Source organism: Mytilus trossulus, unplaced genomic scaffold (assembly GCF_036588685.1).
Source record: "Mytilus trossulus isolate FHL-02 unplaced genomic scaffold, PNRI_Mtr1.1.1.hap1 h1tg000210l__unscaffolded, whole genome shotgun sequence".
Taxonomy (NCBI): Eukaryota; Metazoa; Mollusca; class Bivalvia; order Mytilida; family Mytilidae; genus Mytilus; species Mytilus trossulus.
This window is the reverse complement of record NW_026963310.1, coordinates 3,073,093-3,145,181: the sequence shown is the minus strand read 5'-3', so window position 1 is coordinate 3,145,181 and position 72,089 is coordinate 3,073,093. Positions and strand designations below refer to the sequence as shown.

General features: G+C 31.5%; 2 protein-coding genes and 1 long non-coding RNA gene across 3 annotated transcripts; 1 reads left to right on the top strand and 2 right to left on the bottom strand.

The window, feature by feature from the left end:
* Positions 1-32,707: 32,707 nt before the first annotated feature.
* Positions 32,708-44,476, bottom strand: LOC134700958 (uncharacterized). The gene is made up of 5 exons (XM_063562102.1): positions 44,099-44,476; positions 39,588-39,737; positions 37,924-38,071; positions 36,824-37,072; positions 32,708-32,991 (listed from the first exon to the last, which is right to left on the bottom strand). The coding sequence occupies exons 1-5, from the start codon at positions 44,464-44,466 to the stop codon at positions 32,779-32,781; spliced, it is 1,128 nt and encodes a 375-aa protein (XP_063418172.1). The 5' UTR covers positions 44,467-44,476; the 3' UTR covers positions 32,708-32,778.
* A 3,644-nt stretch (positions 44,477-48,120) lies between these two features.
* Positions 48,121-50,616, top strand: LOC134700997 (uncharacterized). The gene is made up of 3 exons (XR_010104006.1): positions 48,121-48,145; positions 50,138-50,238; positions 50,542-50,616. It is a non-coding gene; the product is annotated as an uncharacterized LOC134700997 (long non-coding RNA).
* Positions 50,617-55,868: 5,252 nt separating this feature from the next.
* Positions 55,869-64,545, bottom strand: LOC134700942 (fibrinogen-like protein 1). The gene is made up of 5 exons (XM_063562089.1): positions 64,464-64,545; positions 63,155-63,279; positions 59,044-59,134; positions 57,482-57,646; positions 55,869-56,134 (listed from the first exon to the last, which is right to left on the bottom strand). Exons 1-5 carry the CDS (start codon positions 64,543-64,545, stop codon positions 55,869-55,871), a joined length of 729 nt encoding a protein of 242 aa, XP_063418159.1.
* Between the last annotated feature and the right edge of the window lie 7,544 nt (positions 64,546-72,089).

The window sequence follows — 72,089 nt, the reverse complement described above, 5'->3', positions numbered from 1 at the left end:
TTTAGAACCTTCGACATTTGATTTCCGATTGAAAAGTTTTAAAAATGTTTGCAAAACTTTTAGTTCAAATATAATGTATCATGTAATGAAATGTTTCAAAATTATATTATACGAAAACTTATATTAATCGTAGAACCGTGAAAAAAATATTCTGACAGGATTGGTACGTTTCTAAACAAAACGTTATAAAAAAAATCAGATATAAATGAATAAATGAAGGAATATTTAAGAAAGGCATTCAGAACAAGTTTATAATGCTATGACAATATATAATGTATGCAAAATGTGACAAAAGACTTATAACAGAGAATAATACAATAAAAATATAACTTGCCCATTAGTATCAAATGCAGCTTTTCTTGTATGCTTCATATATAAAGTACTATGTACCCTCCAACTTCATCATTTAATTTCAAAGAACATGTCGTAGCTTTGTAAGAGCATTAATGGTGAAGCTTAATAGAAGAGACATGTATTGTCGAAATGCGCATCTGGTGCAACAAAATTGGTACCGTTGATTTTATTAATACATTTTCAAGACAAAACAATAGCATTATATATTGGACTTATATGCTTGTCTTTATAACATCATACGATAAACATGTATTTTCTGGTCAATCAAAATAAAAGGTCATTCAAAGAATAAATAAAGAATCAGGCACATTAGGTGCTCAATTAATTTTGCGTCAATTTGAAAATAGAAAAAATATATACATCATATACAAAACACAAAACATTGCAAGAGCTGGTTTATAGTTAAAAAATACTTTACCAATACATGAAGATAATTGTTTTCCCAAAACAAACATGGTTAGATGGCCAAGCCCGCAACAATAGAAAGTTATAGAAGTACGTTTATGTAATCGGATAATAAACCTTCAAAAATGGTAATGAGTAATTTCTCTGTAGTTAGCGCGGTTTAATAGTTCAGTGACGATCCGACCATTCTGGCGTAAAACATTGACATTGTTGTTGTGTAGAAATGTAGATACTATTCAAACACTTAAAGAGGATGAGAGAGCTCTAGGTCCTTGTTGGGACAGACATGTTTATGTGTGGTAGCAACGTTCCAAGATAAACGTAGAAACTTACTATTTGAAGATCTTGATAATTATAAATGAAACAATTATTTACACGTTGCCATCCATTTACGAACACAACTACTTAAGTTTTAGCAGTGTTAACGTCTATGTTCCATTTCTACAATATTAGGATTTTTGCTAATAAGACAGTATCATCTGCAATACTATCAACTAGATTAAAAGTCCATTCAGATTCACTACATTTGTACATCTCAATAGTTTGTAACAGTTTTATCTTCTATAATGACATTAATAAAATATTGCATATAAACTATATAGATTAACAGCCCCGATGCCCAACACTATGATTATGTATAAAGCCTTGTAATTAAATATTAATTTTATTTTAGACTACCTGGAACTAATGTTGGCATTGTTATAGGAGCCGTGATTGGTACATGTGTCCTTCTTACATTAATTGCGTGTTTCTGCACTAAAAATTAAGAATAAACACCATGGTTAACAGACAAAGTTAGCTTTGCTAAAAGCAGTCCTATATAGAATTTAACTTATAACCAGACCTGCTCTTATCAAAGTTAACTTTTGTTTGATCCATGATAAAGTAAAAAGGAGAGATAATAGATAGCAATACTTAGCATACTGTATTAGAAAATAAATTGTTAGAAGATTACAATTGCTGTTATTCATTCTCATTGATACCCAAGGCATACATTTTGCCTATTTGAGGTTAGAGTCAAAAATCATTTTTTAACAGACACGGCTAATGGAAAAAAATAAGTTTATAAGCTATACGTTTTAAACATCAATATTAGAAGTACTGTTCAAAATAATGACATTAAAAAAAAAAAGAATGTCAATAGAATGCAGTTAAAACTTATTTTTATCATCTTTTCACACTAGTTAAAGAAAAATGCTGTGTCTGCATTTAATATGACACTGACATGTATAAACATTTTTTGGGCTAATTTTTTTAAAGTAGAGGAGGTCAGGCATTTTAGCCTTAAGTGTAAATTGAGCTGAATGTTTACTTTAGTGCAGTTATTTTTACAATCATATATTGGTGAATACATAGTTCCATCATGTTCATAGTTTTTGTATTTTTTGTGTGATGTTTTTGTTCAATATTGTTTTTTTGTTATTTCGCAGTATGCATTTGTTTAATTCATGTTCTTTAATTATAAATGTAATTGCTTTAGTTAAAAAAACATATTCTGAAATGATAGATTTTTGTATTCGTAAAACATTATGGTCTTTATTATTCGTGTGGAAATTTGCTTTGTATTTAAATTTTTGCCTATTGTTCTATAAAGTATACGATTTACAGATCAACCTTCAATTTGTTTTAATTTAATGATATTAATAATCAAAACTTGATATGTCATTATATATATGTACTATTCAATTAATATTAAGTCTATATTTACTTAGTACAATGTATGTTTCATATTTCTGCTTTGTTGATAATCAGAAAATTTAAGGTTGAAATTGATACTGCAACAGAGAAATCATGACATTATTTTAAGATAACGTGCATATGACCATTTGTTTCAACCAATGTTGGACTATAGATCTTTGTAGTCCTGTTTTTTAGTGATAATTTGAGAATATGGAAGAGATGAATGCTTCATACTTTGTAAATAGATGCCTTATGTTACAAAGTTACAGTCTGTCATATGTCTGTGACCTCATTTCATGGTCCAGTGACCACTTGAAAAATGTTTAAGATTTTTGTGTCATGTTAATTTCTTTTTTATTTTGATTAATAGGATAACTATATTTAGTATTTGCGTACTTTGCAAGGTTCTTATTTGACAGTTCATTGCTTAATGTTATTTTTTGTCATAGATTATAAGCAATAGGTAACCTATATTTGTTGTCTGGTAAGATTGTAAGGTGTATAAGTTTATTCCGAAGGAATACCTTGATCTCATTTTCATGATTCATTGGTCAATGTTAATATACAAAAATGGATGTCGTATGATTAGAATTTAGACTACTCTCCACAAGAGATCAAAATGACTAAGATATAAACAACTATAGATCACAGAACGGCCTTCAACAATGAGCAAAGCCCATACTGCATAGTCAGCTATATAAGGCTTCAAAATGACAATATGAAACAATTCAAACGAGAAAACTAACGGCCTTATACATGTAAACAAAAAATAAATGAACACAAATAATATGTAACGACAACTAATAAATTACAGGCGCCTGACTTGAAACAGGCATATACATACGGAATGTGGCGGGCTCAACAAGTTATATGGAACAGTGGAATAACAGTACTACATTAAAACGAACTATCAACATCAGTTGAAATAAGTTGAAAAAGGTTGAAATCATCAGATTGACAAACATACAAGTGGACGTGGCCGGGTACTTGTACGTCCCAACCGTCCCAACGCGAAAAAGACTGAGAGTACTCGCAGTCAACAGACAGTTTCTTAAATACTATGAGCAATATGTCAACCTTATTAAATGAATATATATATATATATATATATTGATCGTAAACTGTACATGTCGGACTGTCATGGTTAATATGACCGTGACCCTATTTTCATGGTTCCTAGTCAATGTTTAGTTTTCTCGGTTGAGTATATTTCTTAGAAACAATAAACAAGTAGTAAACGATATTTTGAGTATCAAATGAGTGTTAGGTGTACATGTTTTTTTTCTTTGGTTCATTTGAATTGGCTTCGTTTTCGTAGATCATATTAAATTAATACGATACTTGTAGTGAGGCTTTGTATTGAGGAATATCAACCTGAAATCAATGATAAGAAATGAAGGCTACGGGTTTTCAGTGTGAGCACTCTTGTTTAATATTCATATAAAAGAGAATTTTAATGATCCACTAGACAATAACTTATGCATCTACTTGTTTAGCGTGCTAATAGGTATCTTAGTCACCATATTACAATAGGTCAACTGTATTTGGTGTTTAGAATGATTGTATGGTTTATATTTCTGTCTGGAAGGTATCATCTGACCTTGACCACATGTTCTTGGTTACTTCTTTAATTCTATGTTTTGCTTGGTTGTTTCTTTCTTAGATACTTTAGTTTAATATGTCAACTATTTGTAATTCATTTAATGATTGTGTTTGGAAAGGTTCATCTGACCTTGACCTCATATTTATTATGAAATGTACTTCGGACATTGACCGTAACTTTCCTGGATCATGTTTAGGTAATGAAATACTTTTAGTTTATTAGTTTAGACTATTAATATTAACTCAAAACTTGTAAGCAGTCGATACTGGTACATGAGTGCATTCTCTTTTTACAAGATGTTTGTGATAACTGCTGATATGATGAGACTCCAGGTTAGGTGAAGCTTAGACAAACAAACATGTTCCATCCCCGTTAACTGCCTGTCCAAAGTTAATGTGTGTATTCAGTATTAGAGATACAAGAGATACCTAAGGACATTCAAACTCTAGATTTTAAGAAAAACTGACCACGCAATGGACAGTTATTAGTTATTTAAGGTACCAGGATTATAATTTAGTACGCCAGACACGCGTTTCGTCCACAAAAGACTCATCAGTGACGCTAATATCAAAATATTTATAAAGCCAAAACAAAAAAAAGTTGAAGTGCATTGAGGATCCAAAATTCCAAAATGTTGCGCCAAATACGGCTACGGTAATCTATGCCTGGATAAGAAAATCCTTAGTTTATCGAAAAATTCAAAGTTTGGTAAACAGAAAATTTGTAAAAATTACCACATTATTGATATTCATGTCAACACTAAGGTGTTGACTACTGGACTGGTAGTACACTCGGGGACGAAACCTCTACCAGTAGTAGCATTGACCCAGTGATGTGAAAAGTTATCAAAGGTACCAGGATTATAATTTAGTATGCCAGACTCGCGTTTCGTCTACAAAAGACTCACCAGTGACCCTCATTTCAAAATAGTTATAAAACCAAACAAGTACATTGCCACTCACACCAAATCTTCCTTTATCTATATACAAAGTTGAAGAGCATTCAGGATTCAAAATTTCAAAAAGTTGTTCCAAATGCGGCTAAGGTAATCTATGCCTGGGATAAGAAAATCCCTAGTTTTTCGAAAAAATCACATTATTGATATTCATGTCAACACCGATGTGTTGACTAGTAAAGTTTGCTCGTTCTTCAAACATGTTTTCTGCGAATAACAACACGGCTTTGTTTACAAAGCGTAATAAGGATATAAATATTTTCAAAAAAATCAGTCTGAATGATTGAAAAATTGTTATACAATTTGTCAAATTGGCTAGGTAATTAAATGGCTTTATGGTACCAATATCTATATCTTTGAATGATTAACATTCACTTTTTTCTTATGTTATAAAACAATTCCAAAAATAATTTTGTTTTTCATTATTAACTTGTGAAGTTCTGTCCAGTGGCAAATTTTCCTGCTACTCTTTGTCCGGTTACCCTATTCACGACTCAACAGCCCGTTCCCGGCCGCACCCACTTGTAGTTTTGTCCATCTGATGATTTAAACCTTCTTCGACTGATTTTTTTTAGTTCGTTCTTATGTTGTACTGTTATCCCAGGTCAGGGGATGGGTTGAGAATCCCACTTACATTTTCAACCCTGTCACACTATGTATATGCTAGTACGTGCCTGTCTCAAGTCAGGAGCCTGTAATGTAGTGATTGTCGATTGTTTATGTGTTAATTATATAAATAAGGCCGTTAGTTTTCTCGTTAAAATTGAATCACATTTTCATTTCTTGGCCTTTTATAGCTGACTATGCGGTATTTGCTTTGCTAATTGTTGAAGAACGCACGGTGACCTATAGTTTTATTTATTTCTGTGTAATTTTTGTCTCTTGTGAAGAGTTGTCTCATTGGCAATCATACCACATCTTCTTTCTATATCAATAAAAGAACATGTGTGAAAAGCAAGAAGATAAGGTTTTGACCGCTAATGTATCTTTTTACTACGACCAGGTACATTTTATTTGGTTTGAAGCTCGCTGTGAATAATCCCCTCCCCCTTTTTCAATTGTAGCACATTTAATATCATAACAGTTTCCCTCTATTTTTTGTTTATTTCCTTTTGGGTAATTGGTCATGATAACAGTTGTTGTAATGAATTGAAATGCTGGGATAGCAAAATCATAAACGTGGACGTCATTTTGTACAACAGGTAACATATTTTAAAATTATTGGTACAAACAATTTCAAAGAAATATTCTAATTTGTCTTCAACTTTAATTTGAATTATCGACCGTACTAATTGGTCGTTTAATTAAAACAAATTATACGATTTTGACCCAAACTTCATTCAATTTTCAAACAGGAATTCGATATAGAGATAAATATATTTTGAAGTCAAGGATTGTTTATAATGGTATATAATTATTATAAAGGACATTAACATACCGGTAAAATGAACCAGGAAACAAACCTATAAAAGGGAGAACATTTTTTTTCTTTTTGAATAGAAAAGTTTAACCGATTTTCCATTCAGGTAAGTAATATATTCTATTATTTATTACCAACACCTTTTGTTATTCTAAACATGAAATACTTTGATCTTATTTGATCAGAAGATCTGTGTTTGGGCGTCATCTTTAATACATTACTATAATCCCTAATTGGACATGTTAGATGCTATGTTCTAAATACAGGATTCGATATAGTTTTATCGATTACAGCTACAAACAATAATTCAAATTTACAACATTGAAAAAAAAATGCAAGGCAAAACATTCAAACTATAATAAAAATTGTGATTTATTTGCCGATATGATGTTATATTTTTCATAACGTGACAATCTTTTGAATAGCTCACGTTTCGAATAATTTATATGTGTTATACTGAATGACACGGAAACACGTTTGTCGACAAACTAGTCATGAATGTTTACATCGCGCATAACAAGACGTTAACATAATCAAGATGTTGTGATAGCCTTTTTGTCGTGCGATAATTTAACTTCGAAAACCATATTGTGAAATTTTAAGACAAAATGAGTGTAAATATTGTAATTGTATTAGCAAACGTTCAAGCTAGTTATATGTTATAGATACAATAGTGCTATTACTATAACATTATTAACTCCCAAATCCAAAATCGTCAAACATTATATGAACAATTTATTCCACTGCATCGTCTCATCAACAGTTATTCTTGTATATATATATGTGTAACTTTGGGTACAAAAAGTTAATGGCAAATGAAAAATATGCCTTAATGGTTTTTTTTTATTGACAAGTGTAAAACAATTCAAACAGGAAAACCAACAGTATAATCTATATGAAAAACGATAAACGAAAAACACATATAAACCACACCACAAACGTAAACCTCAGAACAATGTTGATTGAATTTCATAACTTGATTATGAGGAATTATTGTGATGTTGTTTTATTTATTAATGCCAAAAAACTCATAATTTCAGAATTGATAGTATTTCATAAAATATTTGCATTTGCATTTATAAAATTTCTAGTTTTCACATATATTCAGTGATTTAAAATTGTTAATGCACGCATTAATTTCTGAATAAACATAATTTGTCCTGATCATTGCAACTGAAGTTTTCTCCTCTGGTTTTGTCAATTATAACATTACTTAAAAGAAATTCATGACACGTTTTTACACGACAATGTGTCCATTAATTATGTTAAATTAATATTTGCTTTTATTGGATAAACAAAAACCAAATGAAAAATTCATAACAAACAAACCCTATAGCCCTTCCTGTCTGTGTTTTTCGCGTAGTCCTTTGTTTTAAAAACTACCCAAAATCCACTTACTTTCGACATAATATAAGCCTTTACGCATTCTGGTCAACATAATATGCCTCTTTGTGGTAGTATAAAGATTAAAAAGTGCTATTAAGTCAATTTGCCACCAAAATCTGCCACCTCTTACTCTTTGTTATATCAAATGACAGTACGAATGTGTTTTTTTTTAATGGCTTGGATCATCTTTCAGTTGTTGAAGGTTATAACGAACATGGGAAGAAAACATACACTGGCGGAAGGGTGCACGAGACTTCTGCAAACGAGAAAGCGTAAGTATTTCTTTCTTAAAAAAATGTTTGCTCCTCTTGTTTGCGATTTTTTGGCCAAATATTTGGAATTCTCGAGTTGTATCTATTTAGTGCCATTGACACATTTTGCCGGTTAATCCCAAGTCAGCTTGACGTCTCATATAGGTTTATAGACACTTGCAAAGAGTTAAAAATTCAGATGTCGTTTTAGTTTTGAAGATACAGAAGAGCGGAAATCTGTAAAAGAAAATACAGTTGACCCTTCAAGATCGTGCATTCAGAAATTGTGCGGAGTGCACTCCGTCCCCTTTTATTAAAATCCGGGATACGCCACTTCACTTAATGTGTAGTTCTTAAAAAAAATAATGTTTGACTAATAGTTATATGGAATAAAATTTCAGTCATAAACTTTAACAGGTACCATTCTGATTTAATGCATTTTGTATTTTGGAACACCGTATGCTATAACAATGGTTGTATAGTTGGCTCTATTCCTGTACTCACACTAATAATTGGATGTATAACATTTTAGATATGCAAGAGGAAAAAACTTGGATCAAGCAAAAGATATCTACAATATAAATAGTCATGCATTACACCGGTATTTATTTTCGATGATAATTGTAGACGTCCCCTCGAATTCGTGCACTTTCCTGTAAATTTCATGCGTCAAAATGATGTTGTCATTGAATCAGAGTAAGAACCGATTGTTTAAAGAAATCGTTTACACCGGCTGCCATTAGTCAACCAGTTGACTGATGAACAAAAAAACTCGTTATTTGTGTTTTAAATGTGAAACATGTAGAATAACAGTGAAAATGAAAATGAATCACTTATCTATACAGATTATTTTGACAATTATTTCCTGTCCTTATTTGCTAACAAATAATGTGTTATTCAAATACATAAACAAAAAAATGATTTGAGTTAAAAAAAAAAAAAAAAAGAAAATTTGCATAAGTGTAAACTTTTCCGAAAAGTGGTACAACAAAAACACATGCACCTGAACATTAATTTAAATACAGCTTAATAATAAAAGCATTTCAACTGAAACTTGATTATCTGAATCAAAACGCTTATTCTGCACATACTTTGTATTATAATTATTGTTTTTGCAAACTTCTTACATGTTACTACCTATCAAGAACGCGAAATGGTTAAGCGTAAATGAAGGTTACTGTTGTTTATCAATTTAGACTGGGTTTAATGTTTAAGAAAACATAATTTACTTTTTTCTTCCTAACGTTTCAAAATATTTCATATCAAAATTTGATTTGATGTCATTTTCAGCATTTTTCATTGGTAAAAAACTACAGAAGACCATCATCAATCGACAGGAAATAAACTAATCCATTGGCAAGACGTTATAATTGTGAACAATAAGAATTTAATTTCAACTCACAATCCATTCGATCACAACTTGTATACAAAACATTCATCATAATTTATTAGTGAAAAATATCAGTTAAAATGACTTGGGGAGCATTGAATTTGAACATGCACGAACTGTGTTCTTTTCCAAACAACTGGTTGCAAGGATATAACTGTGGACAGCTGAATAATTAAATCTAAAAATCAGATATAATTTTGAAAACAATGTAAGGTTACAGTATTACAAACGAACATCTTAATGATATAAGATATCTTAAAAATTCATATGTCAAATTTAAATATAAATATGCATATTCTGAATGAAAAACAATAGTTTTTAGATGAGTTTAAAAATTAACGATCGTTTTCTGTCACTAATTTGTACTCATTAAAACGTTTCTCTCTGTATTTCATATATCTAAATAACAATTATATTGACCTTTTACACTTCATCATTCCCATATGCACTTATATGCTTCCCCGATGGTTGATGCCTCCCGTTAGCTTTACACCAATCAAATTTATTAGAAAATGTACACATTTAAAAGACTGTTTATAGCCATTGGACAAATTATTACCTTAAATTTTAATTTTCAAACATTTCATTGTTATAGCTCTCATGCATATATTAGATTTGAATGCAAGAAATGGTTTGGTAAAAATCAGTGGTTCATTAGGAATTCGTATATTGCGTTGAATTGCAAATAAAAAAAATCTCAATACATACAGGTGAAAAGTCGTGGGGTTGAAGTCATAAAACTTTGCTCAGTGCTCGGAGCACAAAAATCATGCTCGAAACATGAATTCCAGCATTTTGATTGGTTGATTCTTGAGTCTGAGTACAAAAATCGTGCTCGAAAGTTTTATGACCGCAAGGGCTGGTCTACGTTTTTAAAAGTACGACAATCATCAATTCCTTTAATTAAATTAGAAAAAAAAGAACTACAAAAACATAGAAATGGACATCAAATGCTCTACATTTTTGTCTTGATTAAAATCTCCTGTCATCGATTTTTTGAGGAACACATCGTTTCGTTGTGCATACAAATAGGACATGTATAGGATTTCTGTATCAGATCGGCAATACATTTAACCAAACAATACACCACTTAAACTAGGTATAGTAAATATTCAACAACTAAAATCGTTCTGCTATATTGTTTGATGTGCCGAGGGAACAAGCTTCGATTCACGATATGATTTTATTTTCAAATGAAGCTATTTAAAAGAGATCTAGTTTAATGATCTCGCTTTTAAACATATTGTACACGACGCACAATAAAAAAATAGCAGCGTTTGGTGTTGACATGAAAATTGATTGTATGAGCATTTTCATAAATTTACTGTTTGCAAATGTAAGAGTTATGCTAAAAATAAGGCTTTTCTTATCCTAGGCATAGATATCTTAGCCGTATTTGGCACAACTTTTTACAATTGTTGGTTATTATTTCTCTTTAACTTTATACTTGTTTGGCTTTTTTTATTAGCTTGATCTGAACATAACTGGTGAGTCTTTTTTAGATTTAACGCAAGAATGGTGTATTACAGTATTACTCTGTTACCTTTGATAACTATTAGCATGTCGAAATGTCATATTGTAAAGTTTATTTGTGTATTTATCCGTCTATCTCATGTTTAACATTGCCATTAAATCGGACGGTTTGGCTAGTAGCAAAACCATGTTCAACTAGCCGCAAAACCAGGTTCAACTGATCATTGTTTTCTTAAAATGTCTTGTACCAAGTCAGGAAAATGACAGTTGTTATCTTATTGGTCGTTTCAGTGTGTGTTGCATTTTAGTGTTTCTGTTGTTTCGTTGTTCTCCTCTTATGTTTGATGTGTTTCACTCAGTTTTAGTTTGTAACCCGGATTTGTTTTTTTCTCATCCAATTTATGAAGTTCGAATAGCGGTTTACTGCTGTTGCCTTTATCATATAACCAAGAGCATAAAGTTTAATGGTATAATAAAAAATACACATGCAGGCTTCAATAGAAATGTCTTATATATATTCAATATCAGTTTTTTAATTGCCAAGAGTATTAGGATGTACTGGGTGTGACATTTATTATCTCTTGTAACATATTAAAAAATATGTGGAATAATGAAGAATTATCAACTAAACATAAAATGAACCGGTTGACCCAATATGTACTTCCTCATCAAATGCATCTACATGAAATTACGAAAACTGTGTGATTATTATAATCACAAACGTGTAGATTTATAAACTTTATAATACAAGTGTCCTTAAAATAGCTTTTAATAATTATTGTTTTTTGCATTTGGGAGAACATGATGAAAAAATTGTTGTATTTTGTTTTTATGAAATAAAATCAAACGATGTATGAGTGTAATGAACAATAAACCATGTAAACATCTGTATTTGTTTTAAATATGGAAATAAAGGCAACAGTAGCATACCGTTGTTCGAAATCCAGAAATCGATTGAGAAAAACTAAATCCGAATTACAAACTAAAATTTGAGGGAAACTTTAAGAGAACTACGACACTTAAAATGTATTACACACAGAAACGAACTTTAATATAACAATGGTCATTTCCCTGACTTGATACAGGGCATTTAAAAAATAGAAGGTGGGTTGAACCTGATTTTTTGGCATACCAAACCTTGTAAGAAATATACTTTGTATACCATAAAAATATAATACGGCGTCATTCAAGTCATCCGAACTCAGGAAATGTTATTCTTTAGATTTACAGTATAAACTCTAGAATTAATCATACATTACTATTAATTAATTACCACTTTTGAAGTGTTAGTTCATATGCTTCCATTACCTACTTTAATTTCAATATCGAACATGTCTAAGTAATTTGCAACTGTTAAACTAAAAAGTAATTACCTGTGTTCTTACTCTTGTCTTAAGTTTCCAAGGGTATCATTTCTGTATTTCTGTTTGATGTTTGTCCTCTATTTGTACATTTCTTATAGATTTTGTATACTACGCATATCATTATCAATACACTAAGGGTAGTCCCTATTGCAATTCCTATCATTATCAAAAAATGGCTTCTGAAATAAACAAAGTATCGGATAAAATCATTTGAGCACTATCAACATCACTAGCACTTCGGACAATGTAGACATTTTCTGCAGTAAACTTAACACATATTCTTTCTTATAAGTCAACAATCATAACAACTACTTAAAGTAAACAGGCGGAAATTTTTTCACGAAACATGATATGGTTGCCAATATCAGCATAGAGCATTTGTAGAGTGGGAGCACACTGTTGATTTTTGACACTCGAGATGGCCAACAATTATCAAGAAAAAACACGTACTTAAATTAAAGATTCCAATAAAATGTGAGAACTGTATTGAATTAAACGATTTTGAATCCGTTCGGATTAACACGTTTTATCGGGCAACTGAACTCGGCGACTATCTTAATACCTAATAAAAGTCCGACGGCTTGCTAGCAAAGAGTACATGTAACCACAACAATCACTTTCATAAAAATATTTTTAAACCTGATAATGTGAAACCTAAACATTTGCAATTGTTATACACATTCAATCTTTTTTCTGTCAAATCCACTTTTGAAATGTCCAACCTGAGAAGTAAGCCGCTATCTTGACTGACAGTTTTAATCAAATCAATAATAAAATAACAGCTACCACAAAAACTCCAATTTGATACGAAATCATTCGAATTTGAAGCGTTCACGTAACGAACTAACCTTTAACATGATAATTCTAATGCATATGACGTCATGTTTGCAATGACGGTAATGGACCATGATAACTCGTGCAATTTTGCGAAATTGTATTTTATTATAACTCTTAATATTAATCAACGCAGTTATGCATAATTTCTATATGTGACGCATTGCAAAAGGTTAAAAATTTCATGATATCTTAGTTTATATATCTTAATTAGTTTCAAACCCCAGAACTCCATGCATATGTATTTAATATAAACTGGTTACGAAAGAATTTCGGCAAGATCGTCTATTGAAGTCTAAACCAAGCGAACAATTCTAGCTAACCAATCTCTTTTATGAACTTTAAAATAAACATAGCATATCATAATAATAACTACATAGCATGCATAGGTACTAACGTTTATGCCATGAGGTGGTGATATACCACATCATAGTATTTTGATATAGAAAATGTAAAAGCCTTTAAACAGTAAATACACGATCTTTTATATGCACTTTCGTATGAGATCATTTGTCGGGTACAAGAACGATATTTAAAAATTTATCTGGCTAAAATACCAATATATACTGTATAATGTGTAATCATGACTGATATTCATCATGCAAACAAGGTATTTCGATTATTCCATTGCATTCTTAAATGATTACTTTGCAATGTTAAAACAAAATTTTTCAATTATATTGCTCTGTTTACGTATTGAAAAAAAGAGAAAAAAGTTAATAGCAAGGTGTAGGTTCTTTTAACACTTTTAGTGGTTGTCATTGGCTTTCAATAACAATAATTGAAACAATTACTGTAAGTCAAGGGCCTCTCAATATAGATGGACATCATATCGTTTGTGGGTTAAGAAGAGAGTAAAAAAAATACAAGAAGGACACCGAAACTCATAGATCGATTGATAGAAAATCGTGACCTCAACAAGCAAAAACAAAAAACAATTGCATACAAAAGTATTTCAAATTGTTTTGAATATGATTCATACAATCACATACAATTTTTTTTTGTCGAAAGAATTAGTTTATGCAAAGGTGTATGAACAAATTTTTTACAATGCATAGAACTTTAGGTCTGTAGTTCGTTAAAAAATACGAACAGATAAGTTAATCAAAAACAAAATATTGATTATCTACCAGAATGTTAACATGGTTGAGAGGGAATATATCGTCACTTATACATAAGTCTCTTTTTTCTTAAAACGATTATATTTGAAATACATAAAAAGATGATGAGAAAGGGCTGGGGGTATAGAACAATCCGGTAGCTTTTTTCTTTGCTTTCAAAATGAGCTTAAACCGTTCAATCGAATATGTATATGAACTACTATTTCTAAGAATCCATGAAAAGATATGGAAGTATAATCCTCAACATGTTGATAAATAAAGACTAAACTTTAGCCAGTTTTGAAATAATATAAAAGGCGTGCGACATGGGAGTTCAACCGTAATACATTCCCAATTTGAAATTTAACAACGTCACTTGGTTATGCGTGTGTCTTCCAATGTGCAATCTATGACCTCAATCTCAATATCATTTTGAGTAGATGAGAAAAAATGTATGCAATTATGTTAACAGATTTAACTCTACAAGCTGTGAAATTGAATAAGATGTCTCTTCGAAAATGCCTAATGCCAAATATTTATAATACCAATAGGCATTTTAGAAGTGAATAGCGTGATGTATCAAGACACCTTGTAAAGCCAAAGCCGGTCAAGGAATCATAGCTTTGCATTGGGGGGTAATTCTTTGAATGGTTTAAAACCAATGAAAGCAACAAATCCCGACGGTACCACTTACTTGGTGCTACAACATATTACACTGAAATGAAATACCAAGCAACACGAGCCCCAGGAAAAATATAAGGTGATAGAATGTGATAGAAACTTTTATATTAATCATTAAAATGCAGTTTAAACGAGTTTTTACTAAATATGGCGGTAATCTGTCATTCATATCAACAAGAACAATACAGGAATAGTTTTTTTTTAGCAATACATACAACCTGTCGATATATTTGAATTGACGAACCGTACAAAGAAGTTGTAAAAGAGAATGATTAAAGCTTCAAACCTCTCATCACACCTCCAATAAGTATATCTACCAAACTTACGTATCTATATCTATACAGGTGTTCATCTTTTTACCTCCAGGATAGGTATCAAAACAATATTTACCTTCAGCTGAATTAAAAGAAAAATGTATTTTTGTAGATGAAATAATATATATTGTTCAGCATATGCTTATTTTGTAAAAGTTAAGCAAAAAGTACAATAAAAAAACCTGAACTCAACCGAAAATTCAATATGAAAAGTACTTAAACAAATACAAAATCTCAAACACATCAAACGAATGCAATTAGATTATACATGTGAAATATAATTGATACTTAATTACTTAAATTTTTCAGAACTTATTGTATTTCAAGTATATGTATTGAAAGTCTTTTCATATATCTTTGGGAACTAACAAAGAGACGAAAGATTTAACTCGTAAAATAGTAGTGCTATGACGGTCTTTATGTGGCCCCAAAGCTTGAACGTTGTTATTTTCATATTGAAAACCATAACTGTTAAGTTTACAACTGTAGAAGGAGACCCTCTTTCTGTCTGCTTTTCCTTTTTATCATTTTGAAAGTTACGAAAGAACTATAATTTTTTTAAATAATTTATCCAGGCTTTATGTCTTAATGCATTTTTTTAATTCTGTGTTGTTCCCCCAAAACATATATTATATACAGATGATTAGGATCAGAATAAAAAGGTGTCTACAAAAATACTGATGATTAAACAACATATGTATTGTATTATTCATAATAATATGAAAGATTATAAAAGATGAAAAATTAAAGCGGTGAATTCATTTTGTTTCATAAACATCATAGATGTCATTTTGTTTACTCTCTTTTTTCGGCAATGCTAACATAATGTTAGCAACAAACATAAATCATGTTGTGAATATTCAAATTGAGTATGGAAGTTGTTGTTGAAAAATAATTATTTGAAAATGAAACTAGAAGAAATCCATGAGAAAACTTTGTAAATAGGCTCGCAGGTACGAAATTGAATGATTAACGCATACGACCATCTTGTGTTGCAATGCAAAAATGTAAACAGTCTTCAAAAAGCGGCCTTTTGTTTCACACTTTTATAAACATCATTATTTATAGTAAATAATAAAGTAACAATTTGATGTCAATTTTATGAAATATGAGTTAAAATCATTTTATCAAATTCCTTCATCAGATCTAACTACTGGTTTGTGACGGAACCAATATTTATAAAAAAAAAGGGGGGCAAAAGGTACGATAGGGACATTCAAACTGTTTCACGGTAGAGGGGGTTCAGTATCTCTTTTAATTTTACTCATGCAAGACGGAGTCATAAATATGAAAAGGTCAACAATTTCCAAATAGAGAATGTCTCGCTACATTGAAGACCTGTTGGTGACCTTTGCTGTTGTTTTTTCTATGGTCGGGTTGTTGTCTCTTTGACACATTCCCCATTTCCATTCTCAATTTTAATCCCTTAGTTTTTATCAATAATTTTACATTTAAGGACGAGGTACTTTTTATCCTTCAGCAAGTGGCATAGCTTACGTGTTCTATCCTTTCTTGAAATTTTATAATAGTGACATTTTGCTATTTCTTCATTTTGTTCCCTAATGATTATTATGGTGACGTATTTCCTTTTAGAAAAGTCATTGGACGCTTAAAAAATATCTTTATTAAAGTTTTGTTTTTTATAAAGTAGAAGCTTACTATTTTTATTATAACTATTAATTCTTTTTTCCTAAAATTTTCTTAATTTTTTTCTTTAAATTCATTTTTAATCAAGGGTTTGAATGAGTTAACGTCAATCAAGTCCATACAATCAACTTTATCTGAACTGTCATGGACTATGGGGAGTTTTACATGAACCTTTGAACTTATAAGTACTCTCATGTGTTTAAATTTCTTGCAATTTAAATGAAATATTACAAGAATGAAATTATCTGAGTAGATTGGGTCTCCATTACACATTTTATGGGAACATTTTGTTGAAAAAGGATCGTGAATTTTAGTTGACAGAACAAGCTATTAGTTATTTAGGAGCTTTTTCTCCTTATTTTGTTTTATATTCTGTAAGGGATATAAGCCGATAACAGTCCATTCTGTAAAATATTGGACAAGTCTGAGGCCGCAGGCCGAAGACCTGTTCAATATTTTACAGAATGGACTGTTAGAGGCTTATATCTTACTTAAAACATTGTTTAACACGTCGATAAAAGGTAAAAGAAAAGAAAAAGCAAGCAAAGATTTATTTTCATCAAGTATGAAAATTGTTTTGGGAATAAACTTTCTTTACCTAAAAATATATCCTACATGATGGCCCCTTTAAACAATAACTTAACGTAAAACAAATAGACAAAAAGAAAGTACAGCTGAAGGTAAACAACATGCATTGCTACACGAAGAGTAAGACACAGGGTATGCGTATCATGATTTTTGCGTGCGCAAGGACTACTCACATTTTTTGCTCATAGTTTCCGTGAATACCTTTACATACGGTTTGTGTTTCAAAATGGATAAAGTGATGAAAGTATATTAATTTAAATGCAAAAACGAAGAAAAATATGTCGTTGCATGTATTGGTGTATGTGTTGTTTCAAACTTTGGATTAAAATCAAATGTGTATTCAGAATTTATTCAGTTAGATTATTTCAGTGTGGATTACAAAAAGGATATAGTCAAAGCAGCTAATAATGGTTAGTTATATATATATTATATTTCATAATGTAGTGCTCTCTTATTAGTTTCTTGTTTCTTCTTGGGTTTTATTTTAACTAAGTGAATGAAAAAAAGAAAAAGAATAGGATATGAAAACAGGTTCTTGTCGAACCATATCGAGTGCACCGCAGTCGATTTTATTACAGATATATAGTAAATATTAACAAATGAAGAAATAGCAACATGCAATCAGTTATAATCTTTCGTTGGAATTTTCAAGAGACTGTACCCAAACGGTACCACCTAATACCCCCCCCCCCCCCTATTTTTTTTCTTTCTGCAAGATCGTGTCGCTCTTTTTTCGTTTATTTGTTTATTGAGTCCGTTATGTTTTATAAATGTTACCGAAATATATTCTTGTCTCGATTTTCTTTTGAACAAAGATCTCTCATAAAACGATCACTGCAAAAAAGTACGAATCGGAAACACGATTGGTTTGTTTGACAGATAAAATGCGGTAATGTTTTCCTTTATTCTACTTCCCATATTCATCGTCGTTCATGAGCGAGGTGTAGCATTATATTAATATTTAAGCAATACTATCAGTCTTAAAAAACAAGAACCTCTAAATCAATTTAAAAACTTGAAAATTATAAAAACTATTATAGTCCCCTAGTTCACAACGGAAGTTCAAGATTCGCACTTTGTACACAGGATAAGGTTTATGTTGTTCATGGCCCTTGTTTTGTAGCATGATCAATCAAATTTAAGGAGAATTACTTCATTGCTTTTTTTCATTTTAATTGTAGTTGAACATGATGTTAGGAAGAATAAGAGCAACACCAGATGTCAATTTTGATAGCCTAAAGACGGATGTGGATAACTCTTTTGAAAAAAGAAATTCATAAAAGCCAAAAAACAAGACTTACAACGAGCATAATCAACTTATTTAATTAGTCTTAAAAGAGACAACCCCAAAACATGAGAAAATGGCTGTCATATAAGTATTGGATGTGTTAAAAATCAATTTGAAAGAGATTTTTTCCTCAAGAAACCGTTTTGATGAGTGACAAGTTATTGTATTTGAAAGTGACTTCAATAAAAATGTTTTTTTTTTAATTTTCATTTGTTTTTTGGTTGTATTTTTGTTTACATGATGAAAACAATTGGGGTAATTAATAGTTTTTTTTTATTTCAGTGATTTATCTATCATTTACCTGTAAGAATCACTTATGCTACCTTTAGCTATCCAATAAGAAAGAGGACGGCTATTCCTAAAAATATTGCACAGCTAAAGGTGACATAATGGTTTCTTACAGGTAAATGGTAGTCCAATCATTGAAATAAAGAATAGGTAAAACAATAGATTGACGTCACAACAATGTTTTAAGCTGTAATAAAATTACTCCGATAAACATATACTGTAAGTAAATGCAACTTTCTGCACTTTTCAGAAAATTGTGCAGAATTTATATTTGTTTCAAAAAAAAATACACAGTTGGCATTACACTCAAATGGACGAAATTATCTTGGGACATGTATAACATGCAAGTCGAGCTGTTTTGAAAATGCTTTTTTAGCTAATGATTTATTTTTTCAGAAGTCAGTCTTAATTGTATTCTATAACTTGCACATGTATGTTTAATCAAAAAGTATAGTCATATATTTTATATTAATTGATTTCATATTAAACATATTAAAATTTCGAAACAGTAAAATCAGAAATGTACTAAACTCCGAGCAAAACTCAAAACAGAACGTCCCTTATTAAATGGCAAAGTCAAACACTCATACACAGCATTATCTTATGTAGAAAATAATGGATCAAACCTGGTTTTAAAGCTAGCTAAACCTCTCACTTGTATGACAGTTGAATAAAATCCCTTTACATTTACAACGAAGTGTGTTTTAAGCAAACAGACCCAAAAGGCAAACATGTAAAAACGAGGATATAACATTCAACGGTGTATTATTGTCTTAATCACTACAAAAAAAAACATACATATACCATGACACAAAACACAATGACTAGATGTAAAAGAACATAAGCACGTTTGAACTGTTTTATATTTGTTATTTTAGGGACCTAAAGTTGTTTACTTCCATGTTGTTTGGTCTGGTAGAATTGTTAGATAAGAGTTTATATGTTGATGCCGACGAGTCTATGTTATCCTATATATTCACTTGTAGCTTGCTCTTAAGTATACTATCAAGCTAAATGAATTTCCAGACAACCAAGCCTACAACTGTGTTTCAACCCCATTTGTGAAGATATATTTTAAAAACATTAAGACAAAAAATCTCGTATACGAGTTCGTTAAAAATCACAGTTTGATACATTTGGTTTGAAATCTGTTGCTCTAATTGCACGTGTAAATATTCCCCTTTGGAGTTTCTAAAACCAAAAATGTGATTTGATCTCTTAAATAAAATAAAGCTTAAACAAACCCTCCTTTTATTATGCAAAAAAATGTTTTTACTAATGATTCGAAGGATAGAGACAGAGTATCGCTTACTGCTGACTTGGTGATAAAGCTGCATATATCCGTTTACCTTCTGAAACATTCAACTTTACCTCAGAGGCGGAGGCGATACATCTGACCTACGAGTATCTTTTTTAAAAATGAATCCATCAAGTAAGTATACCTTGCGATTGCATGTTTACTATTGAGTATAATTTAGCGTTTTGTTAACGCATCGTTGTAAATATGTAAGACTCGGAGGTGCGGTGCGATGGGGATGCTGAAGTTTGGTGGCCACGCTGAAGTACTAGTGCGAGGGTGTACGCCGAAATGCGATGGTCCTTTCGCTGTTTGTATGTATTTTTTGTTAGACCTGACTAAAAATCAAACCGATCTCCAAATGCGAAGCTAGTACGCTAACCACTACACCTAATCTCATTCAATAGAGTTCTTACTTCATACCATCGCATTTAGCTGGTATACAACATCACACATAAACGTTTAATTAAAACTTAATTTCATAGTTAGACTATCGGACTTTAGCGAAGCCACCATCGCACTTCAGCGTAACCACCATCGCACTTCAGCGTAGATATCAACAAATGACCGTCACAATGTTACTATCGCATGTCAGTATGGTCAGCGTGTTAACCAACGTACTTCACCGTATTTCATCGCATTTCAGCGTGACCATCGAAGTTCCGAGCCCTACAAATATAACGGAATTTGATGCAACTATCATATAACTAAGAGATTTATTACTATAAAACCAGGTTCAATCCAACATTTTCTACACTTGAAAATGTCTGTACCAAGTCAGGAATATGACAGTTGTTGTCCATTCATTTGATAGTTTTTGTCATTTGATTTTGGCAATTGATTAGAGACTTTACGATTGAATTTGCACGGAGTTGAGTATTTTTGTGATTTTACTTTTTAGTTGAATGCATTGACTTTTCGGATATCAGAAAAACACATATAAATATAAATACCATGCAAGATTAACCATAATATTTATGTAGAAACAATAAAAAAAAATTAAAGATATTAGCATAAATTTCAAAATATTTATGATTTTTTTTCACAATAGTTTAAGATGGTATTAAAAGTTTTAACATGTTATCTTATTGTTGATTTTGTATTTGTATTTACGTGTTTTTGCTTTAAACTAAAGTACTAGAAATGTGAAAGACTTTTTGTCAGATTTAAAAAAAAAATATATTAATGTAAAAAATACATATGACAGTGTGCTTTATTTTAAATTAGCCTATGTGTATTTTACTTAGTACAGGGGATCATACGAACCATACAATAAAAGTATAAGGTGTCTTTTCGATAGGTAACGTTTATCGATTTTGATTAAGAAAAAAATGTAAGAAAGATACGGAACAACTGGAAATATATTTTAACAAAATTGCCTTCTAGATACTAGCATTTTATCATAAAATTTGATTGAAATCCAGGATAGTTTATGAAAGTGATTAGAATTTTAAACACTTTAACCACAGAGTGAATGTTAACTGGCAGAAAAACTAAGTCCATTTATATTTAAATATGACAAAAAAGGATTTTTTTTACAAAATTTACTTCTGGATACTTTCTTATGATCATAAACAAGCTTCTGTCCAAGATTGGTAGAAATCAAGGAAACTTTAATAGGATTATATATATGAATTTCAAAAACTTTTACCACAATGTGAATATTTGATGACAAAGACGCCTCCGCCGACGACGACAAAGACGTTGATAACGAAGTAGAGGATCACGATGACTCGACAAAAGTAAAATATTTCTCTTTGTTGTTCTGGTTCAATCCTCATTAAAACGACCCTTTTAAAAGAGTATCAAAGAAATTGTATTTTAGTATAATGTTTAACATTATAATCTTATATATATATAAGTGAAACTATTTAAGTAAATGTTTCCTAATCGTCAAAAATAACTGAGCAAAATATAACATTTTCAGCTATTTGCGTGACCTACATTATGCATGATAAACTTGTTAAACATAGTTTTACGTAAGTTTCATAAATGTAGATGAATTCTTCCTGTATGGATTATTTCACAATCTTTATTAAGGAAGAGGGTAATAATTAAAGTATGCCTTACATCAAAATAAATCAATTTGTATGATAAATGCCTTCTTTTTAAATTTTAAACTGGAACGAAAAAGCACTGATTTCTCTCAATTATTGTTCAGTTTTATCAAGGAAGGTGAATCATTTTGATAAACATTTTTTTTTCTGATTTGTTCTTATTTTAAAAAATGCAGATGTATATGTAGAATTCCACTTCATTGCATTCATGATCAAAACAAATTGCTTGACTAACATTGGTTATTTTTTTATGACCTTTTATCTGAATATAAGATATGACAAGCATGCAGATTATTACCTGCTTTTTAGTTAAATAAGCTAACAAAGTGCAAGTGATTTTGCACGCCTTGCGTTCTTCATTCACACAACCAGTGTACGAAATTAACGAAACCTAAGAATGATATTGAAAATATGTGTGATTTTGGTTATGCGGTAAACTACGTCTTTCGTTTTACATTAATATATATATATATATATATATATCAATATCGTTTGAAGGCGCCCGTAAATAACACAATTGGACAATGGAATAAGTACAAAAGAGGTGAAAGACACCAGACTTGAAAATAAAATGACAACACAATGACTAAAAAGAGAAAGACAAACAGACAATAAATAGTACACAAAGAAAACCAAAGCCTGACAAGAACTTCTAATTCTACAAACATTCTGTGCGAATAAGTTCAGATTCAGATTGGTCGGGTAATATACATATACAAATTGAAATATCGATCGATGACTAGATATCAAATGAATATGTATCTAAAATGTAAATGTACATAATATACAACAAAACACTGGGAGAATGATCCATAGATACATCTATACACTTTTGGATTTTCAAATTCGTCTTAAACATATATTTACTAAAACGAAATTGGAAAAACAGTTAGGGAAATCTAACTAAGATCTATTTAGTATCCCGAATGTTCATATTTATATAAAGAAAACACTTATAAGTTTAAGATTCTACATAATCATATCTTTTGTATTATAACACAAAACTTATATAGCAATATAGTGTGCAATGTGACTTCTTTTTTTTAGGGTTATATATGTATCAACTTCTATATTACGTACATGCAATGTTTCAAATTATCATCGTATTTTAAGTGTATGTATCGGAAGTAGTTTCATAGGTAGTTTATTGAAATTTTGCCAAGGGAAAAAGAATCAATTCTTAAAAGGTAAGGGCTACAAAGTCTTAATGTGGCCTGAAACTTGAAGACTGTAATGTCTTATGCAAAACCTAAAATTTAAATATGCAAATATACATCTAAAGTATGATTTGTGTTTACGGATTATATACAGGTTTTGTGATTTATTTAACTCATTTGCAAATTCTATTTTTTTTAGTAAACATTCTGCAGACAAAAATTAACTATACACAGATAGATATGGACCAGAAGATAATGCTACTCCTTGCATGTTGCCATTTTAAACTAAAGTAAAAGCTATTGGAGGTTAGTATGAGTTATGATTTCCTTGATGAAAGTGCATACATACATTTCATTGAGTTATAGTGTCAATATTGACAATCAATGAACCCCGGTTCTAGAAAAAAGAGCTTCTAGAAAGTTTTTGATGATTACACAACATACTTGTTTTTGTATTACTAATATGAAGGATCTAAGATATTAGAATTTAAAGATTTCGTGAATTGATTTCGTTTCATAAACACCATATAAGTCAAGTTGTTTACTTTCTCTTTCTCATCAATGATTGCATAATGTTTACAAAAACATTTGTGTTGTTATTGTTCAATCTGATTATATTGCTAAATGGACAACATTTTCAAATACTTACATATCTTAAAAATAACAATTAAAGACATTCCAAAAAGAGTCAGAATATCCATTTTTGACAGAATATTTGAAAGTCTCGCAGCCGGGAAGATCGAACTGTAAGCGCACGTGATCCGATAATGTTGCTATGCATAACTGTAAACAGTCTTTGAAAAATGGATTTTTGTTCTGCGCTTTTACAAACATCATTATTATTGATTATAAAAAATAGAAACAGTGTGACGTCTGTTTTTTTTTTAAATCTAAAAGATTAAATCTGTTTGCATTTTATAACATTCTTCAACTTTAGTTTTAAGGAATACATGAACCTTAATCGTTTAAAAATTTTTATACAACCTTTTTAGAACTTTGTTTGTCAATTTAATTCTTTATATATGACTAACTATATTTTCTTGGTTTGAATTTCCTTTCATCTTTTCACAAAGACAATTTTCAACTTGTGCAATACAGCTTTTTTTTTTTTTTGGTTTGAAAATAAGTATTTTGAAAATACTTGCAAATGGCGTTTGAATCTAGAGAACCTTTACTAAGCGTTACTTATTTTCGTGGACTTCATTCGGTAAAAGTTTAACACGATTTTAATTGTTCAACCTAGTATGTATTCTCCTGGGTCGATGCCACTGCTGGTGGAGTTTAACGTCCACGAGGTCATCACAAGCCCATAAGTCAGCATGTCTTACATGAATTATCATTGATATCGTTATATTTATAAATTAACTGTTAACAAAACTTTTGATTTTTTTTTTCTACCACAGGAAGAGATAACCTAAGCTGTGTTTGGCGAAACTTTAATAAATTTTGGTCTTCATAGCTCTTCAACGTCGTACTTTATTTGGCTTTTTATTTTTTATTTTTTTTGATTCAAGTGTCACTGATGAGTCTTTTGTACACGAAACGCGTGTCTGACGTAAATACAAAATCATGACAAGTTGCCAGTTCTGTGTCCACTTTCTCTCTGGTTTTAACACATGCATCATGTATTAATGCAAATAATTGTTTACACCTTGCAATTCTGCCGGTGTTTATCCATCGTGAAATGCGACGATTCAACTTACCATAAGGTCACATGAATATCTATTAAATATTCGTTTTGATAAACAACAAGTTCTACATCTGATAAAACCGCTGAGGAAAAATACAAACTCAACTGACGCTAGCTGTATCTTTAAAAAGCATAGTTGGTTTGGTTTTCGTTCGGTATAGGGAACTTGACAGAGCTATTGCAGAAGACTTTTCAACAAGTATCACAGAGTTAGGGGTCCGAATTCCACGTAGAGACAAACAAAAATGTGATTATGCAAATTTTCAAATCTAACATAGTACCTTTTAATTGTTTGGTCAATCGTTTATAACCTTTAGACGAGGTACGAAGTGAAGTAGTTCAGACGTATATAATAAAAATCTTTGTTATGACTGCTTGTTAAGTATAACCCTCCACGGAAGACCCAAACAGCCGATCTGCATTTATACTACATGTATCGACTTGTTCAAAATACTACACAACATCATGTATTGTTCTACAACTGCAGAGCAAAAAGAAAGCAATCACTTTATTGTTGGTGACATGCAGTATCTTCGGTCCTTTCATTTGCTTAAAATTAACCTGTTAGATATTACCAAAGGAAGAGGATTGTGTAGATATACCCGCTATTGAGAAATGTGACTGGCACAAGGTATGGGATTTTATAGAAAATTGATGAAAGTGTGTTACAAAATTAAATGCAAATGTGTTGTATACAATATGTGTAAATTAAATTTTTAGTCATAATTATATTAACTAATTATATGTGCAATTCAAAGGGTTGTGAAAGCAATCCGCCAAAAAAAATATCATTTTTTTTTTTTATTTTCAAGCACTAAATTTTAGAGTGAGACCTGAGTATAGAATATGATAAAAACCTTAATTAGCCAAGGGTTGTCGTTAGATAACCTAGACATTGGCATCAACTTGATTGAGAATGATATGATAAAGGCGTCTCAAACGGAAGGATTAAAATCAATCAAACACGTTTCCTTTCAAATGAATAAAAATGATTGCATCAAGATTAAAAAAGGATTTTTTTAACGATATCTTACAAAAAAAGCAAATTATTTTTATTAAAAAAAACCGTGTAAAACAAAGTTAACAGCTGACATTTTTTCAACAAACAATCTACATTCCAATTTGAACTAACTGTGCCCTCTTTTAGCCTGCGTTGTTCCGTTACTAGTATTCGTATGAGGCTGGACTTCTTAGCAAGAAGGAAAATAATTGATCAGTATCATTTAGACCGGAATGGTCCTATTGTAAATTTTACGGAAGCCATCACGAGTTGAACGTTGAATTTTTTTAACGTCGTAATTACAATCATGTCCCCTTTTCCCAAATTTGACCTTCAGATCTAGAGGCAGACTTATTATCGGGTTTGTACTAACATGAACAACACGACGGGTGCCGCATATGAAGCTGGATCTGCTTACCATTACACTGCACCTGTTACCACCCTCAGTTTTTGATGAGGTTAAGTTTCATGCTACATGTTCAAAAGTCATCGAAACAGTATACAATGCATCAAACACTCAGCTTTCACAATAACTTTGGTTAAATCAAAAACATCGTGTACAGCAAAAATACATAAACCGAATTCAATTATTAAGTATGCATTCAATTATTATTTTTTTCATTAATTTGTGTCTTAGGGTAGATTCATGGTAAACCGCCATCTTGGATTGTACAATCACAGAACAAAATCGGTCTATTTATTTGCCCAAATCAGCAAATTTGGAAAAAAAGATTTGCAATTTCATGGTTAGAGTGTTTATTTATATAAAGAAAACTTGTTAATTTTTTGTATCATTTAAATATTTTAACAAATATCAATCTTTTTGGTTTTTAAAATCATTTTTTTTTTCAAATGAGCCATTTAAGGGGGGATAACTCTTTAAGTACAAAATTTATACTGGGCTGATAGGATTTTTTTTAATTTTTACATGTGGCATGAAAACAAGTTCGGTGACCCCATGTTTTCTTTTTAGTTTCGTAAAAATTATTAAGAAACCTATCTTCCCACAATTTATTTCAAAATTCTATCTCATAGAAATTGTTGTATGCACTCTTATGTGTTTTTACTTGAACAAACTAACCAAATTTTGGCAATTTGCAACGACTCATAGTTTGGAAAAGAGCACGGTGACCCATACTTTTTATTATATTTTCGAAAAAAGCATAGTTAAATCTTCATTTTGGCAAATTATAAGAAAATTCTGTCTCAAAAAACATTTACTTATGATCTCCCTTAACAAAATACCAACCCCTTTCCTTTTAAAATTCACCGAAATGGATAGCCTACAGTCGTATGGTACTACTACGATAGCTACTTCGGGCTGCCTACGAAAAGGGTTTTTATCATCATACAAATGTGTGTTTTTCTATAACATAAACAAACTATACATTATGAATGTGTTACAAATACCAGCTAAAAAATTAGGTTGAACAAGGTCAAACAGACATCAACAAAAGCTGTTTCGATAATCGATAATGAGCTTTTTACGCTTTGAACAATCGTTTCAGATTTCTGGTAAATGGTTTATTCAAGAAAGATTCGGTGATACTTCTCAAATATCCTGTCCCGAACTGCAGATACACCCAGTAGACAAGGAAAACGGAACACTTGACGTATACATAGGATATCTGAATAACACGTAATTAGCTTTGTTTACATTGTTTTAAGTTGTATCGATCTCTGCTGCTGTCTTAAAACTGCATTTATGATAATTACAGGAGGACCAATAAGACACATGGCATTAAATGGACCCTTTAATGTTTCACATAAATTATTGAGGGGTAATATAAGCAAACTTGGGGCTGGTTTGGCGGGGGAGGGGGGGGGGGGGCATTAACTGCATGCTTGTTTAATTATTATCTTGTTAAGATTTGGCTTCTTGAATTGGCAATTGACAGACTTGCAATTTCATTGTAGACAAACCTCAACCTTCTATTCACTGGAATGAATTGTCTTTGATTATCGGTAACTATAAACGAAATTTTTAAGACTTTGCATTTTCAGTAATTGTCTATTTGTGTTTATCGCCATTGTATAGGAATTTTGATGGAAGTCTTTTTGACTTTAAGAATAATTGATAAGAATAACTATGAAAATGTTTCTTAGAAATGCATTTATATTCGTAAAAAAATGTTTTTTCATCCTTTTTGGAGGGCTGAATTAATTATTGATCACAAATATCAGGATTTATGAAAATATAGTAATTTTTTTTCCAGCACTTTTTGGAAATTGGTCCTTTTGTGAAAAAAATCAGGGGAAATTGGCCCTATCTCTTTTTCTATCTCCCGTAACAAGTAATATCCCCAAAAAATTGAAATCCGTTTCAAGTTCAAAAAAGAAAGATCTCTAATCATAAATAGTTGTTTTTCTTCTAAGTTCTATCTTTTTCTCTTTATTAATTTCGGATGAGAGGGTGTATTAGTAGTCTTCTATTTGTTTACTTACTCCTAACATTGCTTACCTATATTGATGACACATTATGTGACAAGAACTGTAGTGAAGGGTGACTGAAGGTAAGTTCTTCATTATTAATTTCTGGTGATTCATCCTATAAAACATTTTGTTTTAATACACAGGCATTTTGCCCCCAAATTTGTTTTTACTTTTCATAGTTCTTTGTACGGGGCGCCGAATGGGACTCTTGTGGTTTTGTACTCAAAATTCAATTTTGTACGGACAAAAGTGTCTTTTGTTCAACAAAAATTAGTTCAGTTTAACAAAATTTGTATCATACTACAAATTTGAAATTTTGTCATACAAAATTATCTATCAGCGGACAAAAGTCACTTTTGTCATGACAAAATTCATTTTTGTTACACAGACTTGACTTTTGTTACCTAATTTGAAAATTGAGCGACAAAAGTCAATTTTGTATTTAAATTAGTTTAGTTTGGTTTCTGTAAACTAATTTGCATACAAAATCGACTTTTGTTACACAAAATTGACTTTTGTTACACAAAATTGACTTTTGTTACACAAAATTGACTTTTGTTACACAAAATTGACTTTTGTCACACAAAATTGACTTTTGTTACACAAAATTGACTTTTGTGAGACAAAATTGACAAAATTGACTTTTGTCTCAACAAAATTGACAAAATTGAATTTTGTCTCAACAAAATTAACAAAATTGAATTTTGTCTCAACAAAATTGACAAAATTGAATTTTGTCTCAACAAAATTGACAAAATTGAATTTTGTCTCAACAAAATTAACAAAATTGAATTTTGTCTCAACAAAATTAACAAAATTGAATTTTGTCTCAACAAAATTAACAAAATTGAATTTTGTCTCAACAAAATTGATTTTTGTCTCACGAAAGTCAACTTTGTCTCACAAAAGTCAATTTTGTCTCATAAAAGTCAATTTTGTTGTTACAAAATTGAATTTTGTTGTTACAAAATTGAATTTTGTTGTTACAAAATTGAATTTTGTCATCACAAAAATGAATTTTGTCGTCACAAAATTGACTTTTGTCTCAACAAAATTGACAAAATTGACTCTTGTCTCAACAAAATTGACAAAATTGACTTTTGTCTCAACAAAATTGACAAAATTGACTTTTGTCTCAACAAAATTGACTTTTGTCTCAACAAAATTGACTTTTGTCTCAACAAAATTGACTTTTGTCTCAACAAAATTAACAAAATTGACTTTTGTCTCAACAAAATTTACAAAATTGACTTTTGTCTCAACAAAATTAACAAAATTGACTTTTGTCTCAACAAAAATGACAAAATTGAATTTTGTCTCAACAAAAATGACAAAATTGAATTTTGTAACAAAAATGACAAAATTGAATTTTGTCTCACAAAAGTCAATTTTGTCTCACAAAAGTCAATTTTGTCTCACAAAAGTCAATTTTGTCTCACAAAAGTCAATTTTGTCTCACAAAAGTCAATTTTGTCTCACAAAAGTCAATTTTGTCTCACAAAAGTTAATTTTGTCTCACAAAAGTCAATTTTGTCTCACAAAATTGAATCTTACCGTACACAATTGACTTTTGTGATTTAATTTCCATATCAGGTAACAAAAGTCAATTTTGTATGCAAATATGTTTATATTTGCATACCTTTAAGACAAAATTGACTTTTGTCATGACAAATATGAATTTTGTCATGACAAAGATGAATTTTGTCTACACAAATGAATTTTGTCATCACAAAATTGAAGTTTTCACAAAACAAGTCTGTAGCACATAGTTTTGTTAGACAAAAATGATTTTGTTATGACAGAATTGAATTTTGTACAAAACCACAAGAGTCCCATTCGGCGCCCCGTACTTTGTGATAAACTTTTTTTTTATAAATCGTTCATTTAACTATTATGAGAGACTAACAGATAAATAAACAAAGTGAGTCATAGGTATTATCATGATTATCGTTATTCTGATGCAGGTTTTCTTTATTAATTAATTTTATTGTTTTTTTTCTATTTACAGTTCCATTCACAGTTGTTGATATTGATTATAAAGAATATATGCTCGTGTATACTTGTATTCCCCATCCTAAAAGAACAGGAACAAATTTAGGTAAATAATCAATTAGGAATTTTCTTAAATTTTTATTTCCTGGAAAATTGAAGTTATTGTCTTTTGAAAGGACGAATATAAAATCAGAATCAGAGATTTTTTATTACATTTTGCAACACATTTTACAGTTGGTTAATTATACAGATAGGTTTATTAATTGCGATTTTTTTCAGTTTCCATCGCAAATATTTTCAAATTTGACCGACGGCATCAGCATTTGTAGTTGTACATCCCCTTTGTTGTATTTCATCGAATATTTGAAAGTAAAGAAATAAAAATATGAATTATCACAGACTAAAATGTGTTAACAATTTATTTTGTCAATGCAAATTATCAAATTCATCAATTCTTTTAAGTCGGACGAGCTTGTTTTAACTTCCAGTGCAGACAAGTAATTTTTTGTATAAATGAATTCAATAGAGGCGACTACTTAATAAATTTATATTTTTTTCATTTTTCAGAGTTTGTTATCATTTATTCACGAAAACAAGATAAACTGACTTCCGAAATCAAGAATCGTCTATCACGACTACTGGGCGAGTATGGTGTTGATGCAAATAAATTCAGTTTATTCGACCAGAGTAAAGAAACATGTAAAGCAAAGACAGAAAAAGTAGAACTGTAACAGCTCTGATCACATAATAGATTGAGATTAACATGATTAAATGAGCCTGTAATTCAGTGGTTGTCGTTTGTTTATGTGTAACATATTTGTTTTTAGTTCATTTTTAATTTTTTAACATTAATATGGCCATTAGTTTTCTCGTTTGAATTGTTTTACATTGTCTTATCGGGGCATTATCTAGCTGACTATGGGGTATGGGCATTGCTCATTGTTGAAGGCCGTACGGTGACCTATAGTTGTTTACTTCTGTGTCATTTTGGTCTTTTGTGGATAGTTGTATCATTAGCAATCATACCGAATATTCTTTTTTAAATGATTAAATGTAGATTTGTTATAAAATCATATTTTTGTGTATTATGTTACTTATACAACTGAAGTGTAATTATACGAAGTATTCTGGGACAACATTATGTATTGAATGGTTTTAAAGAAAGCTGAAAACAAAACTGTTAACTTTAAATTAAATAAACCTTAACATTAATCAATTCTTTTCCATTTATGTATATTTCAGATTATAGGTTCAAACCTTTTTTGATTATCGGTATTAAATTTCTGTCATTTAGTTAAATTTCTTCAGTCATGGATTCACTTTGAATTTGGTGAATTTAAACTGTTATTTTTGGAGCACATTTCACCTATCAGAAATTCAAATGGCAATAAATTTAAACAATTGTTTATGCAATGCAAAAGCTGTGAACATGAGGTTTAGGGCAATTGACATATGTAAGTAGGAAAATTCACAACATAATTCATCTGTAAACAAAGTATAAAATATCTATATCTTCTAACCTTCTGAAATTTACAGAAGCCAATAAATAAAGGCAGCAGTAGTATACCGCTGTTCAAAACTCATAAATCCATGGACAAAAAACAAAATCGGGGTAACAAACTAAAACCGAGGGAAAAGGCATTAAATATAAGAGGAGAACAACGACACAACACTAAAATGTAACACACACAATAATTTAGTATAATTCAGATGATACATGTATTAATGACAAAATGGGTTTTTAAAAATTAGATTTTCTTCATATGACATGTATGAGCTGCGTAGGATAGAAAACAATCTTATTCAAGTTCATGTATACATTTACATTTATATACAAAATGAAAGATGACTGTTGGCATGTTTTGTATGAAGTTCTCATATCCTGTATATTGTTTCAATTTTCAAACAGTTACAAACTTTGCCTAAAGATTTTTGTCCACTTAAAAAGTAAACAAATGTACTGATAATCATTTGCTTAAGGTCGACTTCTACCAGACACAACTCACATACAGATATAAATAGTACTTCCTTTCTTTTATCAAATTAATGACCCTTTTGTGGGTTTTTTTTCAAGTAATAAACAAAGAATTTTACAAATTAAAGGAAAAGGTATAACATTTTTATACCAGAACTATTCTTGAGAAAATGTTGATGTCTTTGTTATCTTTACAGCATCTGCACAACAGCTTAGTCTTAATAAAGCAGTAATGAGTTCTCTTCTATCCTCAGTTTTAAGAATGTCATACATCTTTGTATAATATATAATACCATTGTCTGTTTCATTTAATCCTTTCTCCATGTGAAGGAGGAAGTTACGGCTGAGTTTCAGGCAAGTCATCATCATCTAATAAGAAAAATATATAAATTATTGCAAAACAGTATACTGGTGACTTTTGGTATCACAGTCTTCATGGCAATGACATTATATTTAAGTATAAGATAATAGACATAACAACATATTCAGCAATGTAAATCTAATTGTAAAAAGGGAGTAAATCCAAAATCTATTCACAATTTTGTTTTTATTTTAAAATTGAAAGAAAATTAACTAAAGACATGAAAGAAGGAATATACAATTGAAGTTAAAAAAAGCCATTATTCTTCATTTTATCTATAAAAAAATGCAGTCAAACAACATACTGTTTAATCGTCCCAAAACCCTGCTACAAAAAAGGCACCCCCATTTATATTGTAATATTCCTGATCTGAACACCTTAGTTAATAATATCTTTGGCTAGTTTGGGATAGTTAGAGGTACCATTTTCTGGAATGGCCCTTACTATTTTTCTGCGACCTTTGATGTTTTTCCAATTGAAAAAAAAAATGTTGTGGAACACATTTTACGTGTCAGAAAAAATATTTATAAAATAAAAAGGCCCAAACCAAGAAAATCTTTAAAAGATCACAATCTTTTTTCATGATATGATTATGCAACATATTCTTTAAATATATGTCATTTCTTCATAGACAAAACCAGATGCTCCGCAGGGCGCAGCTTTATACTACCGCAGAGGTTGAACCCTGAACGGTTGGGGCAAGTATGGACACAACATTTAAGCTGGATTCAGCTCTAAATTTGTATTGTGATTAAATAGTTGACACACTGTGACAGCATAGGTTTCTGACACAGAATGAATGAAGTCTAATGATCTTAAAATTTTTGTTTTGCCCCTTTGAACAATTCACTATGCTGTTGGATAATAATCCTCTCAAAAAAATGTTTGAAGAAATTTTCTTTTTTTTACGAAATTTCAAATTAGAAAAATTGACCCTGTCCCCCAATTTTTTTTCACATCCCCCTTTATTCCAAAACCGATCTCAATTCAAATTTCTAATGGAGTTTGCAACAATAATTACTCATTTAAATACATCATAAAATATTAAAAAAAAAGTGCTTGTTATAACTGAAGGTGTAACACCACTAATTCAGGCCCGGCCAGAAAGCACATACCAGAAAGTAGTACATATTTATAGCGAACCCTATTGAACCTTTCTATAGATTCACCTGCAAGTTACCTGTCCATTTAAACTTTTGGCAGTTCTATTGTCCCATCTAACAAATACAACAGGTATTGTTCTCTGTATAGTTTATTCACCAGGACCTTTAAATTTCTTCTAGGAGAAATATATCACTCATTGATTAATTTACCTGAGTAAAAAATTTATCTGCTAAATTAGAAGGAAATAACATGTGTACTATTTAAAAAAAACTGTATATGAGTTTGAATGTATTATATTTTCAATCTGTTGAATGTAAACACTAATTCAGACATTAATAAAAGTTTATTCCTAAAAAAATATTAACATTATTCCTATTTCCAAAAAATAATTGATAAAAAAAACTTTAAAATGTTGATGTTTACATATTAAGGCCTTCTTAAAAGTATTCTATAACTAAACAAAAACTAAAAAATGCAAATGTTCATACGAACAATACTTTTTATTTTAAAAACAAACTGTTTATGATTAAGTTATTATTTATTTTGAACATATTGAAAAAATTATTATAAATGTTTAATAAACACGAAATCACAGGCATTTTTTTATATGTGAAACATGTAATTTCTATCAATTTAGCAGATAAATTTTCTACTGAGGTAGATTAATCAATGAGTGATATATTTCTCTTGGAAGAAATTTAAAGGTCTGAGTGAATAAACTATACAGAGAACAATACCTGTTGTATTTGTTAGATGGGACAATAGAACTGCCAAAAGTTTAAATGGACAGGTAACTTGCAGGTGAATCTATAGAAAGGTTCAATAGGGTTCGCTATAACACAAAATAGTTCCTACGCATGAGTGTAACTTTTAAAATATGTAGAATATTTAGGTATTTTTGGTATCAAATGAAAGCTGAAGGACTGGTGATTATTGTAGAACACTTTTGGACTTATAGTTTTGAATATTAAAAGAACTGCACCAAATTTTAAAAAGAGGGTACATTTTGTCTGTTTGTCAGATCTGAAGTACCTGTGTTGGTACATCTGAACTTCGGGGAACCAGTTCTTTCTTATATGCCATGCAAGGTATGTTGATTTTTTCAGTACAAGACACGATAAAGTGTTGCTTTGAAATGCAATGATTGCCACTTTATTTGAACTTAAAATAAAAGAGGTGTGCCTTTTTGAAACGGAGGAATTTAACATAGAAAGCAATGGGACCATGAATTAGTGGTGTACTTCCTGAATGGTAAAGATTGTTTAACTACTATTCTGGAAAAAGAAAGATAACGCCAATTGAAATTTCTTGCTTTTCAACAATATTGTGCAATTAGAAATTTCTTGCTCTTGTGCAATACTGTGCAATTGAAAATACTTGCTATTGCACAATACTATGCAATTGAAGATTTCATGCTATTGTGCAATACTGTGCAATTGAAAATTTCTTGTTATTGCTGAGTACTGTGCAATTGAAAATTTCTTGCTATTGCACAATACTTAATATAATAATTTTGGATCCTAATTTGGACGAACTTGAAAACTGGGCCCACAATAAAAAATCTAAGTACATGTTTGGATTCAGCATATCAAAGAACCCCAAGAATTCATTTTTTGTTAAAATCAAACTAAGTTTAATTTTGGACCCTTTGGACTGTAATGTAGACCAATTTGAAAACGGGACCAAAAATTAAGAATCTACATACACAGTTAGATTCGGTATATCAAAGAACCCCAATTATTCAATTTTTGATGAAATCAAACAAAGTTTAAGTTTGGGTCCCTTATTCCTAAACTGTTGGGACCAAAACTCTCAAAATCAATACATGTACCAACATTTCTTTTATAGTCATAAACCTTCTGTTAAAATTTCATAGATTTCTTTATACTTATACTAAAGTTATGGTGCGAAAACCAAAAAAAATGCTTATTTGGGCCTCTTTTTTGCCCCTAATTCCTAAACTGTTGGGACCTCAACTCCCAAAATCAATAACAACCTTTCTTTTGTGGTCATTAACCTTGTGTTTAAATTTCATTGATTTCTATTAACTTAAACTAAAGTTATTGTGCAAAAACCAAGAAAATGCTTATTTGGGCCCCTTTTGGTCCCTAACTCCTAAAATGTTGGGATCAAAACTCCCAAAATCCATCCCAATCTTCCTTTTGTGGTCATAAACTGTTTGTTTAAAATTTCATAGATTTCTATTAACTTAAACTAAAGTTATTGTGCAAAAACCAAGAAAATGCTTATTTCGGCCCCTTTTGGCCCCTAACTCCTAAAATGTTGGGATCAAAACTCCCAAAATCTATCCCAACCTTCCTTTTGTGGTCATAAACCTTGTGTTTAAATTTCATAGATTTCTTTTAACTTTTACTTAAGTAAGAGTGCGAAAACTAAAAGTATTCAGACGACGACAACGACAATGACGACGACGACGCAGCCAACAAGATAGCAATATACGATGAAAATTTTTTCAATTTTTGCAGTCGTATAATAATATTCATGTTTTACAGTCATTTCTTAAATGATAAAAGTTCTGTAAAAAGTGAATTACTGCCATGACTTCATCAAATAACACCAAGAGAGAAAATGGGTTAATTTGAAAGTTGTCCATACATCTACTAATACAAGATATACATTTAATATGCTACCTCAATAATAGGATACAGATTTCTGTTGGTTCATGTCAACTTCAATGTATCCACTAAATATAAAAAAAATATTTGTTAATGGTACCTTTGTTTCTGTAAACATTATTCCAATACTGGCCTTGGAAAATAAAAACAATGAATGTTTAGTTTCCAGTAACAGTTGTCCTGCATGTTGAGCTGAACCATTGATTTCATATGGCAGTATTAATGGTTCTTTTGTTATTGCGTCGGTTTCCAGTAAGTCTTTGTTCACTTCTGAATTGTCACTTGAAGCTTCTGAATATCTGGTTTCTCTTCTTTTTTTATGAACTTTGGAATGATTGTGTTTTTTAACCTGTAAAACATACAATATCTTCTACCAGTGTTTGACAGGTTTATAAATTAGGCTGTCTTTTCTCAATTGATTTTTTTTCATTGTTGAAGGCCATATGGTTGTCTTAAATTGTTTACATTTAATTTATTTGAACTTTGGTGGATAGTTATCTCATTGGCAATCATACAACATCTCCTTATATTTATCATGTTTATATTCTAGGTAATTCTTCATGTTATCTCATGCAGATTCTCATTGACAAGGCCATACAGAGGGACTAAAAATCTGTATCTAAAGCAAAGTAGGTTTGCATTCTGACATGTCTTTAAATGCTTCTTTCTTTGTCATTCTTTGAATGTTTTATCACCATGCATCATGGTGTATGGTGTATGGTGTAATACACTTATCTGATGTCAAATGTTATAACACAGCAACTCTTTTCACAAAAAAAATGTTACAATTAAAATTGATCGTAAGTTTTACTGAAATGTGTATGACTTAAAAGTACTTTCACTCATAAGATTTTTTGTGAAAAGAGTCACAGGTTTGCAAATCTAATTGTTATGACAAATCCTCCTGTATTTCAAAAAACATCACACGATATTAGGGATTCTACTTATTACCAGAACTGTAAGCAGCAACAGTCTGGTTCATCAGAGGAACATATTGAGTGGGTGATAATCATGTCTAATTCTTTATATTTTATTTATTTTTCTGATTGAATTGCTATCATAGGGATGATAATTTCTAATCAACTAGAGGGTATATACATTTTTCTTTAGGGGTAGCTAAAGCACGCCTCCTGGTGCTGGAGTTTCTCACTACATTGGCTATACCTACCCAACCCTTACCCATTATCTTGAATAAATTACCTCTGCCACACATAATGTAGATGCCCCACTAAAATTCTCTAATTTGTGTGCTGTCTCAAATGGTGAATTGTCAATCTCAAAAACGAGGTCAGGCTTGGAATTCACCTCCTGTCCATGAATCTTACATCTTCTTTTCATATAAACGTTACTGAAATAAAAATTATTGAAATTTTATCACACTTGATGATTAAATTCAAAACACTGCAGGGTATAATTTTTTTCCATTTATTTATAAACCATAAACTTGTAAAACAAAGCTTTACTTACAATTTCATGAATTTCAATGTTAACCCTTCAAAAATGTTCACAGAAATCAATTTTTGACACAAAAATTCATTTTGGAGTAGATTTTTATAGAGGATTTTAACAATGGCAGAACATATATCAGATTCCTGCCCCTTGCAAAATTTATGTAATTTCTTGACAAGTGTAACAATATTTTTAGCCTTGAATATCTGAGCATATATTACATCCATAAATTTCTTGAAATGTTCATAAGACCGTAAGTATGTTAGTTTTCTCGTATGAATTGTTTTACATTGCCATGTCAGGGCCTTTTATCATGTTTATAGCTGACTATGCTGTATGGGCTTTGCTCATTGTTGAAGTCCGTGCGGTGACCTATAGTTGATAATGTCTGTGTCATTTTGGTCTCTTGTGGACAGTTGTCTCTTTGGCAATCATACCACATCTTCTTTTTTATATGGATAGAATGTAAGAATGTTTTGATCAATGCAATATATTTTGTGTATTAATAAAGGTAGTGATAAGGTTTGGAAGATTTAGATATAAAGTCAGTCCCATAAGGTTTTGATTGCATTAAGATTGCATGCAATCTTTACCTAAAAATTGTTGATGCACTGACGGATGGCAAAAGTAAATGCCATATGACTCCTACATGGTCAATAAAATTCTTCCCTATCTTTCATAAACTCTGCACTGTATAATTCATATACTTCTAGATTCTTTGATCATCTCAACAAGATTGATATTTTTCTTGAGTGGGTCTGCGTTTATTTTTGTGATTACCAATTTTCATTTTTCATGATTTGAGGAAATCTTACATGTCTTACATGTTCGTGGATATTTAATTTCGTGGTTTTGCCAAAGTCTGCATCCAAGCCTATAGAAAATTTGTTATTCATTGAACATTTGATTTTGTGGTGCGCCTGTAACTACGAAATCCATAAAAATTAGTATCCAACGAATAATAATGAAACAATATATAAATAACACATAGCTGAGAGGGTGATAGAGCAGATTGGTACCCCGAGAAAACATTGTCAACCGCGGCGAAGCCAAGGTTGACAATGCCTTTTCGAGGGGTTCCAATCTGCTCTATCACCCTCTCAGCTATGTGTTATTTAATTTATTATACTGAATGTCCTATCATTATTGGCTTTTACAGATTACTTTTATTTTAAAAGTATTTTCTATGACGTCACGTTCATAACGTTACGGGCATTAGAAAAAAACAACAAAAGTCAAGCAAGATTCATTGTTCTTTGAATTATCGATTTCTGATTGGTCTAGACGAGAGGGTAACATTCAAAAAAATTGTCACCCGCTCAGCTATGTGATAGAGTAAATTGACACCCTCGGCTTAGCCAATCAAAATATGGCATTTTAACGTGAAGTATAATAACAGTATATATCTTCCATACCTTCCAAATAACTGACACATCTTGCAGAAGGACTCTAAAATGGTCAGGAAGGATGCTTTATAACTATTCAGGGCATAGGCCCTACTGACGACAAGTTTCTTTAAGGCTGCTAGAAATTCAATTCCATATGTTCTAACCTGTTCAAATGACCTGAAAAATAAATACAAATTGTTTTTCATTTGACATTATAAAATAATAAATAGAAGTTGAGCTCATTATCAATGATACACATGTCCATCTAGTTTGTAATTCACAGGCCAAAAATGAAATTATCAACATTACTGATAACATTTATTAATTCATTCATACATTTTACTGTTACATGTAAATTAACAATCATGTACATGTCTGGTCTGTGTTAGATAATAGGAATCAAGCTTAAACATGTCAAATTATGGAAGTACATGTACATGTACAACATGTACATTGTACAGACACCACTTTGAACACATGCATGTATATCAAAGATTTTTTTTTTCATTTTTTACATACATATAGATTAGGCCGTTGGTTCTCCAACTTGATAGGTTTTATACTAGTTGTTTGTTGGGGCCCTTTATAGTGGGCAGAAAAGGGTTATTTTCTCACAACCTTATTTGCCGTTTTTTATTTGAGGGGCAGCTGTGAAAAAGGTTTTTTATTCACCATTTTTCGTGAAATGGGTAAAAGATCAGGACATTTTTAATTGTTCTTTCATCATGAAATGACAACTTTATATTGCGTTCTCTCATGCAGATACCCCCCTTTACGCCCCTCTTTATAGCTTGCTATTCAGTGTGAGCCAAGGCTTCGTTTAACAAATGTTTTAAAGACCGTAATTTTATTTTAATGGTTTACTTACACAAATTATGCCATGGATAGAGAGTTGTCTCAATGGCACTCATACCACATCTTAATTCTCATATTTAAATACCCAAAAGTGTAGTCCAAATAATTAAGATGTCTTACAACATTTGTAAAACATGAACAAGGCTATTCTAATTTTTCTATTGGGGTCTAAGCGTGATGCGTGATTGACGATTTTTCGTAAGCGTGACATGTGAAAGCCAAACTATTGTGTCGGGAAAAATGGGAAATTAAGTCTAGCCGGACTCAGGAAATTACAAAAAAATGAAAATTGCTTTCGTACATAGTAAGTGTAAGCGGGATATAGGATTTCACAAAACAATAGGCGGGATCTGGGATCAGAACCCCCAATGAGACCCCCTTACAAGTCAGTAGGAAAGAAAAAAAATATATACTTTCATAGTCTAGAACTTCAGTCAGGGGTACTACTTGTACAAGTTATTTCTAATTACTTGAAGAAGTAATACATGTAATATTAATATACTTGTATACAATGTAAGTAAATTTGTAGGATACTTATATAAGTGAATTTTATTAACCCCCAAGGGTGACTGGCGAATAGAAATATGGCTACTTGGTCTTCTCCCGACCAGCAGTAAAACGTTTCCTGAAGTGGGGCATCCCCTTTGGCTGTACAGGATGTATTAGGTTCGCAGTCACATCCCGTCAGAATGAGGACGTTAAATCCAATATCTCGTGTAGAGAGGGTGTCACACTCTTTGTTGGTTAAGAACCCTTGCAACAACTCTTTGATGGGTTGGTAGGTGGCCTGGTGGAACACAAAATTTCTGTCCCTATCCAATATACATGTACCCTCATTTTCCAGTGGCAGTCCAAATTTCCCCAACCATCATCCCAGATGGCCTCTATTGTGACAAGACCTATCTATTGTATTTATTGTGAACTTGTTCTTGTCCTGAATATGCATGAAATGTTTGCCACTGGCCATTAAGCAACCAACAACAATCAAGTTACTTGTATATATATAGGTAAACAAAATATTGGCTGATTTATCATGTTTATGTCCCTTAGACATTCAGATTTTTACTTGTAGAAGTAAAAAAGTCATCCTATTTTCTTCTATTGAATTCCTATGATCTCTTTGACCAAATAGAATTTTAAAATATCTGCCGTTTGCAGGTGTCTTTACTAATCATTTTAAATTTAAGTGTAATTTCATGGACAATGAAAATCCCATTTGTCTGTTATCTTCTGCTTATTTAGAAGCCCCCAAAGAGCAATTTTTGTGCAAAGATGCAAATACTTAAGATCTTTGCTAAATCAGTTTCTTTGAAATGAGATGAAACATTGAACTTTAATAAAAAAAATTGGGCAAACCTTGGAAAAATCATTGAAGCCATGAATTTACATCTCAAAACTTGAGGACTTTTGAGGGATTTTAAGAAAAATTTACTTACATGTATAATACAAGTAAATTTTTGAGAAAATTAAGGGGAGGTGTATCTTTGTTCTGTATCTCCCTCCTTTAGTAGGAGCACCACTATGGGTTATGGTGTTAAAAAGAAGACATATAACACACTGTACATGCTGTATTGGTACAGATTTAATGTGAGCATTTGCCTATCAAGTTTCCCAGTCTGGCCGTGACGGGTCTTACTACCAGAAAGTTAACCTTCCCCAAAACCATGAAAACAATAAGTACAATGTATTAAACAGTGGCGGATCCAGAGGGGGGGGTTCCGGGGGTGCGCACCCCCCCTTTATCTTTGCCGATCAATGCATTTGTATCGGGACATATGTTTTACACCCCCCCCCCCCCCTTTGCCCTGGGTTAGCACCCCCCCTTTCGAAAATTCCTGCATCCGCCCCTGTTAAAGCATACGAACACACCCACTCACCTGACTCAATTAAAACAATATTTATTAACTTATATGTGTATATTTTTTTTTACTTCTTCAAGTAAATTAAAAATAACTTGTACAAGAAGTACCCCTGACTGAAGTCATGGTAGTAATTCAATGTCATACGTCATTGCAAGATGTCATTATTATTAGGCGTCCCAGAAAAAAAAAATAGCCTTGCAAGACCTCATAATTATTTGGACTACCAAAAGTGTAAATATGTATGTATGTATGTACTGTAGATTCCTACGACATGTCCGATATCCGAAAAAAACCCTTGAGAGCTCCAAGGGTACAGTGGAATCCATGTACACTCCCTATTGGAATTAATGGAGATGTGTCACTAATGTATTTACAATGTTTAATATTTACAAGGACAATCACCACCCCATCGACAAGGAGTATTAGGACACGGGGCAGGGTATGTTATTATGGTTGAGGAAGCAAAAGTACTCGGAGAAAACCACTGTGCTTTCGGTGGGAACAGACAAACCGAAGAGATATCAGCAGATAGATCTCCACGTCAAAGTTGGGACCAACCGAGGCCCCCATAGTACCCATGCTAGTTTAAACTCAGGTCTTGGTACCAGAGATGTGTGTGAGAGGGTGAAAATCACCCTTCTTGTGTACTGACATTGTTAGCATCCGGAGTGAGGATCAAACTCGGTACCTTCAAAACTGTAGCCATTGGACTTAAACAATAGATCACGAACTCACACATATATGTTTATCGAGATGTTTATTAATTTGACATTTATTTGTATAAATGTAGCGGAGACGCATATTATTTTTTAATTATCTTGACGTATTTGCCGGGATTTTCAAAACATATATTTTTCAAATAGACCCGAGGTTACTTACTCTGTGTCCTGTCAATTTCCCGTTTCACTTTTATGAAATTAATTTACCCGGACATTGCTTGTCCCTTTGTAATACTTTTTAATTAACTTATGCCATAATTTACTGTATTTTCATGATATTATTTAGAAATTCTTCTCGTGTGTAAATGGCTGCTATTTAGAGAGGTTCCCAATGTCGTATCTTGGCATTTTACATAGGCTAAGCTTGATTCCACTTTTAGGAGTACGCCATTTTACATTTTAATAACAACTATTGGATATTACAATGTATTCTGTTACTAAATTTAGGTGCTCTGGCACTATATATACAAACGTTTTACCCATTCAAATTGCTTAATCATTTAGAGAGCCACAGTCTGTTAAAGAGACTGACAAGGTAGGTGCATTTAAATGTAAGGGAGATAATTTGTCCCATTTGACTTAATTTTACCTTTTTGGCTTCGCCACACCTCGGAAATAAAACCTGTTAATTTAATATGTAGGACTTAATATAAAGATAAGAATAGGATTTTACTTTACATTTAAATAAGGGTTAAGATTATAATTTTGCAAATATAACTTAGGGGAATTTAGTTAAGGGAATAATTTATTGTGAATATTGTATGTTGTGTTGTGTAGATATACTTGCGCAAATATATATGTTTTAGTGTAAATCAAAATATGAAAACTTTATCGTCTCACTGATTTAAGAAACAGAGACTCAGGTCCTAGAACCCGGTATGTGGTCTTGGTATCTCTTGGTTTAATTTCGAATCTGTACTACTACATTGGTATATTGAATTCATTTCAAATATATGGGCATTACTTAGGCATCGTCGTTCAAAGAATCAGTCGACATTTGCGTATCTAACATAAAAAGCTAGTTCATATATCGAAACATAGATCGAAACCAACAAACATGATTGACTCCGGTTACATAAATATAAACATGATAAATGTAAACCTTTGAGTTTCTCCAGCAGAATTTCGCAGAAGTTGTTGCAAGTCTGAGAATTTATCATATACAGCTTTGAAGTCAAGATCAATGTCATCAAATGTCATGTCGAAATCAAGTTTCTTCTCAATATACGTAGAAGTATTTTCCAATTCCTCCGACAAGGGAGGAACATTCACTGAATCTAGTAACTCATTAGGACTGTTAATTACAGTTTGGTTCCAACTTATGTTAAGTTCACGAAGAGTAGTATCAGTCCATTCACTCGTGTCATGAGGTATACATTTCTGGCTTGAATTAAAAGATTCGTTTGTCCATTCATCTTCTGAATCATCTGAATTTTCTCTTCGTTGTCTTTTGCGTAAGGAGGCTGACATTTTGTTTTTGTGACGACTTAGTCATTTTCGTACCCAAACCATCTTGTCCCTTCTGTATTTTGTTATTTTTTTCCACGCGTCTGTGCATATCGTGACATGTGAGTGTCATTTGAACACTTCTATTAAAAAGGCCTATAAAGGGAATAACAAGCGACTAACAAAGCCAGATAATTAAATGTCGAATAAAGAAAAAAATGGAACAAAAAATAAAGAATAGAGAATAATGGTAAAAACAAATAAACTTGAATAGAGTAAAATGGCATACAATTAATAACGAATATAGAAATAAAGGATCCCACCCAGACTCTTGGCATGGGTCCCGCGTACCCAATGTACAAATTCTAAGGCAGCAACCATATTTGCTTTTCGGGGTGGGGGTGGGGGGTGGAGGTCGCGCTATGGTGTTTTTTGGAAAAAAAGTTTGTTTCCAGTTTCTGGAGAAAAAAAAATATTTGTTTTTCACCCTGAGAAAAAAAAAATGTTTGTTTCACACTCTGACAGCTGCCACTATATGTAATGCTAAAATTGAAAGAATTTTTTTTTTCAACTTGTCGTCAACAAAATAGATTGTCTTTCGCCGAAGGCAAAACAAAAAGTTTGTCCAGAAAAAAATTCCATAGACCCAATCCCCCCCCCAAAAAAAATAAATAAAAATCAATTGATTGCTGCCTAACAGACTCATCAATAACATTTACTGAAGGTAACAAACTTTCAAAAGTTTATTCATTACTGTATATCCTATGTTTTAATTGTTCGTAACTTTCATATTTATTTGTTAGGACGTACAGTCATCTTGAAATGTGCATAAGCTGCTCAAATGCAATAGGGTTGATGTAATAAATCCATACAAGATGACTCAAATAAAGAGCCATACAACACAGATGTATTGATCACTAAAGCTGGTAATAGTATACTAATTTAATAATATATTATGTCCAAGATTAAAATTTAATTGAATCAAAACTTATTGATTACAGTTATAATTATACTAGTATACTGATTTTAAACTTTGCCAATTTAGCACCGTCATAAACGACCTCTGTCGTAATCGGAACTTTAATTGATATGCTAATAGAACTGAACATTTTAAAAATCATAAATATGCATGTTTTATTCATATACCATGTATACATGATATTGTTATTAACTCCTCTGTTCCTACATCCTTTCGATACTAATAACATAACATTGCACAAAGCCATGGAATATTTTCTCATACTACCTGCTGGTGATGTCTTTCCTCTAGATTTATTGGATTTGTACTTGGTATAGTCCTGTATGTGTAAGTCTTGAAAATCATGATTTAGTAATTAATAGTACATTGTAGTAGCTGCATGGCTTTGAACTACGAGTTGCGACTCTTAGATCGACACTTGGTTTATTTTGTCTGTTTGTTATCATGTGAGCCTCCTGATGTCGTTTGTGATAACGTTTGCTCACGTGGCTGTTTTTATCTTGAGTGATTATTTTATTACTGGACCAAACATTTCATAATAATTTGATTTTCTTGTTTTATTTAAATGGTAATGAATATAATTATGATTAAATTGGCAAACAATTAGTGATTACATGATAAGTTGGACACCCCCATCAGGGGTCTTGTTTTTGTCTATGCTTCGTGCCGGCCCGAAGAGTCAATCCTTTCCAACTGAACAACAGGTTGTGTTTGGCGTATTGTGTTGCTACATTTACGCCGGCCATTGTTCCAGCTGGTTAAGGGATCGAGAGTTGAGCGCTCACAAACATTTTTAACGTTACCACGTTCTGTGTGTGTCCCAAGTAAGAAACTTGTAATTCAGTGGATACGTTGTTAGCAGCTGTCTGTAATATTTTGTATTCATTTTTTTTTTTATTGTTTTATCACAATCAAACAGTTGTTTTTCATTTTGCCATATCTGGACCTGTTATACAAAGTCATAACAATACGATATGAGTTCTGTCCATACATTGTTGAGGGACATGCGTTAATTACCTATAGCTGCTTACATCCACGGAATTTTAGATAACTGTCTCATTGGGAATCACATACCACTCATTGAGAGGGAATTTTTTAAATATCGGTAGTTTCCCCTGCAATTGCAAAAACTAGGGACTAAAAAGTAGAAAAAAATTGTAGGGTCCGTGTTCTTGTTTTGAGATTGAAGCCATAAAATAGTTGAAAATAATTCTCTCTAGACTTTTCATACATTTAACAATAGTTCCCTTTCCCAGTTCTTCCTCTAAATTATCTGGATTTGGAGATTTAGCGATTAAAACAAGTAATTGAGATATGTTGTATCGTAAGGTAACATCAAAGCTATATCATTAGAAATGGTCATGATTCGTCTGTTTAATGGTGATTCGTATCAGTTGGTATCCGTGTACTTTGAAAGCTCTGTATATGTACTATCTAAACTTACAAACAGAACGTAATTTGTTTTCCTATCAGATAAGGAATTTATTTTTAATGACATATTCATTTTTTTCATCATTTTAGAAATGTTCTTGCTTTGAATCTAAAATTGGACTCACAGACATCCGTGTTCATTATCTTTTCAAAAGATACTTTGAGATATTATACATGTTATATGTAGAAATATTTAATTGAAACAGTATTCGTCTATATTTCAAAATGTAAGAATTTAATAAACACGTGTCCATACTATAATACCAATGTTCAAAACGTCCAGAGAAATAAACACATTTTTGTAATGCAATATCAATGTTTGAGACACCGTTCATCTATCTACTTGTATTGAACAAATTACCCAGCAGGCACACAACGTTGAACCGATGTTGAAAATATGTTGAAAGGACGATGTATGACAAGTGCAGTATTTGGCCCCTTTGTATGCAAAAAAAAAATGAATAACAATATCTGGGGCAAAAATGACCACAAACAGTTACTGAAGTTTTATATTTTGTTGAAATAAACTTATTTTTCAAGTTTTTGTAGGAAATCGATTATAAATGATACTATGAATAAATCATAAACGGGTGTCTATACGGACAATCGTACTTTTCTGACTCTACTTTGAATGATTCAAATATGAGCGCAAGTGTGAACATGTAAAATATTTTACATATGGTTTGTATGTTATAGTATTGGCATTATATACAAATTTCATAGATGTTCTCAACTGCGCTCATATTTAAATCTAAAAGTTGGTATTTTTTTTAAGTACCTGCCCAAGGGCTATTGATGGTATAAATATGAACAGGTTCTGAGAGGGGGCCAAAAATGACTCTTATCATACATCGTCTTTAAGTTTAACGTTGATTTGTGGTTAGAATTTTCAACGTTGAACTGCCAACGTTGAATCAACATTGAATTTGAGTTGATGCTTTCAATGCTTTAATTGGTTGAAAATATAACGTTGATAAACGGTTTAGTTAAGGTTGGTGACTTTAAGTGTCAACAAAATGTCAATCAAGATAAGATTGATCGACCAAATTTTATGTATATTCCTTTTTGCTTAATTGATAATTTTTATATTGGTTTAATGATGTTTTTTAAAAAATTCAACGATTAATGTTTCATATATAAATTAATCTTTTAATTGCGATAAAATTATTATATTATAATTACTCGAAACGGATATCTTTTTCTGATTGGCACATGCGTAGGAGACAGACATTTCGAATTTATTTGCGCCAATTTGGTTACCACATCCGATTCAGTTGCTCTCGGCAGAGTAAAGTAAGTAAAATTTTCATTTATTGTTTGACTTAATGATATTATATTATAATTTAAGATATACAATCATTACAATAGTGTAGCGTTTACCGTAAGTATATGAGTATAGGCCTGGTTATTTAAGCAGATCAGATATAATTTACATACACACATGTGTTTGTAATCTCGGGAACAGCAAGATTGACCTTAACATATATTTGTACATTGATTGGGTGCGGCAACTTATTATGTTAAGACTTGAAGAGGAAGAGCCTGTTTTTATGAACATTGATTTGGTAATTTAAAGCAAAAGCGAATGGAAAAGAATGTTATCATTGACATTGAAGATACTGGGATGACGGAGTCATAATATATCATGGAACATCGGTTGAAATTGAAAACAAAATATTCGTCTGGCAAATAATACAAAATAGATATTAAAGTTCACCTATGCGATCTCATATACTAGTTCTTTAACATGTTTTATATGATGATATAATTAAAAGTCAAGGATTTACAACACATGGCATTCTTGACCTTAATTGCAACACATTCAAAACAAACAAATTCTTTTCTCTGGGTCAGAATAGATGTCACTCACAGCATGTATTCCGAGGATTTATCAATGAAGCAATACGGCAGATAAGAAACATGTGTGACCATAACAAATTAGTACACAATAATCTGTCCAATTTCAAAGCGGTCTATATGATAACGTCTAAAAAGATGCTTTATCAATTAACCGTATTGAATTATTACAGCACCAAAAAAAAATCAAGGAAATAAAAGAAATATTATTTTATTTTTAATGTCTAAACTTAATCCATATGCATGTTAATGAAAATTAAATAAGACGTATCACTAAAGACTGGAATATATTGCAGTTTGAAGAAAAATGTAAACGCAGGTTCAAAGTTTAGCAGCCATGCCGAAAGTATCTATTGATGAAAGATCATGAAAAATTAAGATGTACAATGACATATATTGAAATAGTTAATTATACGTGAATAATATTTATTTTGAATTTTATTAAAGTAAAGCATCTTGAGATGACTATCGAAAGCACTTAAAATTATATAAGGACATTATTGTATCTTAGGAGGAGTGTGGGTTAGGATCGCGGTGCTTGCGGCGCATCATCTTATATTCATATGAGTGACTGTCAATATCTCGGTGCTTGTGTTGCATTATTGTTTCTTAAGATGAGTGACTGTCAAGATATCGGTACTTGCTGTGCAGTATTGTATCTCAAGATAAATGACTGTCAATATCTCGGTGCTTGTGTTGCAGTATTGTATCTCAAGATGAGTGACTGTCAAGATATCGGTGCTTGTGTTGCATTATTGTTTCTCAAAATTAGTGACTGTCAATATCTCGGTGCTTGTTGTGCATTTTTGTTTCTCAAGATGAGTGACTGTCAAGATCTCGGTGCTTGTGGTGCAGTATTGTATCTCAAGATGAGTGACTGTCAAGATCTCGGTGCTTGTGGTGCATTATTGTATCTCAAGATGGGTGACTGTCAAGATCTCGGTGCTTGTGGTGCATTATTGTTTCTCAAGATGAGTGACTTTCAAGATCCCGGTGCTTGTGGTGCATAACTGTTTCTCAAGATGAGTGACTGTCAAAGTCTCAATGCTTGTGGTCACCCTTGAGAGGGTGAAATTGGTTGATTATATAAGGAATCACTGAATCATGACTTGAGCCCTCCCACTCTTTTATGCAGTCGGTGGACCCCTAATGAAAATTTCAGGATCTGCTACTGATTCCAGAATCATGTTGGATTTTCAGTGAAGACAAACTTCCCTTAATGCTACAATAATAATTATTGGACTTAAAGTTTTTCAACCAATTATTGAAAAAATGAAAGATCACAACAATAATGATCTCCGAGGAAATTTCAAATCGGAAAGTCCACTATGAAAGGTTTTGGATGTCCAAATTTTGTAAGCGTGTTTTTTAAGGAGGGAATTGACAATTTGAAAATGCTGCAATTCAATAAAAAATTTTTTTTTGTAGATGATGTCTTACCAAAAAATCCATGTCTGTAAAGTACATCTCGGATAAAAAGAATAAATATGCCTATGGTGTCCAAGCTTGACCGATTGAAATTATAAGAGGTGAGTATTGCAATATATACTATTGTTTTTTTCGCATAAAAGTGTGTGAAATTTTGTCACAATTTCTTTTAAATGGGCTCTACATCTTTGTCTACTAATATCTTAAGGTTTGTTTTTGTTAAATTAATTTATTATTTACTATCTGAACTCAAGTTTAAAAAAACCTGTCATGTTAGCTATTACTTTATATTCAAAGAAATAACTATATCATTCATATGACACTAGTGTTCTTTATATGGGCTGCATAATGAAATTAACAAAGTTATGTTAAAGATAGTACAATAAGTTTTTTTTCTATTGCAGATGCTGTAGTAACAAGTTTCGAATGTAAAAATTAGACCTTAATATGGAACAACAGTACAAGATGTCTATAGCTAGCAGATGGACTATTTTTTTTCTTAAATAGAATTAAATATTCAAGTTGTGTTTGTTTGACATTGTAAGAGGCATATATATATGCATGTGTGGGTAACTTGTTATTTAACTACTGTGTTATGTCACAAACATATTTTGAGTGTGAACACAATAGTTATTAGCAAAGCAAAATCATGTCTATTAGGAAAAGTGAAGGCAAAATGTATACCAACGACACTACATACTACATGTACACCAACCACCAACATATAGTTGTGCAACAGTTTTATTACACATAAAATGGCATTGATGGATATAATAAAGGGTAATAATTTCAGCTGTTAAAAAAGCTCAATTCAACCATTGTTTAACATCCTATTCTCCACATTTACCACATTAAAAGTTTACCTGGACACAAATCCCACCTATTTTCAACATACACTGATCACAGTTCAACAAACATTCGACCTGATTTCAACATACACTGACCACAGAACAACCAACATTCGACCTGATTTCAACATACACTTATAACACTTCAACCAACATTCGACCTGATTTCAACATACACTGACCACAGAACAACCGACATTCGACCAGATTTCAACAAACAACAACCAAAATTCAACCAGCAATCGACTTGTTTTCAACAAACCTCGACCAAATTTAGACCGAAATTCAACCTATTTTCAACGTTGAAATCTTACGTTGAAACAACGTTATGTTTTCAACGTCATATCAATTTTCAATCCAACACTACTTTTCAACATGGATTCAACGTTGAAATCTGACGTGTATTCAATGTTGATTCAACGTTGTTGTGCCTGCTGGGTAAAGACCATTCCAAAGAAGCAATCAAAACACAAAAGTCGACATTCCTCCTATCTCCCAAAAGTTTCAACATGAAACTGTAGATAATAAAAAATCAACAAATTTTATACGTTTAAATTTAAACATATATATTTGGAAACCATTGGGTACATTTAATAAATAATATTTGTCTACGCTTCTTGCCGACCAGAAGAGTCAATCCTTTCCATATGTGTTCGTTTATTCTTTGTACACAAAAAAGGCCATTAGTTTTTTGTTTGAATTTATTAGCATTGTCATTTTGGTGCCTTTTATAGCTGATGATGCGGTATGGGCTTTGCTACTTGTTCAATACCGTACGGTGACTTATAGTCGTTAATTTCTGTGTCATTTGGTCTTTTGAAGAAAGTTGTCTCATAAGCAATCCTACCACATCGCTTTTGTATATTATATAAACAACATACAGCTAGGTTACTGAACTATATCTAAAAAGGCACTGGGGAAAGAAACAGCCACAGATATATTATGCTCTAAGACTAACAAAAAAATGTAGTTACTATGCACAAGATATATATTTGGTATGATTGCATATGAGACAACTCTCAATACGAGACCAAATGACACAGAAAAAAATCAATAAGTTCGAACGTCTGACAAAAATTCAATAACCTCACCTAATTACATCCTTAAACATATATCTTGTCCAAGCTCAAAGTTAGAAAAATCTTATTTAAAACAAAAGTCAATTTAGCAATGTAATACGATCATTGAATTAACCTGATCTAAAATTGATTTCTTAGATCTGCTACATTTTTGTAATATTACATCAAAACACAAATATGTTTTCTTCTCGATATGAACTAAAATAGAACTTAATCAATTAAGAGAGCCGTGGTGTAATGGTTAGGGCATCAGACTACTAATACAAATTGTCCTGGTTCTTTTCTGGCTTAATTTGTTGCTTTACCACACCAATTGCGCGTATGGTCTCGAGGAATTGATGGTAGTCAGTCGGAAGGGGACGATAAATGACTGACCTGTGTTAAGAGAGAGTCATATTTCTTGCACGTAAACGACACCCTTGTAGATTTCGAAAGGCAGCACTCACACCCGCAAAGTGGAATGGGATTAATATAAGGTGCGATAACTTGTTTCCAAATCCACTATAAATAAAGATATTTGAATAAAATTGAGAATGGAAATGGGGAATGTATAACAGAGACAACAGCCCGACCATAGAAAAAACAACATTAGAAGGGTACCAACAGGTCTTTAATGTAACGAGAAATTCCCGCACCTATAGGCGTCCTTCAGCTGGCCCCTAAATAAATATATACTAGTTCAGTGATAATGAAAGTACACTAATCAATCACTGTCGATACTAATAACTTGACATTGCACACATCCATTGGATATTTTCTCATTCTGCATGCTACTGATGTCTTTCCTCTCTAAAATCCGTTGAATGGGTACTTATGATTTTAGTCTTGGAAATCATGATTTACTAATTAGCTTTAACTGGCTTTGGAATAGCTTTCAATAATTTCGAGTACTCTTTGATCAGTACTTAAGGGTGTACTTTTTCTGTTAGTTATTGCTTGTACTTCATTTCGATCTAGAGAGTCTTTTCTTTCCATCGGAACTGCACAGTATGTTTTTTTTTTCGTGTTGCGCTGTTACATTTACGCCACTGTCCCTTGATAGGTGAGAGTTGAGCGCTCAAAAATATTTTCAAGCTTAACACATTAATTCTGTGTTGGTCTCAAATTAGGAACTTGTATTTCAATGGATAATTTGGTAGCTGTCTGTCATATTTTGTATTCATTTATTGTTTTATCACATTCAAACAATTGAGTTCCTTGTTTTAATTATTTTACATTTTGTTATGTCATGACCCTTCAGACAGGACAATACTGTATGGATTTTGTCCTTTGTGAAATGCCGTGCGCCGACTTATTGTTTCTTCCTTATACACGGATTTAATTTCATTTGGATAATCAGTGTCTCATTGGGTATCACATACCACATCTGCTTTTATCATATTCATAATTAAGATACAAGTAATTGTTAAAAAAACTTGCAGATAAACAAAATAATCCTTTCAATTACATGATCGTATGTTTCGGACTTTGTAAAATAAAATGTTGCATACTCTTTTTCTTTCAAATATCTCATTTTGCTGATCAGCAAATTACTGATATACAGTACAGTTAATAAGGAATTAAAGATTCGGAGATTAAAAATAATAATTAATATATTTGTACAGTAAGGTAACATCAAAGCTATATCATTTTAAATGGTCATGATTCCTTTGTGTAATGGCGATTCGCATTTGTTAGTATCCGTGTACTTTAGTGGCTCTATATATGTTCCATGTATACTTGCAAACAGAATGTACTGATGTTGTAATAATTTGTTTTTTATATCAGAAAAGGAATTTATTTTAGATGAACTTTTATTTTCTCATCATTCGAGAATTATTCTTGCTTTCAATCTAAAATTGGATCTGTGTTTTTTATCTTTACAAAAGATACTTTGAGAGATAATATTATATGTAGAAATATTTAATTGAAAATGTATTCGTCTGTACTTTACAATTGTTTCATATTTTCAAAAAAACATTCTTTATACAAAAGAGGGACTGACTATACAAGAGGAACAGTAAAACTCAGAGATCGAAATAAACTGACAACGCCATGGCTAAAAATAAAAAAGACAAACAGACAAATAATAGTACAGAATACACAAAACAGAAAACTAAAGCCTAAGCAATACGAACCCCACCAAAAACTGGGGGTTATCTCATACAGTACAGCATATGCATGAACATGAAAACCCAGGTTATTATCTTTCAAAATATTATCAGGTTTTTAGATATTTTGTTCACGATTATTCTTTAAATTAACATATATACCCTTAATGCCATGAACAATTGGCAAATTGCAAAAACACATCTTTCAATTATTAACAAATACCAATATATAATAAACAATTGATGAATTGATGTATTCTAATATTTATAGAAGATTTAAGTAGCAGACATATTTGAAGTTATATTTTTAGATTTGAAAAACGACTTGTTATCAGAACATGCAGAATATAAGGAAATTGTGACTCTATTTTTATTTCAAAATTTGTCAAAATTTACCTTCTTTTGGTGACCATTTCCTTTGCTAATATTGTTGGGTTTATCTCAGTTGGAAAAAGAATATTTAAGATTTCATGGACTATCAAGACATTGGTAGTTAAGATAGAATATTAACCTCATATATCACAAATATTTCTCCTATCTCCCAACAGTTTCATCTAAAAACTGAGGATGTTCAGAAATCAACAACTTTCATACGTTATAATATATTTTATCCCCTCAAAGTAAAAATTAACAGATACAAGTAAAACATACTTATACAATACATAGATAACAATACAAATTCATATGTGAGCATGGATGTTATAATACATGTATAAACAACATAAATTTTACTGAACAATATTGAAAATTGAAAAATGAGAAAAAGAAACAAAGACGAAGATAGCCAGAAACAAACATTTGGGGTTAATATGTACAACAGATATATTTGGAAACCATTTGGCTACATTAATATCATTTATTTATCCAAAAGTTGGGGAGAAAGGTAAATTTGGATTTTCTAAAATTTCGTCATATATAACATGTATTAATGTCTTTAAATTTTATGTAGAGCAATGTAACATATATTTTATAAACACAAAAAACATATTACAAGGTTTTTTTATGATTATCAAAATTAATCTGAATTAAATTGAAAATATGACTCTAACCCATTTAACTTTTTATCCAAAAAAAAAAGCAAAGAAATAAATGTTAAATATAGATTTTAGTTAAGGTCAAAACTAAAATCATTTCATTGAAGATCTAAAACAATTGTTATCTGCTTCTTCAAAATCCAACATTGAAAAAGACCCCCTATATTTTTATAATGGGATTAAAATCCTTGCAAATTGTAAGTTTTTCAAAATTACATAGGCTTGTACCTTCTCAGCTAATAACAATCGGGCTATTCATTTTTTGAAAAAAATGCTGTATTTTTCACGAATATGTGCAATTGTAAGCAGAAAAACAGATTTTTTTATGCACTTTACCATTATTACTCAAATAAGAGAATATTAATCATTTGACAATAGATGATCAAACATGTAAATATATTTAGAAATAGAAATGAACAACACAAAGGGTGCCACATGAGGAGCAGGATCTGCTTATTCTTCCGAAGCACCTGGGATCACTGCCAGTTTTTAATGGGGTTTATTTTTGCTCAGACTGGTATCTTTCGCTCATTTGAAATCAATTATTTGTCATTCACTATTTAATACTTTTCACCAATGAATTATCAATTCTAGCTTGTAAATGAATAATATACTATTTAAAACCACTAAATGTTTCGGGTTAAATAAACTTTAACATTTCTACAAACGAGTTTTTTATTTTATTTTTGTTTTATCATCATTGTAGTCGACTTCAGCGATTTATGATTTCCTGTAATTGTTAACCAATTGATTCCAGAGGCTGCAGGTGAGACAACATCACTGACTTGTAAATATGCCCCATTCAAATTGGATGTGAAACAAGCATTAAACCACCATCCACTGCTATACCGGAATGCGCATGATGTGCTACTTTTGTCGTTATCCTTGTCTGAGGTAGAAAACATCATGCTGTTGGTTGTATAACCAGCAACCATCATGCTATTTCCTATACAACATAAAACAAACACGGACATGTTGTAGATACACATAAGGTATATAGTTTATCGAGTTAGGGAAATCTACACAATTACCGAGTAACACAACAATGTAATTAAAAGATCACGTTTTTGTTCCCTGAATTCGGATATCGATATATAGTAATTAAGTATGTTAATGAGACCAATTGTGTTTTGGAATGAGATCATTTAATTGCATGGTGAAGTTACATTGAAATGAAAGTCGTAATAAAACATCTATCACTTAATACTATTGTTTGCTTGGTATTGCTAATTCTTAGATATTTTTTATACTTTAAAGTTCTAAAGTTGTAATTCGTCAAATGCAATCAAAGTCGTTCTCCCTATGCAGTACTTAACAAAATTCATCTCCTCTTAACTTTACACTAGCATTTCATGAAATAAACTTTTAGACAAATTAAAAGAATTGGGTTAACTTTGTTTCATAAACCAAAACGATCAACATAAATAACAAAACTATCGTGTTTTAAGAAGAAACACACCTATATTTACTATAAAATGATGTCCTGCACTGTGTTATTCAGAACTCAAGGACTAGGTTGACTGCAACTTGAGGTATATAACAGATATAGTATATTCTGTCTCATATCTTGACTCGCATCGAGTAATTGAAAATGAGGTGCGGTCGCTATTTGTAACAAAGGAGATGATAAAAACGTTCTGTACGTTTCATTTCTGTGAAACAAACATTCCAACAGCGCTTGCCTACCAAACAAAATAACAGAATAGTGTCATAAGCGGCACGTAATCTGCCTTAGTACTCATCAGGATCAACGGAGATCACAACCGATATTTTGGTGGGACTGATGTTGCTGAATCTTTTATTTGCTATGGACTGTTATTCACTTTTTGTCGTTATCCCGTTTTGAGACATGGATGGTGGTTTTGTCGTCGACTTGTGAATTATTTAAATGAAAAACATTTCTGTCTCAAAATGTACATATAGATATTCAATTTGAACTTGTAATGTGTTCTGTTACAATCCAATCTAGAATAATAAAGTACTTTTAAATTTAGTTTCCAATTATGATGGTTCTAGAAATGGTTTTAACTAATACAAAGACGTCAGCATAAAGGAATCATTTAGGAATTGGGTACCGTAATTACATATAATATATAATGCATTATTTAGTATCATGGATTGATTACAAAACTTTGGAAATGTTAAAAACAAACATAATATAGCCTTTAATATCAATTTCATTCTACTGATGCTAAAATGAATATATATTTCATAATATGATTTTGCGCTTAGAAACACCGGTATGAAAAATATCTCACACTTTGTTTTAGATAAAAAATCTCAAAAGGTTTACCTGCATTTCCGCTAAATCCATCTATTTTCAAAGTATAGTGTGTTGAGGCATCACCGACAATAAATTCGTTATACTCTGCATATCTCGAATTCCCGTCAAAATCTTTAAGGTGAATGTAAAGTTTGTAGTTTCCGGATGACGTCAGAAGATTAATGAATTTATTTACTGTGAAAAAGTTTTTTTTAAATCAACAGAAGAATGTCCATTGATCAAATTATTTTTTCTTCATTTCTATAATTTAAAAGAGAGGCAAAAGATACCAGAGAGACAGTCAAACTCATAAATTGAACATAAACTGACAACGCCATTGCTTAAAAATAAAAAGACAAACAGACAAATAATAGTAAACAAGACACAATATAGAAAACTAACGACTAAGCAACATGAACCTCACAACAAATACACGGGGGTGATCTCACGTGCCTCGAAAATGTAAGCAGGCCCTGATATACATGTGGCACCCGTCGTGTTACTTATGTTATAAAAAAAATCTGGTAAATAGTTTAATTCTGTAGGTCACATTTGCGAAAAGTGAACAAAATTAAACTGTCCTTAAAATGTCTATACTTGATGAGCTCATTTGTTAAAGTTACTCAATAATAAACAAACACCATAGGGCAACACCACAGCAGCAAATAATAGCACACCAAAATACCTTTCTTGGTTAATTACTGTTTTCATATGTTGTGAAGAGAATATCTTTTTTGTAAAACACACCTTGTTTTGGATTGATGTTGAAATCATTATTCTGATTTAATCTTTGACATATAAAATTTAATTATATCAGTATCATTTTTTTATTTAAGAACTATAGGTCTTATTTCAAAAGAAATAACTCTGACGCTCCTAGATTGGAATGGAATGTTCTTCAATGCACCAACTGTAACAGATTGAAACATGTGAAAAGAAAAGTAAAGTGAGTCGATCTCGTGGGGAATGATCACATATATCCTTAATGTTTCATTCTGAATACAATTTGATTTGATCACACCGTATTGTAAATCTAACCTGATCAACATATTTTATAAAAAGAAACGTTAACTTTTTATGTTTTTCAAAAGTAAAAGCCTATTTAGTATTACATTCAAATCTTAATCTTCACACCAAACATAAGGCTTTTGTTGAAATTCTTATCCTTAGAAATCATTTTCCTATCATATTATTTTTAAATAAACCTGAGATACATGTGTATAAAATTGGATAAAAAACACCTATCTAATCTGCATTAACTATAGCTGTGCCGAACGGAAAACCTATTTTTCAATTGGTTATAATCAAATTACATGTATGGTTTCATTATTAGACGATAATCAATCTCGCGTTATTCTTCATTTAAAAATGAAAACATACATGTTCACAAACGTTTCCACTTTAAAGAGCACAGGTAAATGAAAAAAACTTGATAGTTCTCGTGTTTCGCGTTCATAGTGAAGAAATACAATTTTAAGGATTGAATGCTAATTTTAGTGATTTCATATTTAAAATGTCCTTCAGTCAACGCGTTAAAACCCAAATTAATTTACTAAAAGAAGTGTACGATTATTAAATATTAAGAAAATTACCCAACCAAAACTCCAAGTTTCCAAAACCAATTTCATAATCACACCATCCTTTGTTAAAATCGACAGTTCCATTAATTCTGTTCTGGAAAACCTTTGGTAAAATAACATCAATATATTTTTTATAAAATTAAATACAATACATTCCCGTCACCTCACAAGATTTGTGTTTGTCTTTTTTTTTAAAAATGAATTCATTGTTTGACTAGTTGTAGTATGCGTTTTGTTTTATTAGGACCACTTCTTGTATTTACAGCGAGTTACGAATGGCGTACACATATTTAATCCTGGTATCTTTAATTGGTGTATGTACGTTATCAAACATATCTTGCTATTTTTTATGGGCTATTTTTGTGTGGCCTTTTGGCATTTCCGATGAAGTTAAATAAGGGTATACATTAATTGATTTTATACAAGTCATATTTATAGTTCGATATAAAAAGAGTTAATTGTACCTGTATGAAACAATCTGTATGGAATGTACACGGAATATAGTAGGAAAATTGCTTTGAATTCCTACCAGAAAAGAGTGATATTCCAGTCAGACAGTAGTAGGAATCCACACGGAAAATAGGCGAAAAATTTAAATTAGCAGGAATTTCTAAGTAGGAATATTGTATATTCCTACCAGGAATATGCAAATTAGCAGGAATAATTTTGATAGGAAAATAAAATTCCTACTAGAAAACCTGGTAGGAATTTTTCAAAATTCCACTCAGAAAAAAATTTGTTCTGGTAGGAATCTAAAAATATACAAAATGTAAGTGTATATTTAAAAATACACAACTGGGTCAATGATAAGTTTGAATCTCAACAACAAAGAACAAAGGAAATTCATGGAATCAATGCCTTTTTAAAAAAAATAGACTTTGAAATGTTTAAGGAAACTGCATGCAATATATGCAAGCTATAGAAAGTGTTATACATAAAGTACGTGTAGATCTAAATTAGTTTAAAGAACAAATAATGAGTAAGATTATGCACTATTAATGAATTATTAATTGATTACTAAATATTTTTGGCAGGCAGATAAAAAAATCATCTTGAATGTATAAGAATTACCTTTAGTCTTGATTAGCCATGATATTTTCTTACATTTCTACATTGTTATGTTGTGTGACCCTAGCTTGCATCATTGTATTCCAACACAACTTTTCAATCTTTTCGTTCCAACTTTTGAATTTGTGAACTGGAACTTGCTTGCATTTAACATTGCAAAATCTGTGTCATTTGCAAACAGGAATCCAGTTCAAGATAACTTTCCAGGTAGAAAGATTTTCTGGTAGGAATTTATAAATAAATTCTTGTAGGAATCTTAAACATGTAGTAGGAAAATAAATAATCAACTCAAATTTTCAAAACAAAAAAAAAGTCTATACAGACTTTAACAATTCCACCTAGGAAGTAGGATTTTTGAAGTAGGAATATTAAAAAATCCAGTCAGACTTTTGTTCATTTTCCATGTCCGTCTACTCTCTATATAGAATCTTTGAATCTAGGTGGATTCCTACTTCATTCCTACTAGTGTCTGGGTGGAATCCTACTACTTATTTCGTACGGGTATTAATTAGGTCTTTCCACTTTTCCGTGGAATATATGAATATATTTGTCCACTACGAAACGGTATGGGCTTTGCTCATTGTTGAAGGCCGTACGGTGACATATAATTGTTAATGTTTGTGTCATTTTGGTCTTTTGTGGATAGTTGTCTCATTGGCAATCATACCACATCTTTTTTTTATATTGTCCACTACGAAACGCATCAAAATGTCCACTACGTGACATGAGTTGTACCTTCATATGTATAGTACTGTCTAATCTTTATCGATAAAAATAGTTTTCCAATTCAGAAAAAAATAAGATTTTTCTAGTATTTAAAGTAAACAAACTGGAATGTCTATAAGAAACATTTAAAATTGCAAAAAATATGTGTGTTTAGAAGAAGAAACAGTACACAAATTATGAAAATAATATCATTTCAAAGAATATTTAAGATTGCACTTTTTTGTTTACAAACAGGTCTATAATAGGGGTATTCAATATAACTCTTGAAATTAAATTTTAAACAAGTTGATTTTCCATTTTTTTTAGGTCTGAAAGTTTCACTTTTATTGAAAATCGCCCAAATACGACACGACACACATTCTGGGAAGACCTATAAAAAAACATTTATAATGGAAGATGCAAGGATATTTTTTTTAGGCCTGAACATGATGAATATATCTTTGTATGTTTCTACAAATATCATAATTTCAATAGAACTAAAATATTGCACGGACCCGTTTTCGCGTGCTGCTACAGCCTAGGTCCGAAGTGTTTAAACACAGACACTAGGCTCTCAATTCCTTTATCGCGTATTTCTAGAGTCTAGGTCTCACGTGTTTAAACACGTCACGACCACTAGGCTATCAATGCCTCTTTCACGTGTTCCCAGAGACAAGGTCTCCTGTGTTTAAACACGGACACTAGGCTCTCAATGTCTCTTTCACATGTTCCCAGAGGCTAGGTCTCCTGTGTTTAAACACGGGCACTATGCTCTTAATGTCTCTTTCACGTGTTCCCCTGAGGCTAGATCTCCTTTGTTTAAACACGGGATCTAGGCTCTCAATGCGCTTTTCACCTATTCCTAGGGGCTAGGTCCTCAGTGTTTAAACGTGGGTTGTCAATACCCTTTTCACGTATTCCGTGTTTAAACACGGACACTTGACTCTCAATTCTCTTTTCGCGTTGTCCATGTGTTTAACCAATAACCAACAAACCAACCATTACATGCATGTTGTGGTCCCATGTGTTTAATACGGGTCCAGGATCTCATTTGTTCGTGTTTGCTTGTTTCAAGCTACCATATCTCACGTGTGTAATAGGTCAATCAATCAATCAATCAATCAATCAATCAATTAATCAATCAAGTAATCAATCAATTAATCAACCAATCAATCAGTTCATCCATCCGTCTATCAATCAAACAATCAAGCAATCATGTTTTGGAGAGGAAAGACCGTTAACAATTTATTTTAAACAATTGATTTATATTCTATTCTTTTTATTCTTTTTGACACATCAATGCAATTGTAAGAAAGTCAAAACAATAAATATGACTTTAGATTTTATTGATAAAATGTTGCAATACTTTGTATAGATGGTTGAATTTGAGAGGACTAAGAAAAGCCTCAAAATACAGAAAGCTATCAAAAATTTCGTATTTTTCCTTCAAAATTTACAAAGAAAAAAACCCACAGAAACGTCAAACATTTATAAAATATATCACACACAGAAAAAAACCCTATCCAAACATAAAGCTTGTTCTGGACGTATCAACTGATATTTATAGATTATTACATTGCATTTTTCATATGGCCCTGGTATCAGCCCTAGACTCCTCCCATATCAAGCCAGAGGGCTTGATATGGGTCGTGGGCTGATACCATGGACCATATGGAAAATGACATGTAATAATTTATTTATCACATTTTTTAAAGCAAGAGAAAACAAAAAGCTTACATCAACTTATGTTTGATATTTCTTCAAAAATCAAAAAGATGTTTAACGATAAAAAAAAATAATGTATCGCTGTGAGTTAAAAAAAAGTTCGTATCATAGTAGGTACACAACGTTTTGTGAAAAGTTTAAGAAATTATTAACAATAAATATATTATTTCGAAGAATTGCAAATATTAAACAACTTTAAAGTGTTACACATGTTACATTACAAATGTTAAAAAATGCATAAGAAGAATCCTATATCACTACTCATTCCAGTGTGGCATCATATGATTTCTTAATTCTTTATGACGTCAAAATTTTACGAACACTTTTGTGATTTCCCCTTTGATTTCTACTTTTTTTTCTTCTACAGCAGATTCGTAACTTTCTCAATTTCTTTTCATTGTGTTCAACTTGTTTACACATAGTCTTTGATTGACAAGTTACCGGAATTTAAACTCGGGGCTTGATATGGATTTCCAGGGCTGATATAGATATCGTCCCCGAAGGCTGATAACCAACCTTGACTTCCGGCTATTATTGGCCATGCAAAAACGTACATATCAGTACAACATATGTGATAAATTACATTAATAGTTTAATAAAAATACTTCGTGTCCACTATACTTACAGTCCAACCAAATCCTGCTGTATCCATATCACAGTAAACATCAAACGTCTTGTTTTTTGGGTTTATAGTATAAACTCCTGATTGGCTTCCTATTGGAAGATCACTGCAGTCACGTGGTAGAATGTCTGATAATATTAAAAGAGGATATGTGTTTGTATATGACCTAAGGATGTTCGTTCATCTTTTACAAAATAAAAAGTTTCTGAAATCGCTTTTACAACTTTTTCAACGTTGTACTTAATATCAACAATGTGGTCATATTTGAAAAAATCCTGTTTACAAAATTTTTATTTTTTTTCGAAAAAAAAAGAATGTTTCTATCCCAGGTACATGTATAGATCACCTAAGCTGTATTTGGCACAACTTGTAGAATTTTGGATCCTCAATGCTCTTAAACTTTGTAACTTATTTGGCTTAATAAATATTTTGAAACGAGCGTCACTGATGAGTCTTATGTAGATAAAACGCGCGTCTGGCGTACTTAATTATAATCATGGTACCTTTGATAACTAGATATAAATAAACAGTTGATAAATAGCCTCGATAAAGAACTAAAAAAGCAGAAAACTCGAGGGAAATTATTTTCTCTCGCTTTTCATAAATAGCATTGTCATCATTTTCCTTTCTTAACTATGAACATTTGTTTTTCTTCAGATTTTCATAAACGGCTTTTAAACAATTGCAATATGTTATAAAATTGTGAACAGGAAAACCATAGGTTCGTGGGCAAATGTTTCTATTAGAACTACATGCATAAATCAGAATATCAGACAAATGTTCAAACCCAAAAGGAGCAGAACATCCGTAATATTTATTTTACCTAGCAGGCGATTTATACATAAATAAAGGCTACAGTAGTATACCGCTGTTCTCAATTCATGAATAGATTGAGAAAAATAACAATAAAACTAAAACTGATTGAAACGCATAAAATATAAGAGGAGAACTACGACACAACAGAAACGCAATATTAAAATGTAACAAAAACAGAAACGCTATATAACATGTATAATATGCCAATGGTCATTTTTCTGACTTGGTACCGGATTTTAAAGAAACAAATAGTGGGTCGAACCTTGTATTGTGGCATATTGAGTACACGAAGAACGAATAACCGATAATACTTTCTGATAACAATGTTTTACATTGCAATATGAGCCAAATATTTCCTAGACTTTTGACTTCTTCATATGCTCGTTCTAAATACCATGTTCTATCACTACAAACCAGAAAAAGTCTGAAATGGCCTATATCTGTACTCGACTGTACTGATTTTTACTCGACCAGTCTGAATTGGTCTGAAACTTACTCGATAGTACTCGACTGTAGTCTGGACCATACTTAACAGTCTGAACTTGTACTCGACCTTTACTCGACCAGTACTTAACCATTTTGTGTGTGTCTGAACTATACTCGACCAAGTCTGAACCATACTCGACCTAGTCTGAACCATACTCGACCTAGTCTGAACCATACTCGACCAGTCTGAACCTTTCTCGACCTAGTCTGATTCATACTCGACCTAGTTTTTACCAACCTAGACCTATTTCTGTACCTCTCTACTGTAATTAATCAATTTAGGAGCTATATCTAACAACAGTTATTTCCCTTTGCCAAAAATTTAAACAACAATTTAAAATCCATATTATATTTATTACAGCACACATACTCAAAATTTCACAATAAACATAATATAATCATCAATTCAACATTCATCAACACTATAGTCAGTTTTAAAAATTATTATACAATAAATTAAGTTTTCCTTTAAATTAATTTTTAATTTTTAAAACATAAAAACAGTTATTTCCCTTTGCCATAAATTTTAAACAACAATTTGAAATCTATATTGTATTTATTACAGCATTGACCCAAAATTTCACGAAAAACATAATATAATATATATAAATAAATTTAGACTTTAGGGTATATATATATTGTCACGGGTTTGGGTAGCGTGTACGTGACACATTTAATTCTACTAATAAAATAAGGATGTGGTTCATGGGATTGGGAAAATACGTTAATCAAATCGAGAAATAATGTAATACATGTATACAATATATGATTTATTTGACTTCTAATGCTATTTTTATGACAGGATTTCAAACGTTACAATAAAGTTAATTTGTTCTTTAGTTGTCTTTTTCTTTACTTTGACTTCATGAGCTAATCTTTTTAAACGGGTTAGTCTGCCTTGTACCAAATATTCGAGCCTTGTACGAAATATTCGAGCCTTATATCAAATCAATATATCGAGATTAACCCCGTATATGAATAAATATATGCACGCAAATGTTCTCTTTTCGGAATTATGTCCGACTAGAACTCACTTCAGTCACTTTAATGTTGAAGTATAAATTTATATTTTCGTCCTGAATAGCTTGTTTCTTCTTGAAATTTGTAATAAATTGTGAGAATCACCTCAGTAAAGTAATTTTAAAGCTTAAATAAGCTATAAAATATATGTATATGTCTTTATATTAAAGTCATTAAATAAAATAAATTTTCTCTGTACCTTTTCTTTTTGTGAATTCTGTAATTTTTTCCTTATGTCCTATCCTCTGATTGTCGAATCCCAGAACCCCGAATAAGCCAAACGCTCTTGTTTTTATATGACGATGCTATGTAGCTATAGCAATTGCTAAAATTTAGCTGTTCCCATAGTGTCCCCATAGTTACAGCTAAGAGTGGCGCGAAATTCGCCATCTCTTAGGTAACGATTAGAATCTCGTATTTTCATCCCAACACCGTGTTACTTCTTTTTACTACCAATATAATACAGCTTTCATTAAATAAACCTCAAATAAACTTTATTTCATTGAAAACTATTACCAAATATAGAATCAGGATAAATTTACCCATATCGAGCCTCTGAAAGTTTCCTTCTATTTTCATCCAAGTACGCACATGCGCAAAGTCAACTTTCGAATACACATCCTCTATGGAATTTAGTACATCGGGAGTTTGTAAACATTGACCGATAATACAACAATTTGAAATAAAAATGAAATGTTGGCATGCTAAAAGTAAAACTAGAAGGAGTCCAACCGACATATAACCTCTGAAACAGCTGTCATGTGCTTGAACGAAAGAAATCCTCTAAAACCAGACGTCCCACTTCGTACACAAAATGTATGTTGACTCCTCCACATGTGCTTACATTTACCAATCTCATATACCAAATATTTATGTAAATGAAACTATACCATTAACTGTAACATATGTTGAGTTGGTATAAGTAATGTGCAAAGTTAATAACTAAGTCTTACACAACCTCTTGTAATAAAAGGGGGGGGGGGGTCAGTTTGTAGATCATTACAATACCCTCTGTTTTAAGTGAGGTCCTCCGAACTTCAAATTTAAATAAAGACATAAAACATTAAAACTGTTGACTTCATTTATATATATATATATATATGATGCGGAAAATGTCACTGTCATAAAACAACTTGTCACAATTGAAGTCTAATCACTGACTATATATACTGTTTGTGAGTATCTATCTATCTATATGGATGATTTCTTCTGTCTCCATAATCTCGGTATTCTCTGCTGTCTCTATGATTGTCCCTATTATCCATATTATCCCTATTTTCTCTAATTTCTCTGTTGTCTTTATCTGCAGTTTTTTTTCTATAATTGTCCCTTAACCACTGGTTCAGCCCTTTTAGTTCATTAGCCATCTGAAAAACATAAGAAGTTTACATTAAGTAAAATTCCCTGTTTCTAATACACTAAAAAACTTTTAAAATATATACAAAGGTGCCATATTAGACCTTGGTATGATTAATACCTTATACTGCTACCTACAACCGGGAACCAGATAAAAACTTTTGAAACTAGGACTGATCTCTTAATTTGGGTCGGATCTCTGAGAAATTGGGTCTGATCTCTGAAATTGGGTCTGATCTCTGAATGACAAAAGTTCCTCATTTTCATTCACCCCTATCATTTGGGTACTCTTAAAGCTCAGGCAAATGGGAATTAACATCCAAGTCCTTTGCTATATTCAAATTACTATTACCGGTAACCAAATTCTCAAAATATTCACTGTAAGAACATCTCTTCTTACTATTTAACACTCATATAAAACATAACTATCACAAAACATCTCAACACATGGTTTTTGTTTGGGCAAGTGGGAATTAACATCCAGGTCCCTTACAGCAACCACAAAACATAATCACAAAACAAAATCCTATAATCCTCCGTCTATAACTCATAAACGCATCTTCAACACATGGTTTTGTTTGGGCAAGTGGGAATTAACATCCAGGTCCCTCACAGTAACCAAAAATAAAATAACTTGAGCTTCTATAAAACTCCGTCTATAACTCATATAAAACATCTTCGACGCATGGTTTTGTTTGGGCAAGTGGGAATTAACATCCAGGTCCCTCACAGTAACCAAAAATGAAATAACTTGAGCTTCTATAAAACTCCGTCTATAACTCATATAAAACATCTTCGACGCATGGTTTTGTTTGGGCAAGTGGGAATTAACATCCAGGTCCCTCACAGCAACCAAAATTCACTACTTGAGCTTCTATAAAACTCCGTCTATAACTCATATAAAACATCTTCAACGCATGGTCTTGTTTGGGCAAGTGGGAATTAACATCCAGGTCCCTCACAGTAACCGAAAATAAAATAATTAATAGCCCCTCTGAACTATTTTCACTCCTCAATTACCGGAAACTAAATTCCACTTTAGTCATTCAGAAATCAGCATTCAATTTATCTTGAAAACTTTTCCTATTATTTATACTTAAAACTATTAACGGTAGCATATCTTTACTGTCACCATTTAAAAGGGACCAGTTATTTTACTGTCTTCTTGAACATCCATGTCTATCATTTTTAACATCAGTAAAAACAACATATGTCGAACCTTTATTTCTTCAACTTCTAATAAAACAAACATATAACTTTTGCAAAAGTATAAACTTTTACAATTTAATGAATAGAACAATAATCATTACATAATAACATGCACAACTATTTCAAACACATTTAATCCAAATATAAACTGTTTAACTGTATAATTCAGGAATATGTAAACACATGAACTTCAGTAAATCTGTATTAATACTAGTACATGTATTTAATACTTTTGGTCAATCTCTTCATTGCTTGAAGAACTAAGACCATTTTGTTTCTGATTGTGTGCTCCCTTTAGCCTATATGCTGTATCACATGTTTCTTCTTCTCCTCCTTCAATCTCTTTTTCACTATCACTACACTCATAAAGTGAACTTGCTCTCCTTACATTTTCCTGACTTCTCCTCTCATTTGGCTCTTTAAATTTATTGGATCTTTTCTCACACAAGCATTCAACTACTAAATATACAGCTTCGTCTATTTCGTCTGGTTTCTTTACATAATTCACAAAAAATCTAACTTCTTCATCTAATATACCCCTCATGAACCTCTCAAGCAGATCTTCTTTTCTTTGTTGTCTGTATCTGTTGGGATAAGCTTTGTGGTGCAATCTCTTCAATTCAGCAGCATACTCCTCAGCCTAACTTCGGATTTGAACTATTTACTGTCCTGTCACTTGTGTGTGTCTGTCTATCTGTCACCAAAGATGGCTGTTGTGATAAAGGTCTGTACTCAGTAGGTCTTGGTATGTAGTAGTCTTGAAAGCCTGTAATTCCATAATGTCTTACTTCTTGCCTTGGTGCAGCAAACGTGTTCTCTTGTCTGTGTAGGTTTGCTGTCCTGAATTCTTGGCTTCTTTGTCTGTTTGTTTCCCTGTTGGGAACACGATCTCCTTGGCCTGAGAAATCTTGAAAATCTTGAAATCTTGTGTTCTGGTAATGCATGTTTTCTATATTTCTTTCTGGTCTCCTAAAAATGTCCTTCTCAGGTCCATTGTGTTGTCTTGTTCTTTGTCTGTCGTTTCCCTTTTCGTCCGTGTGACTGTGTGCATTCATTAATGGTCTAGCTTGGATATCTTCATTACATCTACTTACAAATCTCTCATGTAATAATTGTTGACCCTCTGCTTCTAAAGGTGTTCTTGTCTTGAGCCTCTCAGTACTGTGTTGGTCCATACATCCAAAATCTTCTGTAATTGTTTGGAGACTTCCTGTCGCTCTTGAACTGTTGCTTAATTCCTCTTGTGCTGTCATGACAGTTCCGTTTATAGGTGTTAATATTTCACGTCTAAAAATAGCGTTGTCCGAACTTGCTGTGAAGATTTTTAAGTTGCCGGTTTTCTCTTTATCGGCATTTTCTTCGTGACCCTCATTCATTCTTTCCAGGATATTTGCCGTAGGTTGATTGATTTCTTCATCATCATAATCCTCGTCTTGTGATTCACACACCTCCATTTCTGAAATGTAATCTTTATCTTTGTCTTCTTGTGACCTTGCTGGCTTTCGTCCTCCAATATTTTCGTTATTCAGGCACATTTAACAAAATAATTTCTTTATATCCTTTCTCCAAAAACGAGTCGTATTTTCAAATTAACTTGAGAAAATAACGTACGTAACCTACCAATTTTACTTCCAAAAGTTTTAAATCTAAAACGTTAAAAATTTCAAAATCGCTTGAAAATTTATTACAGTACAGTTCACTAAATTTTATTCATCTGGCTGTATAGTTCGATCTCACGAAATAACTCGCAAGTTTAATAAACGAAGCTATATCCCACCGCTGCCACCACTTTATATGTCACGGGTTTGGGTAGCGTGTACGTGACACATTTAATTCTACTAATAAAATAAGGATGTGGTTCATGGGATTGGGAAAATACGTTAATCAAATCGAGAAATAATGTAATACATGTATACAATATATGATTTATTTGACTTCTAATGCTATTTTTATGACAGGATTTCAAACGTTACAATAAAGTTAATTTGTTCTTTAGTTGTCTTTTTCTTTACTTTGACTTCATGAGCTAATCTTTTTAAACGGGTTAGTCTGCCTTGTACCAAATATTCGAGCCTTGTACGAAATATTCGAGCCTTATATCAAATCAATATATCGAGATTAACCCCGTATATGAATAAATATATGCACGCAAATGTTCTCTTTTCGGAATTATGTCCGACTAGAACTCACTTCAGTCACTTTAATGTTGAAGTATAAATTTATATTTTCGTCCTGAATAGCTTGTTTCTTCTTGAAATTTGTAATAAATTGTGAGAATCACCTCAGTAAAGTAATTTTAAAGCTTAAATAAGCTATAAAATATATGTATATGTCTTTATATTAAAGTCATTAAATAAAATAAATTTTCTCTGTACCTTTTCTTTTTGTGAATTCTGTAATTTTTTCCTTATGTCCTATCCTCTGATTGTCGAATCCCAGAACCCCGAATAAGCCAAACGCTCTTGTTTTTATATGACGATGCTATGTAGCTATAGCAATTGCTAAAATTTAGCTGTTCCCATAGTGTCCCCATAGTTACAGCTAAGAGTGGCGCGAAATTCGCCATCTCTTAGGTAACGATTAGAATCTCGTATTTTCATCCCAACACCGTGTTACTTCTTTTTACTACCAATATAATACAGCTTTCATTAAATAAACCTCAAATAAACTTTATTTCATTGAAAACTATTACCAAATATAGAATCAGGATAAATTTACCCATATCGAGCCTCTGAAAGTTTCCTTCTATTTTCATCCAAGTACGCACATGCGCAAAGTCAACTTTCGAATACACATCCTCTATGGAATTTAGTACATCGGGAGTTTGTAAACATTGACCGATAATACAACAATTTGAAATAAAAATGAAATGTTGGCATGCTAAAAGTAAAACTAGAAGGAGTCCAACCGACATATAACCTCTGAAACAGCTGTCATGTGCTTGAACGAAAGAAATCCTCTAAAACCAGACGTCCCACTTCGTACACAAAATGTATGTTGACTCCTCCACATGTGCTTACATTTACCAATCTCATATACCAAATATTTATGTAAATGAAACTATACCATTAACTGTAACATATGTTGAGTTGGTATAAGTAATGTGCAAAGTTAATAACTAAGTCTTACACAACCTCTTGTAATAAAAGGGGGGGTCAGTTTGTAGATCATTACAATATATCCAATCCCTAAAATAGAAAAAATAAAGAGGTAATCAACGGATGTGATTTATAGACAGTTTTAAAAAATATTATGCAATAAATTAACTTTTCCTTGAAAGGATTTTGATATATTCTAGTCAATTCTTGATGATGCTTTCATGGTAGGAAATTTTAATTCACCCGAATTTCACCAATCTAAAAGAATTCAAATAGGAAATGATACTAATATTTACAGCAGAAAAAAGAAAAATGTCTTAAAAGGTATTTTAAATAAATTTATGAATTGTTAACAGAATATATTTTTTGTATAACAGCTTTTTGAAATGAACTTGCATGTTTAATGATTCTAATTTAAGGATTGGCATTTGCATACCATAAACAGTCCAGTGGCTATTTTTTTTAAATTTCAAATAGGAAAATTTCAAAGTACAAAGGTACCCTGGACAAAGCCTGGGCATGCCAAACACAGTCCAATTACTGACATAAATTTATTTACCTTAAAGTGGTACCTAACACTACAGGGAGATAACTCTGCAATATCAGCTAAAAGTTTTAATTACGTTGTGTTGTTAAGGGAATATTAAGCTTCTCAATGATCAAAATTAGTGTTTTTCAAACTGCTATATAACCAGTGTAATTTTTCTGATAAAACAGTTGGTTCAAATTTTCTGATTTTTTTATATTTTTGTCAATGGGTCAAAGTAAATACTTTGTAAAAATCTTAAGAAAATTAAACGAGCCAAATTAATTTTAGTCAAAGTGTTGGGTACCACCTTAATTAGGAACATTTCAATTTACAAGGGCATCCTGCACATGGCACGGGCATACCTTATGAAGTTATTTTATATCTGTTAAATAACTAACAACAGATTTGAGACCTCAATAAATAA

Excerpts from the sequence above, each read along its gene's own strand:
- LOC134700958 (XM_063562102.1), bottom strand. The coding sequence starts at position 44,466 with ATGTCAGCCTCCTTACGCAAAAGACAACGAAGAGAAAATTCAGATGAT. Across the intron at positions 39,738-44,098 it reads TCTGCTGGAGAAACTCAAAG|GTCATTTGAACAGGTTAGAA; the intron begins GTTTACATTTAT and ends TTTATTTTTCAG. Across the intron at positions 38,072-39,587 it reads ATGTGTCAGTTATTTGGAAG|TAACGTTTATATGAAAAGAA; the intron begins GTATGGAAGATA and ends TTTTTATTTCAG.
- LOC134700942 (XM_063562089.1), bottom strand. The coding sequence starts at position 64,545 with ATGGTTAAGTACTGGTCGAGTAAAGGTCGAGTACAAGTTCAGACTGTT. Across the intron at positions 59,135-63,154 it reads CAGCAGGATTTGGTTGGACT|GTTTTCCAGAACAGAATTAA; the intron begins GTAAGTATAGTG and ends ATTTTACCAAAG. Across the intron at positions 56,135-57,481 it reads TGGATTTAGCGGAAATGCAG|GAAATAGCATGATGGTTGCT; the intron begins GTAAACCTTTTG and ends TATGTTGTATAG.